This window comes from Marmota monax, unplaced genomic scaffold (genome assembly GCF_021218885.2).
Source record: "Marmota monax isolate L192 unplaced genomic scaffold, Marmota_monax_Labrador192_F-V1.1 WCK01_AAM20220418_F8-fsc00579, whole genome shotgun sequence".
Taxonomy (NCBI): domain Eukaryota; kingdom Metazoa; phylum Chordata; class Mammalia; order Rodentia; family Sciuridae; genus Marmota; species Marmota monax.
Genome location: NW_026692079.1, coordinates 121,079 through 193,167, shown reverse-complemented (window position 1 = coordinate 193,167; position 72,089 = coordinate 121,079). Strand labels below are relative to the sequence as shown.

The window sequence follows — 72,089 nt, the reverse complement described above, 5'->3', positions numbered from 1 at the left end:
TTATGAAGATATCCAATATACAGAACAAAGAGAAAATATTAAAAGCTACAAGAGAAAGGAGGCAGATTACATTCAGGGGTAAACCAATAAGGTTAACAACGGATTTTTCATCACAGATGCTGAAAGCGAGAAGATCCTGGAACAACGTATTTCAAACACTGAAAGACAATGGATGCCAACCAAGAATTCTGTATCCAGCAAAATTAAGCTTCAGGTACGACAACGAAATAAAAATCTTTCATGATAAACAAAAGCTAAAAGAATTTGCAGCCAGAAAACCAGCATTGCAAAGCATCTTGAGCAAAACACTACACGAGGAAGAAATGAAAAACAATAACCAAAACCATCAGTGGGAAGTGCCTCTATAAAGACAGAGGGCGGGGGGAAAGCTAACCATGGAGAAACAAACTAAATTAAAAAAAAAAGAAGATAAATAATCAAACATGGCTGGAAGTACAAACCACATATCAATAATAACTCTAAACGTTAATGGCTTAAACTCTCCAATACAGCGACATAGGCTGGTAACATGGATTAAAAAAACAAATCCAACAATATGCTGCCTCCAGGAGACACATCTGATTGGAAAAGACATACACAGGATGAAGGTGAAAGGTTGGGAAAAAATATACCACGCACACGGTCCTCGTAAGCAAGCAGGGGTGGCCATCCTCATATCGAATAAAATTGACTTCAAGACTAAATTAATCAAAAGGGATAAGGAAGGACATTATATACTGTTAAAAGGAACCATTCACCAACAAGACATAACAATTATCAATATTTATGCACCAAATAATGGTGCTGCGACGTTCATAAAACAAATTCTCCTCAAGTTCAAGAATCAAATAGACTACAACACAATAATTATGGGTGACTTCAACACACCTCTCTCACAATTGGACAGATCCTCCAAACAAAAGCTGAATAAAGAAAATATAGAACTCAATATCACAATCAACAACCTAGACTTAACTGACATATATAGAATATATCAACCATCATCAAGTGGATACACTTTTTTCTCAGCAGCACATAGATCCTTCTCAAAAATAGACCATATATTATGCCATAGGGCAACCCTCAGTAAATATACAGGGGTGGAGATAATACCATGCATTTTATCTGATCATAATGGAATGAAACTGGAAATCAATGATAAAAGAAGGAAGGAAAAATCCTACATCACCTGGAAAATGAACAATATGTTACTGAATGATCAATGGGTTACAGAAGACATAAAGGAGGAAATCAAAAAATTCTTAGAGATAAATGAAAATACAGACACAACATATCGGAATCTATGGGACACATTGAAAGCAGTTCTAAGAGGAAAATTCATCGCTTGGAGGTCATTCCTCAAAAAAAGGAAAAGCCAACAAATAAATGAGCTCACACTTCATCTCAAAGCCCTAGAAAAGGAAGAGCAAAACAACAGCAAATGTAGCAGAAGGCAAGAAATAATTAAAATCAGAGCGGAAATCACGAAATTGAAACAAAAGAAACCATTGAAAAAATTAACAAAACTAAAAGTTGGTTCTTTGAAAATATAAATAAGATCGACAGACCCTTAGCCATGCTAACGAAGAGAAGAAGAGAGAGAACTCAAATTACTAACATACGGGATGAAAAAGGCAATATCACAACAGACACTACAGAAATACAGAAGACAATTAGAAATTATTTTGAAAACCTATATTCCAATAAAATAGAAGATAGTGAAGACATCGATAAATTCCTTAAGTCATATGATTTGCCCAGACTGAGTCAGGAGGATACTCACAACTTAAACAGACCAATAACAATAGATGAAATAGAAGAAGCTATCAAAAGACTTCCAACCAAGAAAAGCCCAGGACCAGATGGGTATACAGTGGAGTTTTACAAAACCTTTAAGGAAGAATTAATACCAATACTTTTCAAGTTATTTCAGGAAATAGAAAAAGAAGGAGCTCTGCCAAATTCATTCTATGAGGCCAACATCACCCTGATTCCGAAACCAGACAAAGACACCTCAAAGAAAGAAAACTACAGACCAATATCTCTGATGAACATAGATGCAAAAATCCTCAATAAAATTCTGGCCACTCGGATACAAAGGCACATCAAAAAAATTGTGCACCATGATCAAGTAGGATTCATCCCTGGGATGCAAGGATGGTTCAATATACGGAAATCAATAAATGTTATTCACCACATCAATAGACTTAAAAATAAGAACCATATGATCATCTCAATAGATGCAGAAAAAGCATTCAACAAAGTACAGCATCCCTTTATGTTCAAAACATTAGAAAAACTAGGGATAACAGGAACTTACCTTGACATTGTAAAAGCTATCTATGCTAAGCCTCAGGCTAGCATCATTCTCAATGGAGAAAAATTGAAGGCATTCCCCCTAAAATCTGGAACAAGACAGGGATGCCCTCTATCACCACTTCTATTCAATATAGTTCTCAAAACACTGGCCAGAGCAATTAGACAGATGAAAGAAATTAAAGGCATAAAAATAGGAAAGGGAGAACTTAAATTATCACTATTTGCAGATGACATGATTCTATACCTAGAAGACCCAAAAGGGTCTACAAAAAAAACTACTAGAACTAATAAATGAATTCAGCAAAGTGGCAGGATATAAAATCAACACGCATAAATCAAAGGCATTTCTGTATATCAGCGACAAAACCTTGGAAACAGAAATGAGGAAAAACACTCCATTCACAATATCCTCAAAAAAAAAATATAAAATACTTGGGAATCAACCTAACCAAAGAGGTGAAAGATTTATACAATGAAAACTACAAAACCCTAAAAAGAGAAGTAGAAGAAGATCTTAGAAGATGGAAAAATATACCCTGTTCATGGATAGGCAGAACTAATATCATCAAAATGGCGATATTACCAAAAGTTCTCTATAGGTTTAATGCAATGCCAGTCAAAATCCCAACGGCATTTCTTGTAGAAATGGATAAAGCAATCATGAAATTCATATGGAAAAATAAAAGACCCAGAATAGCAAAAGCAATTCTAAGCAGGAAGTGCGAATCAGGCGGTATAGCGATACCAGACTTAAAACTATATTACAGAGCAATAGTAACAAAAACAGCATGGTACTGGTACCAAAACAGGAGGGTGGACCAATGGTACAGAATAGAGGACACAGAGACTAATCCACAAAGCTACAACTATCTTATACTTGATAAAGGAGCTAAAAGCATGCAATGGAGGGAGGATAGCATCTTCAACAAATGGTGCTGGGAAAACTGGAAATCCATATGCAACAAAATGAAACTGAATCCCCTCCTCTCGCCATGCACAAAAGTTAACTCAAAATGGATCAAGGACCTAGATATCAAATCAGAGACTCTGCGTCTGATAGAAGAAAAAGTTGGCGCCGATCTACATATTGTAGGGTCGGGCTCCAAATTCCTTAATAGGACACCCATAGCACAAAAGTTGATAACAAAAATCAACAAATGGGACTTACTTAAACTGAAAAGTTTTCTCTCATCAAGAGAAACAATAAAAGAGGTAAATAGGGAGCCTACATCATGGGAACAAATTTTTACTCCTCACACTTCAGATAGAGCCCTAATATCCAGAGTATACAAAGAACTCAAAAAAATTAAACAATAAGAAAACAAATAACCCAATCAACAAATGGGCCAAAGACCTGAACAGACACTTCTCAGAGGAGGACATACAATCAATCAACAAGTACATGAAAAAATGCTCACCATCTCTAGCAGTCAGAGAAATGCAAATCAAAACCACCCTAAGATACCATCTCACTCCAGTAAGATTGGCAGCCATTGTGAAGTCAAACAACAACAAGTGCTGGAGAGGATGTGGGGAAAAGGGTACTCTTGTACATTGCTGGTGGGACTGCAAACTGGTGCGGCCAATCTGGAAAGCAGTATGGAAATTCCTGGGAAAGCTGGGAATGGAACCACCATTTGACCCAGCTATTGCCCTTCTTGGACTATTCCCTGAAGATCTTAAACGAGCGTACTACAGGGATACTGCTACATCGATGTTCATAGCAGCACAATCCACAATTGCTAGACTGTGGAACCAACCCAGATGCCCTTCAATAGATGAATGGATAAAAAAAATGTGGCATTTATACACCATGGAGTATTACGCAGCACTAAAAAATGACAAAATCATAGAATTTGCAGGGAAATGGATGGCGCTAGAGCAGATTATGCTTAGTGAAGCTAGCCAATCCCTAAAAAACAAATACCAAATGTCTTCTTTGATATAATGAGAGCAACTAAGAACAGAGCAGGGAGGAAGAGCAGGAAGAAAAGATTAACATTAAACAGATACATGAGGTGGGATGGAAAGGGAGAGAAAAGGGAAATTGCATGGTAATGGAGGGAGACCCTCATTGTTATACAAAATTACATATAAGAGGTTGTGAGGGGAATGGGAAAATAAACAAGGAGAGAAATGAATTACAGTGGATGGGGTAGTGAGAGAAGATGAGAGGGGAGGGAAGGGGGATAGTAGAGGATAGGAAAGGTAGCAGAATACAACAGTTACTAATAGGGCATTATGTAAAAATGTGGATGTGTAACCGATGTGATTCTGCAATCTGTATTTGGGCTAAAAATGGGAGTTCATAACCCACTTGAAGCAAAGTGTGAAAGATGATATATCAAGAACTATGTAATGTTTTGAACAACCAACAATAAAAAAATAAAATAAAATAAAGAAACTAAGTGATCTCTTTTGATAGTAGAGACTGAATGTCCCTTATTAGAAATACCTGAGACTAGAAGTGTTTCAGACTTTGGACTTTTTTATATGTTGGTCTGTTTGCATACATATCCTGTGATATCCAGGGGATGTGACCCAAGTTCATATAATCTTTGCATGGATGTAATTTATACAATATCAATGTACAGCATTTTAATAATTTCATGGATAAAACAAAATTATATTGTGTGGAAATTTCCATTTGTAGTATCATACCTGCCCCTCAAAGACTTTCAGATTTTGGAACAATTTTAGATTTAGGGATGTGCATCTTGTATGAAGTTAGATGTGTATATAGTATGTCACATATTCATTTCAAACCCTTCATATGTATAGGTCATTTTTGTCTATTTTCTCTGTCAAAGATTGAGATATGTAGGGTTAAGTTTCCAACTACAATGTAATTTTCCTATTGCTCTTCATATACAATCTGGTATTGTTTTATATATCTTAAAGCTCTGTTATTCCATATATAAAATTCATGATAATTAAATCATGTGTGTGAACCATTTATCCATATTAAATAACTTTTGTTAGATTCCATAGTCAACCTATTAAGTATAAGACCCCTTCACCCCTTTTAAGAAGCATTTTCTTCTCATATATTTTCTCAAAATTCTATTTATCTTTAACTTTACTTTGAGGGGTCTTATACAATTTCTAAGGTGATTTTTTTTTTTTAACCAATATTTGGAAACTCTGTCATCAGTAAAAGTTTAAATCATTTGTATTTATACTTTAGACAAATTTCTATCACCTTAGTTCTTTCTTTTTTTATACTTTTACATAATTTTTATTAATTTCTTAATTTTAATTCTTTATTAATTTCTTTTCTTTGCTCTTTCATTCATGCGGTGCAATTTGCACAGAGATATGAATTTATTTGTTTTTAATATTTGTATCACCATTTCCCCAACAATATTAAGAATACAATAGTATCTATTAACTATTTTGAAATAATACACCATGTTTCAAAGGCAGCTTTTGGTAGTTTACATGCTGGTAGTTTGATGCTCTGTGTCTTATGTTTTGTTCTGGCTTAGTTTTTGGAAAATAGAAAAATTAGGGGTTGGTACAGGATTGTAATAGCAGAAGAAAATATGTGCACATGGATACATATGTGTCCTTTAGCTGATGTATTGTAATATTCACTTTTCCTTTCTGGTCCTCACTTCAGGTTCTCTGTTCCATGTGGCAGCAGTGTCCTTCACAATTCATTTCATTTAGTGAGAGTGAGTGCCACCTTCCAAGTCTTTTGAATATGCTGATTTCTCCATTGGTAATGAAAGGAGAAGTGATGCAACTGTCACATCCCAATTGCATTTTAAGGTGTTCAAATGCTTTCATATACATTTCTTTAGCTGGGCTTCACAAAACCCCTATATAATATTATGCTCATTTTCTGGAAAATAGAAATCAAACCCAGGAGAGTTAATAGCTGTCCAAAACCCAAGACACCACGCCTCAGAATCATGAATCCCAGAGTCAAACAGGATGGAGCAAAGATGAAACACTGACTCAAATTTTCTGACACTAAATCCAGGGGTCATTTACATTCCAGTTACATAGAATTATGATGTAGATGACTTCTGGAGTGTGTAGAATTGTCACTCAAATACAGCTGAGACAGCCCAGGATTTAGGGAAGGTGAGAAACTAAGTTCATGTTTGCTCAGTAAAGATGTTTCAATAATTGAAAGCTGAAAGGCTTTGTTTCTCTGGCTGTCCAGCAGGGGGTGGGGCACAACCAAGGAGATCTGTTGCTTAGCTTTTCCTGAACAAAACCAATATAGTTTCCAAGAATTTCAAAAGTGAAAGTAAATATTGGTTTTGGAACACAACAGGAAAATAAAGGAGATACATTTTTAAATTAGTAGCTAAGATACCTATATTTACTTATTATGCATAACTATACCATTATTTAGAATTCAAATATTTTAAGTAATTTTTCAAAATTCCTGAAGATAAACTACAAACCCATAGGTGAGAAAATAGCAGAATGCTCTATATTAATCTATCCAAAGCACCTTCTAATTTCATATTAGTTGAAAGCAATTAACTTGTTTAAGTGTTTTAGGAAACTTCACTCCCTATACTTTCATGTCAGCTTTGTCCCATCAATTGGCTCAGAATCCACAGAAGGCCTCTGCAGACTGTATCATATCTGTGTCCATCTCTATATTGGAACTGCTCAGACAGCTTGTTCCCTGGGGACATTATGAGCTCCTTTTCTGGAAGGATAAGTAGGCTCTTGTTAATCTTCATGTTCAATACCTGTTCCATGAGTATGAATGTTAGAATTCTACACCCTTAACTAGAGTCCAATACAGTTCTAGGTATGGCAGGTCATGTAGCTCTAGAAGATTACTGTTCTTGTCCTACCAACTTTGATTTATAGAATAACAGGTGAGGGCATATTACTAGGGTGTCTGAAAATTATTCCTAATCCTCTGATATATTATACAAGTGGCATGTGTGATAGATAGATAGATAGATAGATAGATAGATAGATAGATAGATAGATAGATAGATATATAGATAGATATTGCTATTAACAAATGTGGGTTTTGGATGTCTTGGTTACCAAGAAAGGGATATATGTTACCTGACAGCATAATTTCAGCAAAGCTTAGAAGGTGATTCTCCCTTTCGTGTCCTACCAAGGGCAACAATGTCAGGAGGATCACCTTGAGACTCATTGAGAGCTTGATTTACTATATACTTATATATCATGTTGTCACCCTCCATGAATCAGTTGATGCACTATGATTGATAATGTATTTTGTCTATTTTGAAGAGTGCTGCAATAAACATGGGAGTGCAGATATCTTTTGAATATGCTGGTTTCATTTCCTATACATTTTAGTGAGGTTGCTAGCACATATGGTGTTTCCACTTTTAGTTTGTTAGGGAATCTCCAGATAAAGTATAGTTATATAAAGTTTGAATTGGAGATACAATATTTTTCTGGTTTAATATCCCTATTTCTCAGATGTATATTTGTGATTTTAAATTTATATTGACACATATGCATATTTGAAGGATTTCTCTGGGTTTTGTGTGTGTGTGCTCTTTGGTAAATATACCTCCAATATCTAGTATATTAAGAAAGAATTATTATCCAAAGTTCATGTATGAAGACACGAATTGGTGTGAATATATTTGTATACAACCAGAGATGTGAAAAATTGTGCTCTATATGTGTAATAAGAATTGTAATGTGTGGTGAGCAGCTTCTGCAGTTTCTGCAGATTATGGTCGCCATTACAAGATGACGCTGGCTCCGCTGTGGTCTGTGACAAACAACTCCTTATCTGGGAGAGTTGGCACATGATTTTTCACCACCCTGTACATCACCCTGTGAGAAAGCTCCACGCGGCAGCTTTGCATTGGGGCTTGGGATGCTTTATTAAGGCTGGGAGGGGCATCCAAGGGGGAGAAGAAGAAATATCCAGGGCCTGAATAAACTGTTGAAAGAAGATTCCCGAGTTGCGTCTTCCTTGCGGGCAAGGGGTCGCGACAAGTGGTGCCGAGACCTGGGAACCAGAACTTTCAACAGTCAGGGGTGGTGCACCGGTTAGTCCCAGGTAAGTGGGATCCGCAATCAAAGCGGGGTTAGTCCCAGGTAAGTGGGATCCGCGATCAAAGCGGGGTTAGTCCCTAGTAAGTGGGATCCACGACCAAAGCGGGACAGCTCCTCTGTAATGAAAGAGAGAGCCTTACATTTTATTGCAGCTGCACTGTGTACTTTCGCTCCTACTTTCGCTTTCTTTTTTTTGTGCTTCCTTTGTTGTTGTGTCATGGGTGCCGCATCTTCAAGTCTGCTTCTCCTGGCCCTAGATGGCCTGTTGCGTTCCAAGGGACTGGAAGTGAAACATAGTACTTTACAGAGATTTTTACAGAAGATAGATATCGCTGCACCGTGGTTTGCATTTTCGGGCAGCCTTACTGTGCCTAGTTGGGATAAATTAGGCAAAGATCTTGACTTTGCTTCTGAGCAGGGCATATTAGAGGGTGGGGTGATACCCCTTTGGAAAATGGTCCGTGGTTGCCTTACAGATGACAGATGTCAGGAAGCACTTACTAAACGACAGGAGGTTTTAGAGCAATTGCATGAGGAAAAATCGGAGACGGCAGAAAGTGAAGTGACTCGGGAGGATGGGAGTGTGCGGAGCATGAGATGGGGGAGGAAACGGTTGTATCCAAATCTCAGTACGCTGCGTACACCCCCATGCGAAAGGAGGAGGAGGATGAGGAGGAAGAGCTCGGGAGGCTGTCTCGTCAGCTAGAGAGTTTAGCTATAGGAGAAGGGAACAAAGATAAACAAGGGCTCAAGAAAAGCAATCCCCCGGATCCACCGCCGTATGGTGGGGGCGTTTCGGGGAGAGCTTTTCATGCCCCAACATGGAGGGCTGTTCACGCTGAGATGGGTCTTGCTTATCCAGTTTTTCAGATGACAACAGGGGAAGAGTCCATGAACCCTTAGATTTTAAAATTGTGAAGACCCTGGCGGAGTCTGTGCGCACTTATGGGGTGGATGCCGCCTTCACGCTGACTCAGGTGGAGAGTCTGTCTAGATACTGTATGACTCCCTCTGATTGGGCTAGCCTTGTTCGGGCTTGTGTTTCCCCGGGTAAATATTTGGACTGGAGAGCATTCGTGCTAGAGGGCGCAATAGAGCAGGCCGCCCAAAACCATGCGGCGGGACACCCCCATTGGGACAAGGATATGCTCTTGGGACAGGGTAGATTTGCAAATCAACAGACAGGATTTCCTCTTGAGGCATATGATCAAATTAACAACATTTGCATTCGGGCATGGAAGTCGCTTCCAAATAGAGGAGAGGTGTCTGGTAATTTGACCAAGATTCTACAAGGCCCTACAGAACCCTTTTCAGATTTTGTAGCAAGGATGGTGGATGCCGCTGGAAAGATTTTTGGGGATCCTGATAGAGCCATGCCCCTTATCAAGCAATTGGTCTTTGAGCAATGCACCAAGGAATGTAAAGCGGCAATCACTCCTTATAAAAATAAGGGCATAGAAGCATGGATGAAAGTGTGTAGAGAGATTGGAGGACCTTTAACTAATGCAGGTCTTGCAGCTGCTGTCCTTCGGGTGGCAAAAGGGGGCAATCCTGGTGCCGGAACATGCTTCCATTGTGGTCAACCCGGTCATTTCAGACGTGAATGTCCTAAAAAAGATAATTTTACTGGACCCCCTCACGGCGGCCCTTCCAATGGCCTTCGTCAACCGGGGCTGTGTCCAAAATGTAAAAAGGGGAAGCATTGGGCAAAAGAGTGTAGATCAGTGAGGGACATCCATGGACAGCCTATTTCAACTGGGCCAAAAAACGGCCGAAGGGGCCCCCAACCCCAGGGCCCACAAATATATGGGGCAATGGAGAATGTCACACCCAAACCCGAGACATGGCCATCTCTATGGCATCCCATGAGATGTGGAGAGCCACTACAGGTGCCGCGGCATTGGACCTCTATTCCACCTCCAGACTCGTATTAACACCTAAGATGGGAGTCCAATTGGTGGAAACTGAGTTCAAAGGGCCTTTACCGCCTGGCACTGTAGGTTTGCTAATTGGACGTGCATCCTCTACTTTACAAGGTCTTCATGTCTTTCCTGGAGTCATTAGCCCTGATACTGTAGGGGCAATAAAAGTTATGGTGGAAGCTCCAAGGGGCATTGTGTCTATTTCCCCAGGAGACCGGATTGCCCAATTGCTAATTCTACCCAGTCTGCATACCTGCTTTCCTGCTGATTCCTTTTCAAGGACAAGTGATAAGATTGGAGTTACTGGAGGGAATTCTGTTTATTTGTCCTACTTTAAACTTAACCATAGAAGGCAAATCAATTTTGGGATTGCTAGATACTGGAGCAGATCGTAGTATAATTGCACAAAAGGACTGGTCAAAGGGGTGGCCGGTGCAGCTCTCAGATCAATCACTAAGAGGTTTGGGATATGCCCAAGCCCCTCAAATCAGCTGTAGACATCTATCTTGGAAGGACCCAGAAGGACACAATGGCACCTTTCAGCCTTATGTACTTGATTTACCTATCTCTTTATGGGGCCGTGATCTGATGAAAGACATGGGGTTCACTCTTAGTAATGACTATTCCCCGGTGTCTCAACAAATTATGCAAAATATGGGGTATAGGCCAGGTCTAGGACTAGGAAAACACCTACAGGGGCGTAGGCATCCCGTGCAAGGTCATCAAAAGCTTAACAGATTTGGTCTGGGTTTTTCCTAGGGGCCACTGGGGCTCAAATACCCATAACATGGCTCACCGAGGAGCCTGTTTGGGTGCCTCAGTGGCCTCTTCCCTCGGTTAAATTGGCAGCAGCCCATAATTTAATCAAAGAACAACTGGACTTGGGTCACATCCAACCTTCTACTTCTCCATGGAATACTCCCATATTTGTTGTTAGGAAAAAATCAGGAAAGTGGCGCCTACTGCATGATTTACGAGCAGTTAATGCTCAAATGCAACTTATGGGGCCCATTCAAAGAGGGCTGCCTCTGCTCTCCTCTATTCCTCAGGGCTGGCATATTATTGCTATTGACATTAAAGACTGTTTCTTTTCTATTCCTCTGCATCCTAAAGACTCACAACGTTTTGCTTTCACCCTTCCCTCGTGTAACCACGAGGAGCCAGATCTTAGGTTTGAGTGGGTAGTGTTGCCGCAGGGAATGGCTAATAGTCCCACGATGTGCCAGATGTATGTGGGGAAGGCACTCGCACCTCTCAGACATAAGTATTCCTCCATCAAGATCATTCATTATATGGATGATGTGTTATTGGCCGCTAAGTTAGAGCACATAGTTAATGAGGCCTATAAAGACTTAGTAAAGCTGTTAGCTCAATATGGGCTACATATCGCACCTGAAAAGGTTCAAACGGGGAATTCTATTGAGTATTTGGGAGCAATAATTGGGTATGACAAATTGAAACCACAAAAAATCACCATAAGAACTCAGGATCTCCAAACTCTGAATGATTTTCAAAAACTGCTGGGAGATATTAATTGGATAAGGGGATATTTACATATTCCTAATGGTGTGCTCCAACCTTTGTATGCTACCCTTAAGGGTGATCCAGATCTTGCTTCTCCTCGTAGCCTCACCAAAGAGGCTAGGGCAGCCCTTATAACAGTAGAAGAAGCTATACAACATGCTACTCTATGCAGGCTCCACAGTGATAAACCTTTCCAGTTATGTGTGTTTGCCACTATGCGGCAGCCTACTGGAGTACTGTGGCAAGATGGGCCTTTACTATGGATCCACCCACATATATCCCCAGGAAAATCTTTGGAATACTATCCTGATGCTGTTGCAGCGCTAGCACTTAAAGGGATCCACCAAAGCATTCAATTTTTCGGACAATCACCTTCTTCTCTTATTATACCCTATACTAAGGCTCAACTTAATGTTTTGTGTGCTACTCTAGACAACTGGGCTATTCTATGTTGCTCGTTTCAAGGGGATATTGATAATCATTACCCTTCCCATCCATTACTCCATTTTGTTAAAGAACATCCCATCATTTTCCCTAAGGTAACTTCACCCAATCCAATTCCAGGGGCTGTTAATATTTTCACTGATGGTTCCAAGTCTGGAATGGGAGCTTATGTAGTTAATGATTTTCCCCCTGTTCAGCATCAATTTGCTCCTGGAAATCCAAAATTGGTGGAACTGCAAATTGTTATTGAGGTTTTTAAACAGTGTTCTTTTCCTTTTAATCTTATTTCGGACTCCATTTATGTGGTACAAGCACTCAAAGTCCTGGAGGCCGTGGGAGTTATTAGTAATGCCCATAATGTATCTGCTTACTTTAATCAGCTTCAACAACTTATCTGTAGCCGCACTGCTCCTTTTTATCCAATGCACATCCGGGCTCACACCTCTCTTCCTGGTCCGTTATCACAGGGTAATGCCTGTGCGGACTCAGCCACTAGAGGCCAGTTGATATGCTTCGCTTCCTCCTTAGAGGGGGCTAAATTATTTCACCAGAATTTCCATGTTAATGCTTTAACGCTGCGCAGGCATTTTTCCATTTCAAGAGTGGATGCTCGTCAGATAGTATTACAAAGTCCCCATTGTGTCACATTTCTTCATCCCCCTACTTATGGAGTGAACCCACGGGGATTGAAGCCATTGGTTGTCTGGCAAATGGATGTGACACACATACCTGACTTTGGTAACCTCAAGTATGTGCATGTTTCTGTTGATACGTGCTCTGGAGTTATTCATGGCTCTGCTTTGTCGGGAGAGAAGGCACGTAATGTTATTACTCATTGCCCAGAAGCATGGGCAGCATGGGGTGCTCCTGCATCCCTTAAGACTGATAATGGACCTGCTTATACTGGCAGACAATTTACATCCTTTTGTTCTACCATGGGAGTGCAACTTACTCATGGTCTGCCTTACAATCCTCAAGGACAAGGCATTGTTGAGCGTGCTCATCGCACCTTAAAGGAAACTTTACAAAAACAAAAAGGGGGAATAGGAGCTGAACACACTCCTAAAGAACGCCTGTCCTTAGCTCTCTTTACCATTAATTTTTTGAATTTGGATATTCATGGTCACTCTGTGGCCGATAGACATGTGTCCCCTCAGCCCTCTGTGATTGGCTATGTTAAGTGGAAGGATGTTCTTACGGGCCAATGGAACGGCCCCGACCCCGTGCTGACATGGGCACGAGGATCTGTATGTGTTTTTCCCCAGGATCGCACGGAGCCGTTGTGGGTCCCTGAACGCCTGACAAGAAGAGTCTTGACATCAACCGACCAGCAACAAGAGATACCACAGCAACCTTGTGATGAGGATCTTCACTCTGCTACATGCTCTGGTTCTGGTGCTGGTGCCGATGGCACAGACGACACCAATGCAGTGGTGGGCAGTGGCACGGGCTTGGCCAATGCCGATGCCGGTTCATGGTAGTTCTAGTGTCCTCCCCACTCTTTTCTCTACCTCATGTGAGATGTCTGCTCCCTGTGCCTCTCCTAGAGGGGACACGGAGAGCATTTTTAATCAATCTCAGGTTAATCTCACAGGAGTTTTTTGTTTCAGCCTTGGAAACGCTAATTGCATTAGCCTTAAGACCAAAAATTTGACTAACTGGGAGGACCCATTGCGGTCCAATCAGGTCTCAGGGAGTATTATGAATGCCGTACTGAGACAAGTAGTTTCAGGGAAGCAATCAGGTTCAGGGACCCCTGTAAATAGCTCTGCTTTAAACATAACTACCTTGGCTATGATCTCCAAGGTACTAATCCCAGTGCCTCCTTCTTCTAATAATACTTACAATGCCACTCATTTCAAGGCCTCTCCTTACTGTACCCCTAATCTTGGTTTCCCCCCAACATTTACGCCTTGTCAGGATCATTCTTGGGAGAAACTTCAAGTTGCTAAGGGTTTCTCCCTTTCCCCCTCTCTTAAGAGGTATGTTTATAACTTTAACCATAGTGCCAACTCCTCTACAGGAGTAGGTTGGTCCTGGTTTCAATGGCTGATTTCCAATGAGAAGGGGGCTTCAGCTGATATTTCTGCATTGGCTCAATTGCTGGGAGTCAGAAGTTGGCTGGCTAATGTTTCTGGCACTGTTAGGGAGAGTGAACGAGGTAATAGACTTACATCTGTTTCGTTCAACTCTTTGCTATATAATGCCACATTGCCCCCTGCGATGGTCTGCGTCCAATCCCCGTTCTTGCTCCTTTTGGCTTATGACACCTCGTTGGGGATGCTGGATTGTTCTAGTGTTACCTGTCTCTTATCTGAGTGTTGGAATGGTTCTTGGACTGTAGCAGTGGTTATGAAAATTCCAACCTTTGTCCCAATCCCAGTCATTGCGGACCCAGATAAATTCCCCATTGTTGAGCTACTTAGAGTCCGCAGGGATTTTGGAACTACGGCAGCTATAGTGACAGCTGTGGCAGTGTCTGCTGCTGCAGCAGTTACGGCCGGAGTGGCCATGGCCAGTCAAGTACAAACTGCTGCCACCATTAATCAAGTTGTTCAACAAACTTCCACCATACTTGAGTCCCAAAATTCAATTAATCAACATATTTTGTCAGGGATTTTAGCTGCCAAACAAAGAATAGATTTACTCCAAGCTCAGGTAGAAGAATTGGCCGACTTGGTGCTTTTGGGTTGTGTTGACCAACGTGCGCATTTATGCATAACCTCTGTCAGATTTAATGATTCCAGGAATGCCTCCCGCATCATTGGCGAATATTTGGCCAGAAATTGGTCCATGGCAGCAGAAAACTTGATCCAGTCTCAACTAACTCAGATTGCTGTTTTGAACAGTACTCGTGTCGATCCCGTGACTTTGGGTCAATTCACCGATTGGATATCTTCTGCTTTTTCCTTCTTCAAAGAGTGGGTGGGGGTAGGCATTTTTGGTGCAATGTGTTGCTTCGGTATGTTCCTCTGTTTGTGGTTTCTCTGTCGCCTTAAGGCCCGCAGTGCTCACGATAAGGCTATGATCATACAAGCTCTTGCAGCTTTAGAAAATGGCAACTCACCTCAAGTCTGGCTTGCGCATCTTAAGCAGTAAACCTTTGTCATGGTCGTTACACCCCAAGTTATTATAACATTGCACTGGGATCGACATGACTTTCCTTGTTATTCTCTTAGTGTTGGGAAGCCCTTGCACTCTGCCGGTCTTACTGCCATTGCACGCAGATGGGTTTCCACACTAGTGCTTTTCTATCGCCTTGAAGTCCGTGCCTTTCTTTCAGGGTGCTGTCAACTTGTTTGTCATTATAAACAGCCACAGTTCAGCCTCAGCTATCCCCCTTCGTCCACCATCGTCACGATACAGGATGCGAGGCAAGGCACTGCACTTGAGTGATCCTTGACGAGGACCTCAAGGAGATTATGTCCTATTGCATGCGGGTTAGACGCGTCCACGCCCCGCCCCACGAAAAAAGGCGTCGGCTGATATGGCTTCAGATCTGGGGAAGGCGCCTCCTTAGGACTGAGTCATACTATGCAGCCACTTCTGCACAGTGGGATAGGACCTCTACTCTCGCCTGTATTGTTTTAAGAAAACAGAAAAGGGGGAACTGTGGTGAGCCGCTTCTGCCGTTTCTGCAGATTATGGTCGCCATTACAAGATGATGCTGGCTCCGCTGTGGTCTGTGACAAACAACTCCTTATCTGGGAGAGTTGGCACATGATTTTTCACCACCCTGTACATCACCCTGTGAGAAAGCTCCACGCGGCAGCTTTGCATTGGGGCTTGGGATGCTTTATTAAGGCTGGGAGGGGCATCCGAGGGGGAGAAGAAGAAATATCCAGGGCCTGAATAAACTGTTGAAAGAAGATTCCCGAGTTGCGTCTTCCTTGCGGGCAAGGGGTCACGACAGTAATGCATTCCACTGTCGCATATAAATTTTAAAAATCAATAAAACAAAATAAAGAATGCTTGTTCCTTTTTAGATTGTGACAGTAGCACCAGGGCACTAAAGCAGGGAAGGATAACACAAATGGAGCAAGAGAGAAACACAGTGGACCAATTGGCATGGGAACACCTGTAGAACAGAAAGACAGTCTGAGCTTAGCTGATTTAGAGGTGGCACAGTGAGCAGTATGTGAAATGATGCCCATGTTTCTCAACTTGTGAGCAGAAAGCTGAAGCAGGGAGCAGTCTTGTGGGGCTCATGCTAGATCATGCTGTGGGAAACCTGGGAGATCATAGCAAATATTGTCTTAGTGTGCCAGCTAGCACATACTATGTGGCCTGAATGTGATTAAAACAGAGATGATTGCATACAGGGGAATTCAGGTCAGGGATTCAGAGGGGAGTGAAACTCTCTTTCCCTTTATGGCTGGTGCTTGCAAAACCATCTGGAGAGGGTTGGGAAACTGAACAGGTGGACAGGACAACATTCAGGGAGACTTGGATATTTATGGATGGTAAAATGTACAAGACCTGCCTTTCCTCTTTCAACCAAGGAAACTGGTTAGCCGATATTATGTGCTGAAATTTTGGGAAGCCCCTGAAATTTAGATAACTAGCAGAAATCAACCTGTGCCCACCCCTAGAGATGTGTTGATCTAATTTCTGTGGAGTAGAAAACAGCCAACAAAGTACCACAGATCCTAGATGTCAGTCATTGGAACTTCCTATTTAGGTCTAACTCTGCATCAACCCTGCCCTACAATTATAATCAATCTAATATGTCCAGACAGAACTCCAATAGAGAGTACTTCCCATTGTATCCTACCTCATGCTGGTAAACAATGAAACTGACAGCCATTTCAGTCAATTTCTGTTCCCAACACTCCTGCCAGCCACTTGGTAAGCAACACAAAAGAAGGAAGGGTTTAATATCCCAAGCACTTGCCAACTCTAAGGGGTGAATAGCCCAAGAAGAAGTAGATCATATCAGAATCTCCGGGACACTATGAAGAAAATTCTAATAGGAAAGTTTATAGCCATGTGTGTCCACATAAAATAATCATAAATGTCCCAAATAAACAACCTAATAATGCATCACAAGATATACAAAACCAAGAATAAACAAATTACAAAATGAGTAGAATTGATAAAATAATTAAGATCAGAGTCAAAATTAATATAATAGAGAATAAGGAAGATACAAAGAATCAATGAAATGAATGGTTAGTTTTCTGAAAAGATAAACCAGACTAATAAACCCTTAATCAAACTAACCAAAAGAAAGACAATACCCAAATTTATAAAATGAAAGAAAAGAGATATCACTCAGACATCTTGGAAATCCAGAAGATTATTGGGTAATATTTTGAACATCTTTAAATCAATAAATTGGAAAATGTAGAAGAAATAGGTATATTTGTAGATATATACCTCCCCCACAAAAAAACTGCACTTAGAGGATATGAAAAATGCAGACAGAACAAAAGCAAGTAATGTAATTGAAATAATAATATAAAGACTTCCAACACAGAGAAGGCCAGGATGACAAGAAATCTCTGAAAATTCTACCAGTATTTTAAGGAAGTACTACTGCCAATACTCCTCAAACTATTCCATGAAGTAGAAGGGGTGCAACACTTCCAAATTCATACTAGTATCACTCTGATTCATAAACCACAGGACATGTCCAGGAAGGAAATCTACAAACCAATGTCCTTGGGGAAAACTGATGAAAAATCTAATCAAATAATATAAATTGCATTCAACAGCACATTAAGATTTTACATCAAGACAAAGTTGGTTTCATTCCAATGATTCAAAGATGGTTTAACTTATGTAAATCAATAAATTTAATTAATCACAAAAATTTACTTAAGCGGCTAGAGTTGTGCTTCAGTGATAGAATGCTTGCCTGGCTGATGTGAGGCTCTGGGTTTGATCCTCAGCACTGCATATAAACAAATAGATAGAAAAAACATTTATAAATAAAAACATTTTTAAATATGTATACAATTAAGGACAAAAATACATAATCATCTCAATATGTGCTTTGGGTTTCTCATACACAAGTTTATGATGTTGAACTAAGCTATTTCTATCCCTAGTTTCTTCAGATTTCTTAACATAAATGCATAACTACATTTAGTTAAAGTCTTTTTCTACATTTATTGAGATGATCATATTACTTTTTTTCCTTTATTCTACTTATTTGATAAATTGTATTTATTGATTTTCACATGTTGAACAATACTTGCATCCCTATGGTGAAACCCACTTGATTATGGTGTATTATCTTCTGAATATGTTTCTGAAAACAGTTTGCTAATATTGTATGAAAGATTTTTAGTACCAATGTTCAATAGGGATATTAATCTGTACTTTCCTTGTAACATCTTTACCTATTTTTGGCATCAGGTGATATGGCTTCAAAGAGTGAATTTGGGGGTCTTCTTTATCTTTCTATGTTATAGAATCATTCAAGAAGAATTGACATGAGTTCTTTAAAAGACTGGTAGAATTCAGCTAAGAATTCCATCTGCTCCTGGAGGTTTCTATTACAACTTCAATAGTTTTGCTTGAGATTGGTCTGCTTAGGTTTTTTTATATCCTCATAGTAGGATACAAAAATTGTGGTAGGTCCTATGTGTCTAGGAATTTATCAATATCATCTTGATTCTCCAATTTAGTGGAGTATGTGTTTCCAAAATACTATTTAATAATCCTCTGAATTTCAGAGATATCTGTGGTAATATCTCAGTTTTCTTCTCTCATTTTATTAATTTGGATATTCTCTTTCCTTGTTTTGATTAATTTGGCTAATCAAAACAAGGAAACAGATAACCAGGTTGCCAACTAGAGCAGCCTGGAACTGAAGCTGTTTGAAATAGTTCTTAGCTTCCCTTCTCTCCAGTATGAATCAGAATAGAATGTGAAGTACTGTCCACAGGGGTTTAGTCCAGACAGACTAGATTGATGTACACCTAGGGTGGAGCTGATACAAATTTCTAAGTGGGAATTTCCAACAGTTGGGGTTAAGCTCTGATCAGACCTTTGGAATTTTGTCAGGTGCTGTCTCCTAGGACCAAGCAGATTTCTGTCTCTGCTAAGTCTCTCAATCTCAGAGGCCTCTTGAGAACTCCACTCACAGGATGAGATAATCAAATTTTTACAACTCTTACAGACTTCACCACCCATGAACATGGCCTTCCCAGGCTCAGATCCTATTGTAATCATGCCTGCCTGTTTAGCTTCCCAACTCTCTTCAGCTGGTTACATAAACCAGCAAGATTCAGAGGGAAAATGAGTCACATTCCCCTCCATATCCCTAACCTGAGTCCCCTTGGGAACAATCTTCTCTAGGCCTGTTTCAATCCCACTCTAGTGGACACACCCTAGGCCACACTGTAGGTCCTTGCCAGCACAGTATTGCAATATTTGCTATGACCTGGGTTCCTGTGGCAGCATGCTGCAACGTGACATCTTCAAGATGGCTACCTGCCTCAGCTCTTCCAGTTGAGAAACACAGAGCACTTTTGAACACCAGCTCTGGGAGTTTGGCTAAGTTCAGACTGCTTTTGTGTTCCACAGGTTTTCTCATGCTGAATTTGTGTGCCTCACTTCTGTCTTTCTGTTTGTGTTTTCCCTCCACTCTGTGGGGAACTCGTGCTGCTGCCACCACTGCTTTGGTTCTAATGCACGCATTCTTGTCCTCTGTTACAAGAAACCAAATTTCTGGATTTTTATGATTCTCTCACTTTCCAGTATCAAATTTCAGTGAATTCCTTTCGTCACAGAGCTTTGTGAGGAGCAGAACTCCTGCTTCTTGAATCCCAAGCTATGGAGCAACTAAAAAGTGCAACCCTCTTCTAATCCACCATCTTTGATCTCTCTCTGGCATGATTCCAGACTCATTCTTATATTAAAATGTCACTCCTTTTTATGGCCGAAAAATATAGCATTATATGTATATACCACTGGGCTTTTCCAATCTTTTTTTTTATGTCTTCCCTCTTTACAGTTCTTCAAATTCCAATTTTAACATGACCATGAGTCTGCCATGACTGTCTAGATGTGGCAAAAATATGCCCAGTTAATATTCCACACTTTCTATGCTCAGGTTGTTGACTTCAGTGTTTATATAATTAAGAAGAAAATATTTAATGTGAGATCACGTCCTTTTCAAGGATGAAGAAATATTCATGGTTGCCACTTGGTCACTATGAAATGTTAAAAATTGTCACTCAAAATGGGACACACAAATGCAAAGAAGTCAATCCATTATTAAATGCTGATGTCTATGCTACCTGCCCTCGCACATTGAGATATAATGAAACAGCTATAGAAAACCAGCACTATTCCATAGACCAAGGTCTTTTTAGCACCTAGTTTGGACTGGAGTCTCTGAAAAGACATCCCTGTATAGTTTCATTCCTGTTGAAAATTGTTCTCATATACTTAGAACTTAAACTTATTTAATAAGAGAAAAGATGTTTCTAATATTTTAGACAAAACTTAGAATTTCTTTTATCTTTTTTTCTAAGTTCCCATACATGCAAAAAAAACAAAACAGAACAAAAGAAAACTAGCCAGCATCAGATTTCTGTCCCATGTATGAAGGAGTTAGTAGTTAGTAAAGGAGAGGACTCCTATGATAATTGATTGATAGGGCTTTTTGTGTATCTGGGCAGAGTTATCTCTAGTTAATTACTGTTTGATAAAAGTCAGAAATTGAAATGATTTATGAAAACCTGACCCTGGAAATACAAATCCACTTTGATCTCACTTTGAGTGAATGAAAATATTAGATTTTTGAACATATGCAATTCTGGTAATTCTTTAAAAATTTTTGTTTTTCTTTTAAGAAATTTAAATTTTCAGATCCAGAGTAACCATTGTAAAAAGTTGAGTTATCATGTTTTACCCAGATTGTACATGGATTCACAGAGCCACATCAATTAATAATAATTATTGTTCATATTAATCGAAGGGAAATAACAGGTAGAATGAAAACATATTATCCTTCCAGAAGACTTCAATTGCTGATATAAGTAGCAAGACTTTTTCAATGATATTGACATTTTTATTATTTGGCAGCTCTCCAGAACTGCCACAACTGCCTGAAATGTGAAATCATCTTTAAGAAATGTTACATTAACAGCTGGGTATTCTTCACTATTGTATTCTGATGTTTTGCTTTGTTTTTATATCTTCTCTCAGTTCTGCATCATTTTGGTATATCAACTTGGCAGAGTTTAGGAAGTTAATAAGGTTTCAGAAACACTGTATTTTACTACCTTTATACTTCATTCTTTAGAATGTACACTATTGTTTATAGTGTGGTAATATAGGCTCCATGTTTATAAATGAGAATTTTTTTCTCACACTTTACTTCCCATCATGGCAAAGAGCAGACAAAATTAATTTTAGAAAATTCATGTTATTTTCCATTGCAGATCTTAATCAAATATCATCTTTATGGTCTTTAATTTATCTGCATCATTTTGGTATATCAACTTGGCAGAGTTTAGGAAGTTAATAAAGTTTCAGAACCACTGTATTTTACTACATTTGTACTTCATTTTTTAGTATGTACACTATTGTTTATAGTGTAGTGATATAGGCTCCATGTTTATAAAGGAGCATCTTTTTTTCTCACACTTTACTTCCCATCATGGCAAAGAGCAGACAAAATTGATTTTAGAAAATTCATATTATTTTCCATTGCAGACCTTAATCAAATATCATCTTTATGGTCTTCAATTTATCCATTTAAGTGTGTTTAATCAATGAAAAAATTAGAGAAAGTACAAATTTATAATTACCCCAAATAGTACTGTATCTCAATAATAGAATATTCTCACATGCTTTTTTTAACTTTAATGTCAGCACCTTCACAGTCACTCACTAGCATAAAACTTTGTTTATTTTCTCTATACTGGGGATTGGACCCTTAGGCATTCTACCTCCAAGCCACAACCCCTACCTTATTTATTTATTTATTTGAAAGGATCTTGCTAAATTTCTCATGCTTTCCTCAAACTTTTGATCCTCCTTCCTTAGCTTCCTGAGTAACTGGGATTATATGCATCTGCCAACAAGCCTATCTATAGCTAATTTTTAACCCTCTGAAATGTACTCTCCCTTTTACATTTTAAAGAAACACTAGGGGAAGTTTAATTCTTCCTTACCCTGTTACATTGGTAGTATTAGGACTTGGGAACACCGGAATGTATCCTAAGGAGCCACAATCCAGGAACTGAGAGTCCTTCAGTGGATCCTTCAGTTGACCCTGGCCTTCTAGTTTTCAGTTTATCAGTCACCTACATGAGGAACATAACTGTGGTGACTTGAACTGCTCAAATGAGGTCTTATTTGAATGTTGTGCCTTAATAGGCAGAACCTTCCAGGTTATTCAATTGTTTTATCAGATCAAATATCACAACATGAAAATTAACACCTTGTTTTTTATATTAAAATAATTTTAAACTACTGCACAAGAAGAGAAATTGCTTTTCTTGAAGTCCTCACATAAAGATAGATGATAGATATATAATTGATAGATGGATAGATGAACGATAGATAATAGATAAGATATAGAGGCTACTCTCAATACAAAATCATTTTTTAGCCAATGAGAAGCAAACTGTAGGGTTGCTCATATTTCTGTGCTGACTGCCTGGTGTGCATTCATTTCATCCTCCATTTAAAAATAACCCACAGGGGTGTGAAATGCCTGAGATAGAAATGACTACCACCACACACAGAGGAAAAGACCTTCTAGTACAGAGCCACTTATGTGACACTTGCATTATTGAATGGGGAGTAAGTAGGCAAGCTTCATCTTGCCACCGTTTTGAAAGCCTGTCTCAGACACTGTCTGCTATTAAAAGTCTGCTCAGATGACCCACCGTTTAACCATTTCAGTAGAGACATGTGTATGCATCAATTAGTAATTTGGAAGCCAATATAGAATGTTAGATGCCTCTGTTGGGAAAGAGAAGTTGGACAACATTCCAACTGAAATTATCAGTCCTGAAAATGGAGCCCTTGGCCAGGAACTTATATGTATTCTATGTTCTGTTCTCATATCTGCTATAGAATATTAAGATTCTCCCTTAATTGATAAAGATTTATTAGTCCTTCAGAATAAGATAGCCCTAATGTTCAAATAGATACTCCACGATTATATTTCCATAAATATTTTATATTGTGTATACTATGTATTATAATATATAATGTGTACTATACTTATATCATACAGTGTGAGACGTGGTAGAGGCTGAGGATACCATGGCAAATAAAGCAGATCGTAACCCCACTGTGATGATGATTCTATGGACTTGTGGAGAAATGTCACTAAATACACCACTCTATAGTTATAAGGCACAGTTACATGTCATTGGGGTAATTATTGGTCAGTGCCTAGGAAGGCTTGTTGTTCATGATGGTGAGATAAAAAGAGCTTCAAGGAATGTGACTATTTGGGTAAAGGGGACCAAAACTGGACATTTCCCTTTTCTCCAATATGTAGGTGGGAATCTTCATTATATAGTAAAGAAATGTACTCATAAAACATCTGAAGAAATCCATCTGTCACATAGTGGGAATGCAGTCTCTCATATTTCTCACACAAATGATAGCTAATCTAGGAGAGATAGAAAGATTGTAGCAGAAAATGGAGCACCATAAAATCCATCTAAAATTGGGAAGGACCCCTTCGATTCTCCTATGAACAGATGTGGGTAGAATTAACAAACAAGAGTGGAAGAAAAGAAAATAGATAAGCAACCTAATGCCACTCTGGTACAATTATGGAAGCAATTACCCTTATCTTCCAAGAAGGAAAAGAAAGAGGAGATAGTCATGAATCATAAATTAACTCCTGCTCCCCAAAGAGGCAAAGACAAATTCCTGCTATTAAGAGGTATAATAGGTGCTGGGGATGTGGCTGAAGTGGTAGCACGCTTGCCTGGCATGCATGGGGCACTGGGTTTGTTCCTCAGCACCACATAAAGATAAAGATGTTGTGTCCGCAGAAAACTAAAAAATAAATATTAAAAAAATTCTCTTTCTCTCTTTAAAAAAATAATAAAATAAAATAAAGAGGTATAATAGAAGCACCATGAACTTGCCTGATGAATTTTTGGCTGTTTGCTTAAAGGATGAGTAAGTTGGGGGTCAAGGTTCAGGCATCTGAATTGTGTATCTGGACTGGAGGCCATATATAAAATTAGCAGTACATTGGTCTTCAAAAACATTGAAATTAACAGTATTGGTGGATGTGGAAGATGAATATGCATTGATATATTGTATTCCTGACAACATCTTGGGTAAGTTAACTGCTATTGATGGGTGTGATGGGAAAAACAGTAAGGGTTCAACTGTCAACACTTATGGTTCAGTTTAGACACCTGCTGCCTATCAACTACCTGGTGTTCATAGCTCCCATTTTTTAATGTGTAATTGATATCCTTATCTAATGGGGAAGATTTCCATAAAACATAGTAAGGGAGTTTCATTTTATTATCAAGAGATTAAACATGTGAGCTGTAAAGCCAATATTAAGGAGGCATGCTAAACACTCTCCCATTGATTTTCCTGAGCTTCTCTGTATAGTCACCACTAAACAGTGCCAGCTTCCAAATTGTTATCGAGAGATAAGGGACACCAAACATGAATTCCAAATTGTTATCAAGAGATAAGAGACACCAAACATGAATTGACTAAAATAAACTATGCTCAACCCACAGTCCTTTTAACTACCCTATATGGCCAATAAGAAATCTGGACAGGACTTGGTGCATCTCAATTGGTCTCTAGAAGGAAAGCAAATCCTCTGATTAAAACAGAATGTATTTTGCCAGTGTAATAAGTCAAAATGGCATCCATTTTGCAATTCCTAAAGGATTGTTATATGAATCATCTATAGTTTTTTTCTTTTATGAACTGATTTTTTTAATTATTCTAGGGATTTAACCCAGGTCCTTGAGCATCCTGTGTAAATACTCTACAACTAAGCTTCATTCCCAGCTCAACTGCTGGTTCTTGTACTAACTAAAGGATATATTAATATTATTGGGGCCCAGATACACCCAAGATGTAATTAAGGTGACTAATAGAATTTTATTACATAATATTAGCACTACAAAGACAAGGGCATTTCATTGAAATATTGGTATTAGCCACTTGTGCTGTATGCATTCAGAGGATGAAAAAAGGGAATATATGCCACTTTTCACTATGAACCAACAAATGCCATAATGATTGTGACTCAGTAAGTTACCCAGAAAATTAAAGGATTATGGTTAAGAATTGTTATCAAAAATAAGCTATGTACCCTTTGTAAGTTACACTTACAAGCTCTCAAGTGGTTTAGAAAACTAAAAAAGCTTGGAGAAATGCAATGTACATTAACCATTGGAGGCAGTAAGTGTTCCCAGAAAATCTAATGCCTATGAACTTCAACTCTAAAGAGATGTAGTGAATGAATTAATGCTATGAATATAAATTTTACTATTAATCTTAGTGAGTCTTGTAGTTAAATATAAGCATACTGCAGAATAGAATGTTCAACTGCAAATAAAGTTGTTATTTTTGTCTATTATCTGAGTTCAGACTTTTTTAGAAAAATATAATTTAGAAAGACATATGAAATAACATGTTCTAATGGCTCTTCTGTACCTGAAGAAAACACATTTGTTTTCCACTAGATCAAAGTATACAATTATAAAGGTTTGAAAAGCAAATTTCCATGTCTCAATTTGAGTCCCAACTAAAAATATTTTTAGTAAAGCCATGGTAAATGACCTGTTTTATCTTGATAGTTTATTTGCATATGATCAAGCAAATTTGTCCAAAGTCTTTAAGTATACTATACAATTTCTTGTTCAGTTACTCTGTTTTCTACCTCTAAGATTTCTAGTAAAATGCATCCTGTGCATTAACAAAAAAAATTCTCTACTAGATGTTGAACCCTCATTTAGTCTAGGAAAGTGCTCTACCATTGAATTCATCCTCAGCCTTTTTTTAATACAGGTTTAAGATAGGTTTCCCAGGTGGCCCTGGAAATTGTAATCCTCTTGCTTGTCTTCCCAGTAACTGTGATTACAGTTGTGCACCCCATGCCTGGCTAATGATTTAGATTTTTGTTGGATGTTGTGTCATGTGTTTCTTATATCAACCCCAATAAATATTTTAGCCATTTTATCTTATGCACCGCTAAGATATATATTTATCTCCAATTGTATACTGTTCCACTACTGTCATTTCTCCCAAAATGGGCCCTTCTGATGATTTTGGATATGTAGAAAAATGTTTTGTTCATGTGTTATAATTAATGAGCTTTTACTAGTATAAGTAAGTGAATTTATACTATAATACAGGATCTTGTCTTTCCTTATACATTACTAATGTGGTATACATGTCTTAATTTTTACAGTATATTTCTTCTGTATTATGTAAATCAAGTAAGTTGTTCTGATATTTGTGTAGTATTTGCTAGTATGAACCCACCATATTTTACTTATGCATTCCTATAGTGAATGTTTGGTTCTATTACCATCATTTCAAAATCTTTGCATGAACATAATTCCCTTGTTAACTTTTCATGTGTTCCTCTCTGGATGTATGATAAGGGTTGGAGTGGTAAGAGTGAAGTGAATAAATATTTTACCCAGGACTATCAGGCTGCCCACCAGAATGACTGCCCAGGATAATCTAATTATGTGCACTAGGACTCCAGTTTAAGCCATAACCTCACCAGCTCTGGTACCATCTACTTCCTGATAGAATGAGTTGAGATTGAGCCCCCTTTTTCCATGATTCCTGGTAACATTGAATATGTACTCTAGAGTTGTTACATAATTGAGTTTCCCTTTCTGTATATTTGCGATCAAACCTTTAAAATTTTATATTTTGACTTAATGGGAAACGAGTATGTTTTGTTCATTGCCTGTTTTTTTTTCAGTTAGGTTGATTACAGTTTTGCACCCCATGCCTGGCTAAAAGATGTATTTGAATGAATTAATGCTATGAATATAAATTTTATTATTAATCCTAGTCAGTCTTGTAGTTAAATATAAGCATACTGCAAGCTCTGTTGGTTTAATGTAGATGTTTGCAAAATTATATAAAGAAATAGATAGTGTTATGTTTTGTATGAGAGGTGTCCCCCCCCCCCCCGCAAACCAAGCTCACATTTGAGACAATGCAAGAAGTTTCAGAGGAGAAATGATTGGGTTGTAAGAGTCTTAAGCCAATCGGTAATTTAATCCAATGATAGGGATAAACTGAGTGGTAACTGAAGTGGTAGGAATGTGGCTGGAGGAGGTGGGAATTGGGGTGTGGTTTTGGGTATATATTTGTTTCTTGTGAGTAGAGTCTTTTTCTCTGCCTCCTGGTCACTGTGATGTGAGCTGCCTTCCTTCTCTATCCTTTCGCATCATGATGTTCAGGCTTAGGTCGAGCCCTGAGGGGTGGAGCCAGCCTTCTATGGACTAAGAGCTCTGAAATTGTGAGCCCTCAAATAAACTTTTTCTCCTCCACAATTGTTCTGGTCAAATCCTTTAGTCACAGCAGCAAAAAAAAAAAAAAAAAAAAAAAAAAAAAAATTACTGTAACAGATAGTAAATACTTAGGCTTTGTTGGTGCCAATGGTCTTTGTCATAACTACTTTGCCATGAAAGGGCAAAAACAGATAATACAAAAACATTTCTGCAAAGTTAATGCCTGTATTAGGACCTAAAGCCCAAGACATGGTCCCCACTCACGTTAGGGACGATCACTCAACTATTGCACACTATCATCTTGACACCCATTTGCTGACTCATCTGCTCTCCTACAATGTCATAAACATACCAAGAGCCCAGCATCAGCTCCTGCTGCTGACAACTCTAGCACCAGCAGTGCTGTCAGTTCCTCAACCTTTGTGACAGCCCCAGCTATTGTAGGACCATTTGAGAGCTCCATTCCTGCCACCTTGAAGATTCTCTTCTAACACCTACTAAGCAAGCACTGGAATAGTGAAAAACATTTCATAAATGAGTAATCCCACTTTTCAAATGTCTGTTTGCTATGGATGTTAATAAAATTCAAATCTAAATATATATAGGATGACTTCAAAGGCAGGAGAAGAAGAATATATTCTTCTTTAACATCCCTCTCCAAACTACTCACTTTTTCTCCCCTTTTTTCCTCCCTTCCCAACTTACCAAGTAGCCTTCCATAGCCACAGGCTTTTTATAATCTTGGTTGACTGTTTGAAAAAGTAACTGGAGTATAAATAGAAACAGAAATTCATTTATTTCTGTGGTTCCTTTTAGTTTAAACCAAATTAATTGGTCCTGTCCATTATAGATTAATTATGACATCCAAGAACAAAAAAACATTTTATAAAGATTATAGTCATATTCTTAAATATCTAAAACTAACATTTTTCTTTCTACTTTATAGAAAAATAAATTCATAATTTAAAAATGCACCTTAATTAAAATATAGAGATAATAAATTTTATTTTATATGTTTCTTATCACAATGAAACACTATACAAAAAGTCAATCATAATGCAAAAGGGTGATAAACATAATAATTTATTTGTAGATGCTATTAAATTCTCATTAAAATGTATATGTTAGTAATTTTGACTGTTCTCTTTCTTCTGGCAGGTATATTTTGAGCACAAGGTATACATATGCATTTCTCTGCATAATAAGGATGTCTGTACTTAGTAAAACATAGTTATATAAAAAGCTGGAATTGTAGTCAAAACCCCCAAAATTCATTGGCCTTGAGGTTCACATAGTAAAAAGAATATGACATTATTGGTAGAATGAAGATAGTATGTGGAAATCAATGAGGTATATAGGGGAATCCTGTGTAGGCCCAGATATAACAGTCATTGAATCATAATTCTAAAGTTTTCTGAGCTGAAAGGACCTTGGAAATTACCAAATCCAGCCCTGGTGTGTTTCAGGGAGTTGGCTCTTCATGTATTGCTGTGGTGGGAAAAGCAGGGTCAGGCATCTGTGTCTTAACAGAGCACTCAGGAGAATCTGATGCATATACCACTGACTCAACCAGGGAAGTAAAGTGACTTCTGAGTAGAGTGTCTCAGAATTGGCACAGGAGTTACATCCTCATACCTTTGGCTCTGTATTCAGACCCAAAGCCCCCAGCTGAGACTCCTGAGATTTTACAATTTCACTAGAGAAGTATAACTAAGTTCCAACAACATCAATAACCTCATCAAAATGTTTTTTTTATATCATCATAGATTTTTGTCCCCTAGAAATAACACAGGTTATTAAACACACTTTAGATTTCATAGTTTAATACAGCATTAATATATATATATATATATATATATATATATATATATATATATATATATATATATATATATATGTTATTTATTACAGAATGGCAGATCATGGACTCATCGTCTATTAAAACTAGAGGTCTACTCACCTCCCATGCATTTTGAAGGTGAGAAAACTCATACTAGAGACATTATTAACTTTCTAATTTAATTTAATTCTCCTTTTCAGATCAATAAATTAGACTGGACTTCTTTACTGTTTGATGAGATGAGCTAATATAACAGGTCAGTTGTTTTGGCTTGGGTTCTTTCATGTGTAATTCAGTTTGTTGTGATTTTTGTGAATAGTTTCTATTAAAAATATTTTTTTCTGAAAAACAGTATGCAGGCAACTGAGCAAAGGCAAAAATATCTGCATTGGTGAAATAAATTACAGTGTTCCTTTTTAATATTAGGGTAATTCATGGTAAATTAAAGGGAGTTTAGGAATCTATTTTTAAGAAGTAACAATTTTGGGTAGGTAATTGCAAGAAGGATAGTAGTTATACAAGCCAAAGCCAGGTGATTCTTCCACAAGCTCCATGGAGATGGATCAATGCCTTGGACTGTCAAGTATTCTTCACCAGTACATCTAAAATTCAACACAAAATTTCTGATTACATTTGTAGCATCTGTCAAGGTTTACTCAATATATTCACTATTTCTTTCTTAGAAGCCAATAAGTAACCAAATCATATGAAATCATCACTTCATATATAATACCTATCATGGAGTGCTTAAATTTTTTTCTAGATACTGTGCTAAGCACCTTGCACCTAGTAAGTTAGGGAATTCCTAAAATAACCCAAGGGGGTATAGGCATTACACACATTTCAAAGAGGAGGATTCATTAATAAGGATTAATGAAGTTGGCCAAGTTTTCAGAGTCACACAGTGAACCAAGTTCTAGTCTCCTCAGATTCATTCCATTTCAAATTTATAATGCTACTCTTCTCAAAGGAAGTATTGATGGAGGAACTTTTCACCACTCCTAGTGGGTAAAAGCTCAGTTTTAACTGATGACACCTATAGACCTTACTGAGAGCATCAAAAGTTCCTTCTGGTTTGGCTCACCCACAGAATAGATATCCAAAAAACACAAGCAAGAATTCTACAAGTACAAATAGAGAAAACAAATGCTTCTAGGCAGTCAGGATCTGTCAGCTCTTGCACCATGATGGTAATAATCATCACAGACACTCCACCACAGAAAGATACCCAGGAATCAGACTTAGGTAGCAGCTGGAACACAGCACGATGGAGCATTCCTGCCACAAGGTAGAAAAGTGGCTCTTAATAAAAAACACCTTGTGCAGTCACAATTATTGCCTGCTGCCATTCTTGTGCATCTCTTGGAATTCAGCCATTTCAAAAATATCCTTAACCTCTCTGTGCAATTAGAAGAGCTTCTTATTTTCTCTTATGTGAAGGAGACTTCTGTGAGCATGAAGCCTGTGGTAGCTTCTCCTTATGTGGTCTAATGTTTCCCGTCCATTTCATCCTGACTAATAGCCTGGCACTAACTTTTTGTCACAAAGACTATGCCCAGATCAAAACAAAAAGAGTGGTTAAGGAAAACTCTTATTCGAGGCTTTATCAATCATTAACAATAGGGTTTGTGTTTTTACAAAGACTTAATTCTATACATTTGAAAAATCTAGGAGAGATTGAGCATGCCAGATTCTCTTTTCCCTTCATAATTTATCTGTTAAAGTCAAAGATAACAGCAATCATAGAAAACAAAAGTAGTATTAAAAATTAAAAATGAGATCTTCTAAATTAATTGAAATATGCACTTCGGTTTTAATGAGATTATGCAAAAATAGATTTTCTTGTCAACTAACTGAAATATGTATTTCTTTCTCTAGAGGATATAGCCTTTGATAAGGAGTATGCTGAGTCAATGTATAGACATATACACACACAAACACACACACAACTATGCAGGCTTTGATTTCCCATAAGTGTGAACAAAGAGAAAGGCCAGGATCTCAGCAAAGCAACGTTAACCACTTTTATGCTACTGCTGCTCTTTGAGCTATTACTAATATCCAAGAGATGGGCTCACTGGTAGCATAGAATTCAAGTGATCAGAGACTATGATCCTTCACTAAACTGTCAAAGCAATTAAGTTCAAAATCAATAGTTCTGAAAAAATAAGAACTAATCCCACAACTAAAACATCAAAACAATCTTTCAAAAGGCTCAAAACAAATATGTCTCCACATTAAACTTAAACACAATTTTATGTTCAATACAGGAATTGTATTGGTGTTCATATATATTACTGTACAAGGACTCATATTACAAGTGATAAAACTTAGAATCAGGAAGTTTTGTTAGCCTTAAAAGGACTCAAATCAGCTTTAAGCCTTGGGGCCTTTCTTAATCACATCATAGGAGTAATCAAACCCTTTGTGACTTTGAACACAAACTTACATCACATAGGTGGAACAGCCACTGCTTTTTGTTGTATTGAGTCCTGGACAGAAGTTTTGTCCCCAAAATTCATTATACTGCAAAGCCTATAACAAGGGGGAACAGAAGTGAAACAGACCTGGATTCCAAGAGTTTCCCAGAAATTATCCTGATGATGTGAATTCTAATCTTAATTTTTTATTTACAACATGCCAAAGCCTCATATTCACAGTCTTTTTCCCACAAAATACCTTATTTTCCCTGGAAATCAAGAGGCCTAAACTTGGGATGTTGCTTCCCATTGGCTGAGAAGTCATTCCTTCATCTCTTCCCAATTTTATAGTCCCATAAACACTACAACTGCAATAATACAGTGGTGATCAAAGGTAATGTTGATTTATGATAATTATGTTTTCCTCAAAACTAGTTGTAATTATGTGAGTTAGAAATTTGGTTATACATGGATGGACAGTCACTTTGGAGTTGATTGGCTTGCTAAAGCCAATACAGTTAAGAGTGTATTATGGTCTTATTTTTTCCTCTTCTACTTTCCCTAATTTCTCTACAACCTTCATCTTCCTCAAACAATGAGGTGATTGGGGAAAATACCATGGGACTCCTGGAGTTTGTACTAACTGAGGCTAATAGGAGATTCTCAGCCATGAAAGGTAACTCCTGGATAGGACTCCTTCACTGGTCATGGTCAAAGCAATATGGATAGGCATTGTTTTTGTTGCATCCAGCTTGGGAATACATTTCCTATGACAGATGAGGACAACTTACCATATAACCATAGTGAGGGATACTTAAGTACTGAATCCATGACAGCCAAGGGGCAAAGTTTCCAAAATCCAGTGAAAAACTTATCAAAATCTAAAAAAAAAAAGCAATGGGTGTCCTATTGAGGAATTTGGAGCCCGACCCCACAGTATGTAGATCTGGTGCAGCCAATTTGGAAAGCAGTATGGAGATTTCTTGGAAAGCTGGGAATGGAGCCACCATTTGACCCAGCTATTCCCCTTCTCGGTCTATTCCCTAAAGACCTAAAAAGAGCATGCTACAGGGACACTGCTACATCGATGTTCATAGCAGCACAATTCACAATAGCTAGACTGTGGAACCAACCTAGATGCCCTTCAATGGATGAATGGATAAAAAAAAATGTGGCATTTATACACAATGGAATATTACTCTGCATTAAAAAATGACAAAATCATAGAATTTACAGGGAAATGGATGGCATTAGAGCAGATTATGCTAAGTGAAGCTAGCCAATCCCTAAAAAACAAATGCCAAATGTCTTCTTTGATATAAGGAGAGTAACTAAGAACAGAGTAGGGTCGAAGAGCATGAGAAGAAGATTAACATTAAACAGGGATGAGAGGTGGGAGGGAAAGGGAGAGAGAAGGGAAAATGCATGGAAATGGAAGGAGACCCTCAGAGTTATACAAAAGTACATACAAGAGGAAGTGAGGGGAAGGGGAAAAATAATATAAGGGGGACAAACGAATGTCAGTAGAGGGGGCAGAGAGAGAAGAGGGGAGGGGAGGGGAGGGGAGGGGAGGGGAGGGGAGGGGGGATAGTCGAGGATAGGAAAGGCAGCAGAATACAACAGACACTAGTATGGCAATATGTAAATCAATGGATGTGTAACTGATGTGATTCTGCAATCTCTATATGGGGTAAAAATGGGAGCTCATAACCCACTTGAATCAAATTGTGAAATATGATATATCAAGAACTATGTAATGTTTTGAACAGCCAACAATAAAAAATTAAAAAAAAAAAAAAAAAAAAAAAACATGAAACAGAACAAGTCCAGTGATTTTACTAGAAATTCTAGATAAGGCTCTCCAAGAACTCTAGAACTTTCTATACACTTCTGCTAGGACCAACTCTTTCTTAAAATTTCTTCAACTTATTCTAGACAGTAAACTTTATCCTTCATCCCTTGCATATCTATACCTCCACACAGCTAAGATAGTTTATGTGTTAAAGTAAGGGTAAGGACAATATACCTATAGTCTATATTATACATTTATTTATTTGGAATATTCAGGAAATATAATCTATATTATACTTTCTACTTATTTGGAAGATTTGTAATTATCAAGACTAAGTCCTCTAATTTCTCAGTAACTGCACATAAAATAATACCAAGAAATACAGTTATCCTTTGGTAGCCCAAGGGTATTGGTTCCAGGATATCTAGTCCACAGATACCAAAAATCTGCAGATGCTCAAGTCCCTTATTTTTAAAATGGCATAATATTTTCATGTAACCCACATACATTCTTTATGCATAAATGAAAACATAGTGTGTTTTAAAAATCATTTTAATATTTCTTGATGCCTAATACAACATAAATACTATGCAAATAGTTCATACAAATAGAGCAAAATGACAAAGAAATAAGCACACATATTCATTGTAGACATAATTTTTGCTTTGCATAGTTTTAATCTGCAGTTGGTTGGATCTTTGAATGTGGATCCCATGGACATGAAGAACTGATTTTACTGACTATTCAAATTATACTACATCATATGTCTCCAGTAAGGAACCTAACAGTTTAAGAACAATCCTAAGCATCACATGACCCTTTCTACTTTCATACAACATGTAATTTGTTATTCACAAGGGTCGACACTCTATATCCATTACATTAGGAATCATCTGGAGCTCAGAAAGGAGGCTTTAGATAACCCAAACCCTAGAACTGATGAACAACATAGTGTAGTGAAATACAGCAGGAACCATGGTCAATCCCTCCATTTAAAGTTACCAGGAAGCAGTGTGGCAATGAAGATGCCAGGAAAGACTGCCAGAGACACACAAGAGACAGCTGTGAGGTGCACATAATGCTTGTCCTAACTGGCATAAGGTACCCTGGGATATTCGGAACAATGACAATGTTGTGGTTTTGTTTGCATGTGTTAAAACTGGACCTAACCAACTGCTTAGTATATAAGTCAGCATCTCCGAGTAAAATGTGATCCTGGGACTGATTTTTAATTTTCTACATAGAAAACCTTACATAATAATTAATCATATATTTTATTTTATTTTATGACAATGTAGAAACTATAAACAAGACATTGCTTTCTCAGTGATATACATTGGTTTTTGCCAAATGTATACATGAAAGAATAAAACTTTGGCAATAGCTTATGCTAATCATGTATCTTTGAAAGTCAACTCCTCCTACTGTAGAAGAAAGGACGTGTGTATTAATAGGATAACCACTCCTATTTGTTGCCATTGTGTGGCAAAGATTGGTAACTTGTTATCTGCTGATTCATCATTGTGAGTGCAAAATTTAAGGCATAAAAGATTAAAACTAAGGAATCACTAAAAGCAAAAGTAAGAAGAAAAATATTTATATAAAAAGCATCAAGGATCCATTAATAGGGTGACCTTGTACTATGAGTTTGGGATTTCCAGTGTTTTTAAAATACTCCTTTGCAAAATGCAAAAGTCATTCAAGTTAGACTCCCCATGTGGCACAACTCTGTTATCTTCTCATGGAACTTAACTTTGACCTTGGAGAGTAATGAACCCAACTGAACAACCTCTGCTCTTAACTAGCTGGCAGTTCTCAATACCAGCATGAAAGGCAGACAAATAGCTTATTTTTATGAAGGAAGTGCCTAATCATTTTTTTTCTGGTGTTTGAATTTCTAATATATCAAGGTTTTATAATGTCACCAAGATGTTCATTTAAAAGCTGCTAGTAAGGACATGTTAATTAAGTTTAACATAGTTCACATTAAGCACCAGGAAAAAAACAACAAGACAAGTGCCAGGAGGAAAGTGGTACATTCTCTAATATAAACAGGATCTTAGTCCATGGCCTCCTGAAACCATCTTAGGTCTATGCACAGAATCCTCAAAGCAGGTTTTACAGGACAGGTGAAAGAGCAGGAAGGAACAAGGGGAAAAATTTCCTCTCAGACAATCACAGTTCACACTCACCATCATCAATAGAAAGTATAGTCCCAGAATTGCTGCTGGGAAAAAAATACTGTGAACTCCAATAGCAAGGATCAGGGAACCAGTTGAATAAGCCACCATCAAAATGGTAAGCATTGTTATGAAGAAAGCCTTCACCCCTGGTTTCAATCCTTTGAAAGAAAAGAAAGGGTCAGTCTACCTGCCTAGGTTCCCATGTATTTGACACTTTTTTTTTTTTTGTGTGTGTGTGTGTATGTGTGTATACGAGCGTGCACAAATGACAGTATAATACTCTGAAAAAAAATAATATCAAGATGAAAAGTTGTCATCCAAGACCGAAATACCCAGGGACATTAATTGCATTGTTCACCACTATATAACATTACCATATAGATTTATTACACTTTCTACCAAAGCATTTTCCCATATAACACTGATGTTTCCCTATGTGTAATTTTGACCAATTTAGAATTGGTGAGGTGGACACAGGCAACATAACTAGCCAAATTATACTGCCTTCTCCTATTAATGGAAACTCATCAATAGCACATCCATGCATCCAGACATCTCTACATTACTCACTGTCTGTTATAATGACATTTGTCAGAAACAAAAACCTAGGATCATAATTCTATATATTTTTTTCTCACAATGGTTTTAATATATGGGGAGGAAAGAGAAAGAATCCATACCCTGAATCCCCCTAGACAAATCCTATTACTCTGATTCAGATTGGAGCCAAATGAAGTTTCTTCAACCACCTTATGAATTCTACTGAGTTAATGCTCACCATCAGTCTTACAATGTTGCAATTGCTGCAGAAACACCAATCAGGACTGTGGGGGAGGGGTTAGATTACATAATTAATTATTTACGAAACAATTTTTATTTCTAAACTGGAAGGTTTACACTTTCTCAGTGGTTCTTACTCTGCAGTGTATTGTCAAAAATAGATATTTCTGTGATGTGTGTATGTGTGCATGTGAGTGCATGAGAGAGAGAAAGAAATACATTTACATTCTTACAGAATGAGCCTGGGAAGAAGTCTGAGCATAATGCATGAATGAATGTGTCTATGGCCATTAAACAAGTATTCCTGTTAAATCCCTGAACCCAAAAGTCATCATCTTTCTTTAAATAGGAAAAAGGAGAGGGATAATAAATATATGTATGTGTGTGTGTGCGCATATGTGTATGTGTGTGTGTATGTTGATTTCTTAGCTCTCTCTTTGTATATCAAATATCTATTTATAGTTTTTCCATTTATATTTTATCTTTATGTAGAGGTATATGTACAGAGACACAGAGAAAAACTGAAAAGCAATAAATATTCCATTATCTCCAGCATAGTCTCAAATATGAAGGGATTCTTTCCATGTTTTTATTTTATAAATCATAGCATTTTACTGACATAAAATGTATTTATAGCTTCGAAAGTTCAGTTGAGTCCAGTACAGTGCCATACACCTCTTATCCCAGGAATTGGGTTGACCGAGAAAAGAGGAATCCAAGCTTAAGGCAAGCCTGAGCAAATTAGCAAAACCCTATCTCAAAATAGAAGTGTAAAAAAGGGCTGGAGATGTAACTCAATGGTAGACCACTTGTATAGCATGTGAGTGGCTCCAGGTTCAATCCTCAGTACTGTACACACACACACACACACAAGTAAACAAATAAAAATAAAATAATTTGTGTAGAACAGTACTGACAACTGAACTACCATTTTAGAAAGTGAGGAATGAGTACTTGCTCTCCTGGCTTATGACTTGATCTTTCGTTTTGGAAACCATAAATATGTTTACAAAGAGAAATTGGTTTCCTTTCATTTGTAAGACTATGAGCACATCCTCTTTGTCTTGTTACTTACCTAACATGAAGTAAACTGTACAAGTAAATAGAATGATTGTTAACAAACTCCTGGGTAGAAAATCAGATAACAGTTTTCCAAAGAAGTAAGAAGACACTCTGTAGTATCCACTGATGTACTCTTGTCTGCAGAACAAAAACACATACCATACATCCCAGATTAGTCCAGGAAGGCACAGCCCAGGGGAGACTCTGCTGTGCAGACTCCTGCTGCCACCAGGTCTGACACTGCAGATGTCCAAGGGTTATAGGCTGACCCCCACCCCCACGTCATTCTCCACTTCAGGTGTAGCCTTCCTGCGGCATCAGCCCCCCAAGGCTCTTGCCGGGATCCTCTCATGACAGCATTCCTCCTGTGCTGCCCACTCTGGCCCACATCACCCCTCCAGGGACAGAGTCTGCATCTCCTCACTTTCCTCAGAGGCTATATTTCTCCTCTGAGCTGGGCTCTGCTTGAAGCGCAAAATGTCAGGGGCTAATCTCAGTGAAAACAGAGGCTTTTCTTCTCCTCACTTATGATAGTGACAAAAGTGGCTTTATTATTCTCCAAGGCCCTACATGCAGGTGCAGTTTCCTAAACTCCTTTTACTTTATTTATTTTTAATTTTAATTTTTTAGTTGTAGCTGGACACAATACCTTTATTTTATTTATTCATTTTTATGTGGCTCTGAGGTTCAAAGCCAGGGCCTTGCATGTTCTAGGAGAGTGCTCTAGCACAGAGCTACAATCCCATCCCTCTCCTTTTACTTTTGCTCCTCTCATGATATAAAAAGAAGAAAAAAGACTTCTTCCTTCAATGATAATGTCTTTCAACAATACCCCCTTTCAGATACTAAATCCTCATCTTTCCTCTTCTTCACATGGATTTCCTGTATTTTCAAACTCTTCCACCAGTATCTTCATCCCTTCCCTCTCTGATGATTGCTATCCTTGATGCATATGTAAGCACGGGCAAATCTCCTTTATATTTGAAAATCTCAAGAGAAAAACTGAACCTTTTCTTCTTTTTCTTTGATTCATTCCATTCTTAAATCCACTGAAGGCTGCACACCTTCAATTCTTTGTCAACTTTATCTACTACTGCTAATTTGCTGATTAACCCACCACTACAATTCTACCTAGCTCCTCAAAATGTTCTTGCCAGAGTCATTTTGATTTGTTATTTGCTAGAAACAAAAAGATAATTTCAGCTCCTTTATTACTTGCTTTCTCTGCAGCACTTGAATTTGCTGACTACACCTCACCCCAAAACTCACTCTTCCTTTTGCAGGAGGCCCCATACACTTGACTTTCTACCCTGTTCATTTTTTTTTCAGTTAATACTGGTTATCTCTGCACATACTTTGAAAGCTCATATTGTACATGATAGGTATATATGATTTGTATTGGTCCTTTAAACAAATCAACATATGAAAGAAAAGAAAAATACTGATATTCTCCCAATCAGATCCTTGGTCCAATTATGGATATCACCAATTTAGTCAACAGACATCAAGCTCCTTCCTAAAATAGAGATCTACTCACATAAAGAGCTTCTTCTCAAGTGCAAAGGTCTCCTTTGCTGACAGGTTGGGTAAACACTGAAATTAGCAGACAGAGTGTCCAGGTCCTGCCAGGACAGAACATAAACAAAAGAACCATAGTTGTTGTTTTTTCATAAAAATGAAAGAAGGGAAAGAATTACTATTCTGGTTAAAAGAGAGAGGAAGAATGACCCCATGAGGTCCTCCCTGTGTAGGGTATAGAGATTCTGTGTGGGAAGACAAAAAATTAAAAAAAAAAATCATTCTGGGTTGGATGTTGGCTATAGTTGCACAATGAGCAGGTACTTGATGCAGTGAACAGTAACTGTACATTCAAAAAGGGTTAAAAGGGTAAAATTTATGATATATACAGTTCAACAATAAATATATACAAGTATATATGAAAAATAAAATTAATTTTTCCATTCATTTTTCAAAGCATGAACACATCCTACCCACAATGAATATAATGTTTACCCAATACTCATACTCAAAAAAAAAATGAAATGGATTTTTCCAAGCTTGAAAAAAATAATAGCATTGATTCAAATTTACTAATGTAATCTGGATTTCGGTGCAATCATTTTTTAAGTGAAGGAGAAGAGCACTCGTAACCAGTCAACCTATGATTGTGGTAATGATCTTTTTAAAAAGGAAAATGAAAAAGATAATGGAAATAGTTTTAGTTGGAGGTGAAAAATGTACACCATTTATGATAAAATATACAGCTTCATTATCAGATTTCACCGCTGAGATAAATAATTTAAATGGCTTGGCCAAAGTCTGAGAGCATCAAAATACAGTGCACACTATTACACTACTTTCTAAATTAAGTTGAACACTAACCTGTTTTTGTTGAATTGAGAGAATAACAGAGCAGATGATTGGAATGGCCAATACTCCTCTCAGTGTCTACCAAGTGTTCCCAGTTCAGGGCCCAGTTCAGGAGCGGGACCTATGAATGTCCTACAACATAGTAGCAAAGCAATGCAGGCAACTGGCAAAGTTGATCTGGGAACAAATTAAAAGTCCACGCAGCTAAGAGGGATGACTTCAACTGAGCTCTCAACTCTTCTGCCAGGAAACATGCACATTTTCTACCTGCCCATTTCCCATAATCAGGAGTGCAACCAGGGTCTTACATATGCAAGGCAAATATGCTCATACTGAGCCACATCCCCAGCACTTTTTTTTTGCATAGGGTCTTGCTACATTGCCCAGGTTTGTCTCTAACTTGTGATCCTCCTACCTTAGCCTCCTGAGTAGCTGGGAATACAGGCATGTACCAACATATTAGGCAACTGTTTTATACTTTAAGAAGCTTCAAGTGAAAATTCTTACATTAGAAATAAGAAAAAGAAAAGAAAATACTCATAATTCTTAAGTAGACTATATCAGAACCCAATTGCTCCCACATAAGAATCTCACAGAAAAATGAAAAGAATCTTTCAGATTACCCTCTATATAGAGGTCCTGTAATTAGGCAGCACATTTTTGAATGAATGCCAGGAAATCCATCTGAGTTGGTGACAGAAGGAGTGACATAGGTGGTTTCCATGAAGGCTGGGCTCCTCTTCTTAAGACCACCTGAGGGTTCTTCTAATTCAGCTTTTGTGTCTTTGTACAAGGAGGAGTGAGAATAAAACTCAGCTAATGTTTTTGTGACTGTTTTTTCTCTCTTAGGAAGTTCTTCATTGTGGCTGACTTTAGAAAAAAATAGATAAAGAAAGCAAATATTACTAGCAGACAAGAACTGACTTAACCCTATTTTCTGTGACTCATTTATGAGATAACAGTTTTATTCTAAAGCTGTCTCAAGTGTTGTCACTGATGTAAACATTAGTAAACAGAGCTAATTGGCCAGACTTCTGCCATGATCATATGGAGAGAGAAAACTCACTTGACCTTTCCCTAACAATTTGTTCTTGAAATAGACTTCTTACCACAAAGAGTTATATTTCTTAGTATAAAACCTTGTCCTTGCTTTCTACTAGGAGAAAATACATAAAGTACCAAATTTTTTATTTTAAAACTACAATAAATAGGGCTGGGGATGTGGCTCAAGAGGTAGCATGCTCGCCTGGCATGCGTACAGCCCGGGTTCGATTCTCAGCACCACATACAAAGATGTTGTGTCCACTGAAAGCTAAAAAAATAAATATTAAAAATACTCTCTCTCTCTCTCTCAAAAAAAATACAATAAATAATGAGTAAATTTATTTTTAGTGAATTTTCCTCTTACAATAACAGCATCATATAAATGCTCATTCATAAATAGAATATAAAACACAGCACTCATTGACAATAAAGTCTATCTATTGGCTGGCATCAGAACATGGCATTCACGTGAATTCACAAAGCTAAGTTTTAATGAGCCACCACATTACTAAGCTTTGTTCAAACCGATTAGGCAAATATCTGTGAATCTAAAAGATTCACATATCTTCATGGTCTTCTTCCTCTCTGTTTAATACCACAGAAGAGGAATTTCCATAAATGACATCCAGGAATAAGTCAGCAGGGTTATTGTGGGGCTCACAGGAATAACCTATAAAAGAAAACACCCCAAGAACTCAGCCTAATGGTCTTGTAATGTAAAGAGGGCTCATTTCCAGAGGGTGATGGAAACGAGGCTAGGGAAGACAGAATCTTACAACTTCTCCCTCCTCTTCTCTGTTCTTGCTGTCTTCTCACCTCACATGTTTGTAATTTCTTTCATCCTATTCATTCATGCAGACTTTCAACAATATTCTTTCTGCCAGCCATACATGTGTGCGTTTCATAAATCATGAAACTCTAACAGCTATCAATATGCTCTGGTATTTACCAGTACTTCTACTAAAACTAGGTTCAGAAAAAAAGTATTAAAGGCCTGGGTACAGTGTGATCTTTGAGTTCACTTAGGGACTGCTGAAACTTCCCTGTGCATGTCAGTAATACTGCTTCTCTGCCTACTAAATTTGGAGGTGCAAATGATCATCTCACATGCTGCCATATTCCAAATATGGAGCAGCATTCTTGAGAATATGACTAGTAGGTTATACCTGAACTGCCACCTCAGCTTCTTTTGGCACAATCATCTGAAGAGAGCCTGAAGTCTGACTCTCAAATTCATCTCCACTGGACTCTCCAGACTCATACATGCTTGGTTAGATTTATTTTATTTTTAAAATAGATTGTTAGTTGTGGGGGACTTTTATTTTATTTATTTATTTACTTATGATGCTGAGAATTGAACTCCGTGCCTTACACTTGCTAGGCAATCATTCTACCACTGAGCCACAACCTAAGCCCAGGTTATAATTAAATGACAGAGATTAAAATAAACAAATAAAAAAAAACAGCTAGTGAGTATTCACTACTGCATTTGGAGTCATGAAGAAACATGTATGATCATCTCCAAATGTCTTTAAGTAGATTTTGGAGCCATTTTTAAAAAGCATATAATTCAATATAAAATAGAACCAGGCAGCTCAGAAACATTGGTTCATTAAAGATGAATTTAGAACCACACATTCTATTGACTATTATTCACACCCATTCAAGTCATAAATCTTAAATATAATGTTTCTAGAAGGTGATGTAGCATCTTCATGAGCCCTCATCAAGGCAGAGCAAGATCACTGCCAAGTCAACATAGAAAAACCACAATTGGTTCTATGATCAAGAAGAAAGTAATACTGGTACTTTCCAAAAATATTGAAATGACAGAATAACTAGATGACAGTACAACCAGTTAAATAATGAACTTTCAGGAAAAGAGCACTGTAATGGTTTGGATTTGAAGAATTTCCTTCCCCGGATTCATATGTTTAGTACTTGGTCCCCAATGGAGCAATGTTGGGAGGTGGGACTTTTAGAAAATTATTGGCTCATGAGGACTATAACCTCCTAAGTGAATTAATACATCTGATTAATTAAAATATTAATAAATTACTGGGAGATGGGACCTAGATGGAGGAAGTAGGTTTTATTTTTTATGTTTCCCTTGCCCCCCTCTCTCTCTTTCTCTCTCATTCTACTTTCTGGATGTCTTGAGCTAAGCAGATTTCCTGTGCCATGTCCTTCTGCCATGAGGTTCTGCCTTATCAAAGTCCCAAAGTAATGGAGCCAACTGAAGGTGAACTGAAACCTCTGTAATCATTAGTCAAAGTAAATCTTTCCTCATCAAAGTTGCTTTTCTCATGTATTTATCACAGTGATGAGAGGTCGACTATCAGAAAATATGTACCAAGAAGAGGAGTCATTGCTGTGACTGTGCCTACCCATGTGGTTAAGAAGCCTTTGGAAGTGATTTGCAGGAGAAATCTGGAAAGGTTTGGTGATGACAGCCACAGAAGTCTTAAGATGTTTTAAACAGAGCTTATTGAACAATTCTGGTGGGAGGTCAGAAGACCAGAATGCCCATAGGAGTGCAGACAGTAAAAATTACATTCATGAGTTTCAGATGGAAGTGAGGACTGTTTGGGGAACGGGACTGGAGTCCATTTGTATTATATCCTGGCAAAGAACATGTGTACACTTTTCCATGTCCTTAGACTTTGTATGAAGTTGAATTTAAATGTGATGGACTAATTAATCTGATGGAGGAAATTTCAGTGCAACACAGCATTTTGATCTGTTTGACCATCTTTATAGTAAAAATCAGGACTAAATATCAGAGCAGAAAGCTTTTGAAAATTTTGTAGTTTGGCCAGAATTTAGTATGACTAAAAGCAAAACAAGTACTTCTCATAGTGACAATAGGAGAGATGCCTTGAGGGCATTGAGGAATTGACCAACCTGCATAACAGGTTCAAGTTTGTAAAAATGAAAACATGTTGAAAGACTTTAAGAAGAGTCCTGTGGCACCCTACTAGCACAGAGGTGCCTAAGAAGTTCTTCCCTAGGATTCCTTTCACCCGGTGTTATGGTTTGGATGTGAGGTGTCCCCCAAAATCTCACATGTGAGATAATGCAAGAAGGTTCAGAGGAGAAATGTTGGGTTGTGAGAGTGTTAACTCAGTCAGTGATTAATCCCCTGATAGGGATTAACTGAGAGGTAAGTGAAGTGGTAGGGAGATGCTGAAAGAGGTGGGAATCAGAGGTGTGCCTTTTCTATCTGGCACGTGAAGACCTATTTCTGCTTTCTGATCATATGGTGAACTGCTTCCCTCTGCTACACTCTTCTGCTCTGATGTTCTGCCTCATCTTAAGCCCCAAGGAATGGAGCCTGCTGTCTATCCATTGAGACCTCTAAAACTGTGAACCCAAAATAAACTTTTCCTCCTCTACAATTGTGCTGGTTAGGTCTTTTAGTTGCAGTACGCAACTAGCTGTGTACGCATTCAGAACTGCTGCAGCCATAGTTCAAGAGGTCCAAAATAGAGCTGTGGCTGGCTGTACAGTTTGCTATCATCCACATGATGCTGGTTTTGCAGGAATACAGGATGCTAGAGTTAGGGGAGTCTCTCAGACTTCAACAGAGTGTTCAAATGAAGGCCTGAGAGCCATATAGTGTGTTTCAGAGTTGGAATCCCTGAAGGTGAACCCTGAGAAGGCAAAGTGTGAAACTTTGAGAGTGAAGCAAATGATGCAATGGAATTCCAGGAATTAAAAGATCCCTAGAATGTAGAATGTCTCCCAAGGAAAGCTGCAGACTAGGAGCAGAACCAGAAGAAGGAGCCATAGGGGTTACAACCAGTAAGGACAGAGACGGAGGGGCTTCCGCAGCCCTAAGAGCCCAGATCTTGCTACCATTGTCTCAGAAGCTAAATGTGGACCTAGAGAATTTAATGTTTTCCCTGCTTTGGTCCAGTCCCTTCATTCTATGTCCCTATTTCTTCCTTTTGGAATGGGAAGGTTTACTCTGTCATTATATGTTGGAAGCATAGAACTTTTTTATTTTTATTTTTATAAGAGTTTACAGCTAAGGTTTTGTCTTGAATCTCAGAGGAGACATTGAAATTAGACTTTTGAGACATGGTACAACTGTTAAAGCTATGGGGATTCTTGGGACTGAATGCACTTTGCATTATGAGATAGGCATGAGTTTCTTGGGACCAGGGTAGAAATTTATGGTTGGCAAATGAAGTGTCCCGCAAAGATTCATGTGTACAAGGCTTGGTCCTCAGTGGAAAGATGTCCAGAGGCGGGGCTTTTAAGAAACAATTGGATATAAAGGTTCTAACTTCATGTGGATTAGTCCATTTGGTGTATTAATAATTCCAAGTATTCCTACTGGAAACTAGTGGGACCTAGTTGGAGGAAATAGGTCACTGGGAGCATGCTATGGGAGGATCTGAAATTCCATTTCTTTCTCCTCCACTCCCCTCCTCTCCCCATCATTGTTGTCCCTTCCTCCTCCTCCTCCTCCTCCTCCTCCTCCTCCTCCTCTTCTTCTTCTTCTCTCTCCCTTTCCCTCTCCCTCTCCCTCTCCCTCTTTCTCTCTCCCTTTCTGCTTCCTAGCAGCCATGAACTGAGCAACTTTCCTCTACCATATTCTTCCTCGTGAGATTCTTCCTAGTCTCAGCTCAGGTCCAAAGCAATGGAGCCAGCTGGCCATGGACAGAAATCTCTGAAACTGTGAGCCAAAATAAATTATCTTTTTATAAGTTGTTTTTCTCAGGTGTTTTGTTACAACAATGGAAATATGACTACCAATCAATGATAACTGAGAATCATAACAGACAGGTCCAGTAAAAATACTCAGATGCACACATACATGCATACTCAGATAGGAGAGGAAAAAGAAAGAGACTAAAAAACAAACAAACACTGCCAAAATGAAGAAAAATTCTGGCACCAAAGTAACCAAAGATGTTTTAGGGTGGTGGAATCCCAGGTACCTCTATATTATCAAACAGCACTCCTATGGACTCCTCTGCTCTCTCCCAACATAGGATTAATGAAGGATCAAGTACATGCAAAAAGTCTACTACACCCGCTGATGAGAAGTATTCCAAAGCCTTCTGTGCAGGACCATGGTACATTAATTTTCGTGAAGCCAAGATGGCGAGGCTGTCAAACAGCTTGAAGATGAAATAGTGAGGTCTATGGATAGAGAAGATAACCATTCGTCCCTGCTGAGAAATCCTAAGTTAAAAGGGAAAACAATGAATCATTAAACATCTGAACCATGATCTTCTTGGTAAAATATTTTATTCTTGGTATTAGACCATTTGTTCCCATTTCAATTTGATTTTCTCTTACGGAGTTCTCATCTCATTTTATATTATCTACATGATTACTGGGGAAATGAAATTCAATATTTTTATTAAAAACACTAGTATGTCTTAAAGGATTGTGAATGAACAGTCTGGAATCTACTATGAAGATTCCTGGATAGTCTTCCCAGACTTTGAATTAAGGGAGAGAAAAACAGGAGTTAATAGCAGGAAGAGAAAGAGGAAGAAGAAGGGTTAGTTTAAAGACATCAAATGAGCCATGACTTAACAATGAGGGTGGAAAGGGTCCTGTGAGGAACACTCCCCACACCAGACCACACTCCATTCCTAGGATACAACCATTATTAAGAGTATTTTTCCACTTAATTTCCACCTTCATAGTTTGTAAGTAGTCATTGTTCTCATCATTACAGAAAGCAGCCACTTTTGACCCCACACATTTTGGGGAACTCACATTTAGGTCACAGCATCTACACAGAAGGTCATCTTTCATGGTTATGATACTATCAGGTTTTTTCACACTACCTTGGAATCTGCTACTTTATCCAGGTTTAAATCTTCAATGACTTTGTTGATCCTATCATTTTTTTCATGATTTGTCATAGCTGTTGGAAGCGGAGGAGCCTCTGAGAACTGTAAGTTTTCTCTCACTGTCAGGGTGCCCATCACAGTATTATCCTAAACACAATTTTTTTTGTTATTTTTTGAAGTTAGAAATCAACATTTTCCTTTTATCAAAAAATGTTTTATTTTCACTTTCCATTAGGAAATTGCTAAACATATTCAAAAATAGACAGAATAATATAATAAACTCCACATCTTCAAAATTCAATTTCAGTAATTATAAACTCATGATCAGTGTTGTCTCATCTATAATTTGAAGAAAATTCTAGACATCATAGTACATACTTCTATATGTATATAAAACATAACCACAATATGATTATCATACCTAAAATTTGTTAGTGATAATATTTAATACCATTTGATTTCCATTCAGTTTTCCCTATTTCATACTTGTTTCTTTACTCTGTAATGATTTTAAATGCTTAATCATAAATCTGCTCCAGGCTGGACTGACTCCTCTCTGGGACTTTGTTTCACTAATCTTCTAAGTTGAGTGTAATTTTCCCTGTACATGTGTCTTCTTCTGTCTCATTTTAATCTCCTCAGTTATATTTCAGTATATGTAACTTAATCCATTATCTATAAAAATAGCATAACCAAAGTAAAGTTCAAGCTAATAGTAAACTTTCAACTATACCAATTGCAGTGACCCACATAAAGATAGCTGCAGAGTCCAAGGAAGTCATTTTCATTCTCAATCTGCATGCCAGGTTTGAGCCCAGGTAATCATGCCCACTAGAACCAGATATAGCCATGTTGCTTTGTACAAGGACTTGCAAACACATCTTCTAGGGGAAGGAAAAAATGCTAGAAGGGTAAAAAGGATAACTGTGGACCCTTTTGTAAATTATACACAAGCCAGAATTGATACCATTGTCCAACAGGGTCATTTTCCAAGTCCTCATTGCTTTTACATTTAACTCTGAGATGGAAGATTATGAAAGCTGGTGGAATGAATATTGGTTATGTGAGCATGTCACATAAACAACTAGAAGCACAATAAGCTGTAAGTAAAGAGTATTCTCATACAGATGAAACAAAAAAGGCAAATCTACAAATTCTTACCTGAACCACATAACCCAAATTACATTTGAAATTATCAGATTGAGGTTCTCCATTGATCAAAACATCTCCAGATAATCCAGATGCATCTTTCCTTGCAGCTAAGATATTTAGCAACCTATAAAAGGACATGTATGTTACAGATTTCTCTCCTCCATTATAGGCCATATCTCTCATATTCTGCTAAAGTTAGAAAATTTACTACTCCAGAAATCTGAGGTTTAACTAAAATTATTTATATGTGCATGTGTATGTTTAAATTATCATCATCTTTTTTGTTGTTACTGTTGTCGTTGTTACAAGAAAACCCAAAAGTATATAAGCAAAGCCATGTTGGCTGATCCAGCACAGTCTTCCCAAATGAGCTTCTAGCTGTCTGAATTTGGTGGATCCAGCTCAGGCAATGTGCTTCTTTACCAAAAAAAAAAAAAAAAAAAAAAAAAAAAATCTTGTCTTCAATTATTCCTTCAGCTCCATCTTCCCACTTTTATCATTATTCCCTTTCTCCCCTCTCCATTCACTTCTAATATGGCCAACATCACCATATCAATTATTTAGTTATGCCCTAGTAAAGCTTTAAAAAGTCATCTTTAAAAATCACACAACAACTACACAGAAGCGGTTGAGACATATTTTCTGTTATACTCACAAAGATTTCCCTCGACTTTGGTGTGCCAGAATAGCATTGAGACCAGGTTTCATGATTCCACTGTAAACACAAAGCATGATGATTTATTGTTCTACTTTAGATGCAGTACTATTTACTTAGACTCTGCAATGATACACTCAAGGAAGACTGAAAAAATTGCAGACAGAAATCAAGCACCAAATCAAAGAAACTAAACTTAATGGTTAACAGAAGTCTAGTCTACAAAGGATGTTATTATTAGTCAATATTTATAAGAAAGATGGATCAGGTCCCTCTAAATTCCTTTCAATTATTCTTTAAACCATGATCCTTTTTGGATAACTATTCCATTTACAATAACCTCAAAAATAAAATAAAGTACTTGGAATTAAATTAACCAAGGAGGGGAAAGACCTCTACAATGATAACTATAGAATGTTGAATAAATAAACTGAAGAACTTAGAAAATAGAAAGACATCCCATATTCTTGGATAGGCATAATTAATATTGTCCAAATGGCTATACTACCAAATGCAATACACATATTCAATGTGTGTAGGTACCTGCATACATATATTCCCTAGGTCTGTCCATTTAGAAGGCACAGAGCAATGACACACGAATAGCAATGAGTATTCAAATCACCCAGATGGTGTTTTCTCAATACCATTCTTCACAAAAATAAACACTGGAGGATTCCAGGACTGGGAAGGCAAGTATACAATAAATTTGGAACTTCTTGCTATGCCAAAGAATTAAGAGTGGTGGGATGAGTTAAAAAAATAAAAAAAGGAACCTATCTTGAAAAATTTCCTACTGACTAAATCAGCAGCAATAGGAGTATGAAGATAAATAATACTAATGAAGCATTACAATTAAGTGTTTTTGTATAGAGTACAAATCCATACTAGACACTGTGATGCACTCCTGTAATCTAAAGACTCCTTATGCAGATGCAGGAGGATTGCAAGTTCGAAGGCAGCCTGGAAAACTTAGCAAGATACTGTCTCAAATCAAAATATAAAAGGACTGGGGAAGTAGCTTAGTGGTATAGTAACTCTTAGTTCAGTCCCCAGTAAAGGAAATTAAAAAAAATATAATCCATGAGTCTATACAGTAACTGAAAGGAGAAATGATGAATGAAGATTTTTCTATTACTGGAATGCAAATTATGAGACAATGAAAATAGAAACTCACCCTTTATCAACTATCATAGTGGTTGCTGATCCACACAGGCATCACAACAGTGGAATGAAACTCAAGTTTAATGAAGAACAAGATTCTGGAGTAATATCAGAGTATCACCATTCATATTAATCAAGTCCAAAGAGGAAAATGGTGATCTGATGATGAAGTTTGATGGACAGCAACATAACCAGGTGTTCAGTTTTAACATCACCTGGAGTGGGATGGGACTAGAAAGTACCAGGTTGGACAAGACTGCAGAGACACGATGTGGTGGTTAGTCACTTATATGAGGAACACAGTGAAGAGTGATCCTGAGGACCTCTCCTGCCTTCACTCTGAGGATACATCATTTCTTGGTTGCTTCCAGAAAACAATTGAGTGATTATACAGGACAGGAATCATCTTTCTAGAAAGTAGTACTAAAAGAACTACTTCTTTTTAGTAGTGATAAAGGTGTATTATGTGGATAGTGTGCTCTCAAGTGACTACCAAAAACAAGTAGTAACTATGGACACAAATGAGACACAGTGATGGGAGCAAACAGTGCAGTGTGGACAGTTAAGAAATCTGGTGAAAGGGTTATGCACATGCAGCTTTACATCTCAAATTATTTCAAAATAGATAACCAGACCAATCTCTCAAACAGGGTGAAGAATTTTCCTCACAATTATAGGACATCCACACATCTGCTGGAATGGAGAATTTTTTTCATAATATTTTTAGTTGTCAATGGACCTTTATTCTTTACTGATTTATATTTAGTGCTGAGAATTGATCCCAGTGTCTCATGCATGCAAGGCAAGCACTCTAACATTGAGCTATATACTCAGCCCCCTTTTTTTAATAATTTTAGCATTGGTAAGAGAAAGCTCAAATGCTACATATGGATAAAAACTAAGCAAAATAAAATTCTAAGAAAGTAGGGAAAATTAAGGAATTCTCATGATCAATTTTTGCCTTATTGTCTTCTTAAACAATGAACATAAAAGCAAAAATCCAAAGAAAAACCAAGATTCTCATGAATTTTCTTGAAATATTGTCATCATTTTCAATAATGATAGTGCTATCCAACACAAACAAACAAAAAATAAGATAATGAGAGTGACCCTTCACACACCAGAGACTATTTGAGTCCAGCAGATAGGAGAAAGTTTGGAAACACTGCAGCCAGAAAAATATGACCTTCTCATGAATAAAAAACCAGAAATGTGAATAAGCATGAAAACCAATGTTTGCTATGTTTGTAACAGTAAAAAAAAAATAAAAACTTCAAGACTTACTACATTTTATAAGCCTAACAAAGCACAAAACAAAGGCCTCCTCCTTTGTAGAGATGCATACCACTAAGCCATAAACTCAGTGTGAACTCTTGAATAGAGGAGAGTCAGTAGTCTACCAGGTAAAAAAAAAAGATAAGCAAGAGGAATTGGGAGTGTAGCTCTGGGGGAGAATGATGACCCAGGGAGCACAAAGCCCTGGGTAAAGTCTGTAATCCACACTCCTCCATGCTCCAACAAATAAAAAAAAAAGGGTGGGAGGGATAAAGTGAAGGGCAAGGTAAATATACATTCCCACAATATGTTTGAACATCTATTCAAATTGTATGTGGGCAATCACATTACTTTCTACAAAAAATCTTGTCAGCATTTCACAAGTCAATTTTAATGAGTCAATTTTCATGAGTCAATTTTAATTCATTAAATGGAATCATTTTACTCCTAGATTAGTCAAAAGGGATGAAAGCATGTGTCTATACACCAGCACAAAGACTGAAACACAAATGCTCACAGTAAATTATTGGTATTAGGCAAAGCCTGTAAAGCCTGTGATAGGTCATTAAAGTGATCTTTAAAAAAGTACATATACATACTTGATATTTGATAGTAATTTTTTCTCAACTGTTTTCCTACAAATAGAAAGCCACTCTTCACTTTTTCCTGATAGCAGATGTTATGGAAACTTAACACAGCCCCTTCAGGAAATGTCTTCAGGTCACTGGAGGTCATCTCAGGGAGGTCACTGTTGTTTCTTTGTAAAAATGGGATATAATCCTGGTCATTACTGGAAGACATCTTGACATATTCTGCCTTTCTGTAGAGGTGGAAACAATGTAAGTTGATAGTCCATATAAATGTGATTGTAAACCCTTGCTAATATATTTAAATCAAGTCTGTTTTAAACTGTGCTGCACTAGATTACTTTCTAATTGTCAGCCCACATCACTATGATGAGAACAATCTTTGAATCCATAATGGGAGGAAAAACACCTTTGAATCCTCAATTAGATGAAACACTCAAAATTAGATGCCAAATAATTTCCAGATAATTAAAGAGTACCCAAAACTCATAATGGAGGGAAAAGACAGGTGAGCATTTTATGTGCCTGGCATAGTACTTGAAAACATAGTATGACACAACATACATTGAGGGATAGCCTACACCATCATCATGTGCCACATTTTTTTAACTTATAACATTGTTATTATGAATAAAAACTTAGTCAAGCAGTCAAGCACAGAAGAAACCTCTCTGAATTTATAATTCTAGACTTTATATATCTGGTTGTTATGCAACTTCAATCATCTGAGAAAGTCAACTTTATCATAATTTTTCACAATGGCAAATCATTTCCTTAATGGTCATTTAAATTCTAGCAAAATTTTAAATTAACTATGAAAATTATTAAGTAAACCAAGCCAATAGTTAAGAAGCTCTATACTTTAAAGCAAAAAATGAATATTACATTCATAAAGTAGATTTAAAACATTTCACTAAATAAGTTGCAAAGGCCCATTAAAATATTTAATTAGAGTAAGACATTAATGCAAACTGGTCTTGTGCAAGAGGTTTGAAATGTTACCTGCAACAAACCTAGCTTTGTTTTTGAAAAGCCAATGTCATCCATGAAGAAATTTCTCTCTGCCCCTAATTTTTTTTTCAAAAATAACAAAATTCTAAAAAAGAAATGAGTAGGAAAGTGAGGTAGCACACTCAGTCCTTAAGACTATGGGGTCAGCAAACATCAGGAAACAGAAGATTGAGAAAAGCAAAGTTATAAAGCTAACTATCAGTGATGCACAGGCATACATATTAATATTGTACTTTCCTCTAACACAGTACTAAGGGCTTTCCCAAACTATAGAGGAGAAAGGCATGTGGAAACTAGTCACTGGAATAAACCACGATAACCCTTTCTTTACTAGCATATTAAAATTATATCACAGAACAGAGACCTAATATGATAATGAGACAGGTAGCCCATAAAGACTACTTCTTCTATGATGAAAAGAGCCCAGGTGGGCTCTAAGACTGCATCTCTATATGAAATGACATCACTGAGTTTCTGCCTGCCTGTATATGCAATTAAACACACACACACACACACACACACAAAACAACAACAACAACAACAACAAACTGTGTATTTCTCTTTCTTATTGAATGACTGTTAATCCCATTCCCACCTGCTGCCTTCCCTATATTAGAGATTAAGAATCAAAGCCTTGTTCCTGCCAAATAGTATTCCTGCCTGATTTGACTTTGGGGGAACACAGGAACCTGCAGTACTGGTAACAAAAATGGTGTGTACTTCAGTTTGAAAATATTAAATGTGCAAAATTAGAAAGTGTGGGAAAAATCTAAAAGAAAATGCTCCTACTGCCTTCTATTAGCTAAATCAATCCATTTCTTCAAGCAAAACAAAAGACATTCATCCAAAGAATTAAATCCGATCTCTAAAGATAATTAACATTATTTTTAATCAAAACATAACATCTTCATTCCTGAAGTGAGTTTCCTATTTTTGTATTCCAAATTTCCAATAGCAATGGTAGATAAAGAAAAAAAAAAGAAGACAAAACAAGAACAATTTCAATACCTATAACCTTTCCAGGAATTCCCACCCTTAGGCCTTTCCTAGAAAAGTCCCAAAGATTCTTAAGCATGTATGCCAGTATTTAGATTATGATTCCATTTAGCATTAAAATGGTCTTCAAGTTCAGTCATAGAGTACGAACTTTTGCCCTACCTTTCTCTTTGCTCTAGCCTGTCTCCTCTGCTTAAAGTAAATAAAAGAATAATATTAACAGAAATATCTCCTTTAGCTTTTTATTGCAAAACCACAATTTCTAAAAATTATGTTTGTATTTGAAAATTAACTGCATTTGAAAATTGAATTTTCACTTAATATCATAATATCTAGTTATTTCAGCCCTTTGGATCTCCTCACACCCTAATCCTCAAAGATCCATATAGAATAAAAGTCTAATGGACCACAACTACTATGAACACAATGAACCACAACTACTATAGTCACTAGCAAGAAGTCAGGAGCATTCTCCTTAAGAATTAGATGAACTTCTCTAGGGATGATAGATTATTGTAGTGTTTTTCTTCCTAGGTATGGAAGCTCATCCCATGGAAAATCAATGTTTAAGAGATGGTTTTATTCAGAGTTCAAAAAATGAAGAAGGGGAATATTTACTCACAAAACAGTTTCTCGACTCTAGAGGTTACAAATATAGGATACAAATAATGAGGAAGGGGGACAAGTTACTAAAAATGAGGAATATCCATATATTTTCTGGGAATAGGAAAGATCTTCAACAAACTCAAATCCCACCTCTTTTCACTCTTTTTATGAAACCCCCAGGGAAAGTCATTGTTAGAGATCAAGGCCATCTGTGGAGCCAAAATTCCTCTAGATGTCTTTGGTTACTTGTTCTTTGTGATCATGCTGGAAAGATTTCAGAGGAATTGCTCAGAGTAGCTCAGGCATGAGTTTATTAGAAGAGACAGGAAAAAGGAGACCATGGATCTTCTCAAAGAAGAGAGGGAAGGTGCAGCCCTCCTGACCTCTAGTTTTATTGGGGATCCAGGGAAGTTTCCAGAGTTACACCAGGTCCACCTCTTGACTTCTTACTGATAGAAGGATTGCATTAGACTATCAAGTCACCACTGCAAATGGTCTTTTGCCATGAGGGGACATTTTAATATTATAACAATATGTTAAAAATTCAAAGCAACTCTGAGTCACTTTGGCCCATGCTGACCAGTTTTAATTAGAACTTGTTCTTACAAATTTTATTGATAGTGTGCTTTGCTTTTAATTTTTCTGTCTCTCTCTCTTTTTATTTAAGAAGTATCATTTAAGATCACATTTTATTTTTTAAAATTTATTTGTTTTTTTTTTATATATAAACATAGCAAAGAATGTACTTTGGCATATTATACATCCAGGGACTATAACTTATTCTAATTAGGATCCTATGCTTGAAGTTGAACATGATGTGGAGTTACCCTCGTCGTGTAGTCAAATAAAAGGCTAAGAAACTAGGTCTCATTAATTCTACTGTCCTTGATATTTCCCTCACTACTCCCTTCCCTTCATTCTCCATTGTCTAATCAATGGATTTCAATTCTTCCCTTCCCCATTCTCCCTTGTTGTGGATTAGCATACACATATCAGAGAAAACATTTGGCCTTGGGTTTGGGGAGATTGGCTTATTTAACTTAGTATGATATTCTCCAGTTCCATCCATTTACCTGCAAATGCCAAAATTTCATTCTGCTTTATGGCTGTGTAATATTCCATTATTCTGTCTCATTGAGTCCTGGAATCTGCCCTGTATAAAAGTCACAACATCCCTCCTTCAGAGAACTTGTGTTCTTTTTATTAGCAGGAAGGAGTCTTTGGCCCTGCATTTCTCCAGCAGGTAAAATGTTGTTTACTGATGAATCTTAGGCCAGACAGAGCTTCAGATAAAATGCTTTTAAAAAGAAAGCACGTGGGGGTCAGCACAGTTTATAGAATTGCCCCTTGAACCCCATGTTTTCACCACTCATATCTGTTATCCGTCATCATCACCCATTCTCTTTTCCTTTCCCAAGGTTGGCCTCACCAATCTGGTACTGTAACAAGATGACCGACAGCAGAGAGGGGTGATTGGTGATTAGAAATTTGTAGAATCAGGAGATACAAGGGGAAAACAAGAGGAATAGGCTAAGATCAAGCTGAATACTTGAGTTAGAATTTACCAGAAGCTTTACATCACTGGATCTAAACCCCAGTCTTTCTGAAATAGAGAGCTCCTGGTTTCACATGAGAATAAAAAGTCACACAGGCTGAAGATAGATGTCAAGAAAATTAAAACTGACATATTCTCTGGTTAAACACAGCCTAGTTATACTTATATTGTTTACCTATCTTTTCTATAACTGTTAACCTCTTTTTGGCACCAGCAGAAAAGCAATATAGCTACTTCTCCACAGTTTGATCAAAGTGCATAAAATACATTTTTTCTTTTTATATCACTTGCCTTTTATAAAAGAGTAAGCAGCCTAATCTGGTCTGCAAGGATTATGTGTGTCTCATTATGTATACAGGACTAGAATTGCTAGTATCAATAACATCACTGCTCTTAGGACTAAATTAAATATGGATTTAAATTTTAACTGAGTTCATTTACCACTGTGTATTCAGTCAGCAGATACTGAAATTAAAACTAAAATAGAGGTAGTATCTCAAATGTTTTGGATATTAAGGGGTATTTTGAGCATGCAAGAAAAGCATGAAAGCCAAAAACTATTGCCTAAAATCTTTATTTCTGGAATGAGGATGTAGACTCACAGACTTGCCCCAACATGTCAGAGAGGGAGTAGATATCATAATTCATTTGAGAATATTTTAAACATCTCAAGAACAGGATGTTTTTTTATATCTTCCCTTCACATACAGTCAATTATTAGTCAGGATGAAGTTTAATCAAGCTAATAAGCTACTAAAATGTTCTGGGCTTCCTACCAGTGACAAATAAACAGCTCATGTGTACACTGATTGTTCTTACAAGTCATCATTTGAGATAAGCTGGGAAATTTTAAAAATTCCTAAGAGCTAGAAAATTGATCTCCTTACCCTTAAAAGGCTGAATCCAAATTGCCAACTATAATCAGGACCTAAGTAGTGTATAAAATTTAAGGTAATACCAGCCAGAGCTTCATGTAAATTGCTTTTAAAACAAAAGCATGTGGGGGTCAGCACAGTTTATAGAATTGCCCCCTGAACCCCATGTTTCTACCACTCACATCTGTTATACATCATCATCACCCTTTCTCTTTTCCTTTCCCAAGGTTGGCCTCACGAATCTGGCACTGTAACAAGATGACCAACAGCAGAGAAGGGTGATGTACTTAGTAGTCACAAATCTATTACACACAAATGTCACAGGGCAAGTCTGAAAGAAGAGGTATTGGTGGCAAAAGCTGATGCAATGTGAACAGCAAATCAAATAAAGGTAATAATACATTGCAACCCATATAACAAAATAAACACCCATGAGTCAATACTAATATAAATTTGAATAAAAGAAGGAAAGGGGAATTCTTCCTTACAGGAAAATATAAAAGTGTAGAAGAAATGAACCATTTTTTTAAAACCCATCCTGAGATTGACATAATATCATTTACAACATGTTCCAAAACTAGATGCCAAAATTCATCAGTGGAAGTTTAAGAACAAACAGGATATTGACATAACACAAGTGTTTCTCCCAAGATATGTCTTCATTACAAGGGGAAGATGATCACTCCTGGCAAGCATCACCTCCACCAAGGCTGACATCTTTAGCAATGAGAGGCACCAACATCACACACCCCTGATATGATGCCTGGGAAGGCCCTGTACTGCTGTGGTGTTTTTCTCAGAAGGCAGGACCTCAAGGTGATCATGAGAAAACATCAAACAAATAAAATATGGTGAATTCTACCCATAAACTAATTGGTATCTTCAATAGTATCAAGATCTTAGGGGAAAAAAGGCTGGACAATTATTATAGGGAGGAGAAAACTAGATCTATAGCAGTGAACTATAATGTGAAAAACTGGATTGGATCCTGAAGAAAAAAAGGGTAGTAGAGGGACAATAAATCTTGGAATAAAGTATGTAACTAATGTATTACAAATAATTTAATTAGTAATATGAATCTAATTAATAATACTATAGTACTCTGCAATGGATATTTATTAGTTTTGATGATTGTAATCTAATTATGCAAGGTGTTATGCAGATTTTCCACTTTTTAAAACTTTTCATTAAGTCAAAAATTATTTCAAAATTAAATAAATTTGGCCACATAGTGAGGCTCTGAGTAACTTAGTGAGACTCTGTTTTTAAAAAAAGAAATAAAATGGCTAACCCAGCTATCCCTCTCCTTGATCTATACCCCCAAAGTCTTTAAAAACAGCATGCTATAGGGACACAGTTACATCAATGTTTATAGCAGCACAATTCACAATAGCTAAACTATGGAACCAACTTAGATGCCCTTCAACAGATGAGTGGATAAAAATATGTGGCTTATATACACAATGGAATATTACTCAGCAATAAAAAAGAATAAAATCATGTTTTTTGCAGGTAAATGGATAGAGTTAGAGAAGTAATGCTAAGTGAAGTAAGCCAATTCCAAAAAAAAAAAAAAAAAAAAAAGCAAAAAAACGCTGAATGTTTTCTTTGGTATAGGAGGCTGATTTATAGTGGGATAGAGAGAAGAAGCATGGGAGGAATAGAGGAACTCTAGATAGGGTAGAGGAGTTGGAGGGGAAGGGATGGGGCATGGAGTTATTAATGATGGTGGAATGTGATAATCATTATTATCCAAAGTACAGGTATGAAGACAAGAATTGGTGTGAATATACTGTGTATACAACCAGAGATGTGAAAAATTGTGCTCTATATGTGCAATAAGAATTGTAATGCATTCTGCTGTCATATATAAATTATTTAAAAAGTAAATAAAATGGGCTGGGATGTGGCTCAGTGATTAGCTTTCCTGGGTTCAATCTCTGGTACCACCTCCTTAATAAAATAAAATTAAATATAAAACAAACAACATTTTTCAATATTTGTATTAGAAGTGCAATGTTGGACTTAATTTACCATCATTGTTCCTGAAGTTTTTCTTATCAAAATCTATACAGCCCAGTCAAAGCTTATTATATGAAGCATTGTTTTGTGAAGAATGACATAGCAAAAATCTCCCATCCTGGTTAATATGGTATATTTGTAATTAACTGGTATTCAAATGACATGAACAATGAGACTCCTCTAGAAATCAGGCTTGTGGAGATGTCTCTGGCACACTGAGAAAGGACACAGAGCAGGAAGCTTATAGTTTCCTCCTCCTTGTTGGCCTTCAACATGAGCTGCTCTATGAACAACTAGGAGAGATATAAACTCACTACCAGGTTAGGGCAAGGGAAGAAAAGAAGGAAGGAAGAAAATAAAAGAGGGTGCTAGGAACAAAGTGAGACACGGAGGAATAAAAGATGGAGAGATGGACAGACAGACATGGTGCACATTAACAAAGTTCAGTAGTATTTTGTTACCAATGAACTCTCACCTTCCTTATCTATTAATACTGCACCATAACACCTACCTGGAAAAGCTTTGCCCAAGCTCTATGTGTGTGTGTATGTGTGGGGGGGTACACACACACACATGCACACACGCAAGGTAGGGACAGAACCAGGGCAGAACAAGGGCATCGTATATACTGAGCATGTGTTCTACCACTGAGCTCTGCCTTTATCTCCTAACTTGTCCCAGCTTTGAGTGACCCTAGGGATTCTCACATTCCTCCTATACATATGTGATGACTAAAATTCCTACCTGGAAGCCAAGAGTGAACATGGGAATGATTATGAAAAACAAATGCTCACAGTAGCATTCTGTTGCTCATTAATGGCCACTTCCTTCTATTATTCAAAAGACTTAAAGAATTTTTCTGAAAAATTTTCCACATTTTTATTGGTACATTATAGTAATACATAATGGTGGGGTTTTGTTATGTATCCATACATGAAAACAATATAACAATATTATTTGGCTAATATAAGATCTAAAGATCTTAAGCCATCTCAAACTCATGGAAAGGGTGAGGTAAAGTATAATGTTTTCTTCTTCCTTCTCAATATTCTGCTGTCCCTTCTCCCTACCCTAAAGTACAAACAAAGTGGGCATGATTGAGGTAGTGCTGTTGGAAAAGGGAAGCAGAGGGAATTGACCTCTAGCTGAAGATATGATAAGTTTGGGTACCTCTCAGACTGTCTTCCTATATTTCCTCATTATTTTTCTACTGGAAATTGAAACCAAGGACTCACAAATACTAGGCTCTCCCGCCATTTGTTTTTATTTTGAGACAGAGTCTTACTAAATTGCTCAGGCTGTCCTTGAACTTGAAATCTGGCTGCTTCTATCTTGAATAGCTAGGATTGCCAGTATGCACCACCAGGCCTGGGTAGTCCTTTCTCTTTCTTTGTAAGTCACTCACTTCCAATGGACCCAAAGGGAGATTCAAAGCCTTATTAACTTTCTAGACACTTCTGGCATTAACTTTTGAAGACATCTTGTGTGTGTCACATGGGAACATAGAGGAGACTGAGTAACTATAATGGGAACATCCTTGGTGCTATCCTATAATGCATAAAACAGTGAATGATCTAAGAGAGCTTCTTAAGATGGTTTATTGTAGTTGCAATTTTTCTTGCCCTAAGTGTTGTTACCAGAATCCTAAGTCTGACAACTGACTGACTTTGTGCCCAATCAATCAGGTCTGGGTGCTTGCCTCAAAAACCAAACAGAAAAAGTAATGGTGAAAAGCAGGTATTAGGCAGGAATTCAGGGACACCAAGATTATGGAGGCAGAGTATAAGAAAAATGCCACTGGAGGACAATACAGGGAGATGAGACATCTTGTCCCTATTTATAAGTCCAATTATCATGCCATCTCCCACCACGGAGGTCTTATGGCCATGAAAACTTCTGTCACAGGATTGGTCTTCTACAACAACCAATGGGAGTAAGGTGGACAGTGTTCTAATTAGGTTTTCTAAAGTAATATTGAACACTATTCTAATCAGTGGTTATAAAATAACCAATAGAAGCAAATGGGGAAAGGAAAATAATGCCCCACAGCTCAGTATGTAAGACACTAATTTTTACTCAGTGGAGTCTTGAACTTCCCTCTTTTGCTGTGCCCACTCCACTCTACCTTACAGAGTGCCATTTGCACCTTCACCTTAACAAATCTGTGCTTTGCCTGCTACTCCTGTGTGTGTTGCTCAGTTCTTTGCTTAGGACATGAAGATCTTGGACCCCAACTGGACTACACTGATTAAAGTTATACCTCAATCAGTATAGCTATACCAGGAAACAAAGGAGACCGCATTTCAGCATTGTCTTTGGGTGTATTAACTATGAGCTTTCAGATAACAAGTATACAAAGGGGGACCAGGAGTCCTGGGAAGCTGTGGTCTGGGGGATCATTATGTCAGAATTCATCAGGGGGAAGTCTTTTGTCAGATTAGAAAATTGGGGATGCTTATTTATACTTTTAGAAATTTGAAATCTGAAGTTTTGGTCTTATATTTTTCTGTATTATTTGTGTTTTTTAGTACTGCTTTAAATGTGCATTGTAATAAGCTGGTTAATTTTTAAATTTAGTTATTAAAACTCAACTATTCACAACTATTCACAGAAAAATTACAAACAGGAGCAAACCATCCAAACTTGTGGACAAACTTTGTGTCTTGGGAATAAGTAAAAGACAGAATACATTTGTCAATACTTTTCAAATAATGTTAACAAATTTCTCTTCCATCCATAGTAACGCCCATGCTCAGTAAGGTTTTGTCCATCCAATATCAACCCTATGTTTGGACACAGGTAAGGTTTTACCTGAACCAAGACACAACTAACACACGACAAGACCCAGAGTCAGTCGCACCACCACATCATTTTCTGAAAAGGCATCCCACAAACCTTTAATTGTCAGTTTGTACTTCATGCTCACTTTCAATTGAAACTGGTAGGGGTTACAAATGTAACAAGGACCCAGACTTCACTGGACCCTAAAAATACCCAATGGGTAACTAAACATGGGATTTTTTTTTTTTAAAATGGATTCTCTGCCACCTTTTTTCATCTTTCTCCTTTGTTCTGAGTCAATTTGGATTCTAGGACCAACATGTCTGATGGATAAACATCTTGTGGAGAATAAGAACTGCCACCCAGGCAACAGCAACTTTACTATCTCCAACAAGACTCCACACAATCAGTCCTGACCTAATGATCATTCAGGCCACATTTGGATGAAGACACATGGACTATGCTTTTTTCTGATCCACTTGTCTGTAGACCCTAGAAGTTCCTGTCAATATCCCGAAGACAATGCTGGAGACACTGGTCCCCTTTGTCTTTCTCATGTAGCTGCACTGATTAAAGTTCCTTTCCTGTTTTAATCATTAACTTTTCCATTTGATTTTGGGGGCAAGTGATCACACCTCATTTGTTGGGACTCCCAGAGTTGAAACTCTGCTCTAGGACTCTAGTAATACAAACTCAGTCATCTCATTCTAGCTGTGTGCTATTTTCTCACAAAAGGGCACATAATACCCATCTTCCTTTCCTGCCACAAAATTTGCTCTCTTGACTTAATAGTGGTTCAATTAACCAAGAGCTTAGGTCTCAGGATGGGTGTGCTCAGAAACAGAGCATCAACAGTCTTTAAATAAACTTTCAAAGGAGCAAGCTGGACCTTCCAAATAGACCCAAATAAGTAGTTTCCTGTCAGCAATGATGTCAAGCATCTGTGTTGTGCAATTCCTGAAGGGCTTTCCCCAAATACCATTGGCTCCCTTCCAGGCCTGCTCCCTTCCAGTGTGTCCCAGAGACAGTTGGAAATCCCCATGAAAAACACACCCCCTTAAGACTAAGAGACTAGGAACTATGAGAGGGGAAATGAAACAGTCAGACCCAACCCCAGCCCTCCACCCCAGCTAGAGGAAAGGCACTCCCAGGACCTTAACTTATAGCCCATCTGCCATTAAAAGTATGGTGTGTGTTCCTCCCTGCTGCTCACCCTCTCAAGCAATCTTATGGCCCTCAAAACCCAGATACATCATTAAAACCTGGATGCCTTCTCCATAATATCTCTGAGGATAAACTAGATAAAGAATGAAACTGTTGGGGAATCTCTGCAAAGGGTAAAGACAAATTCCCAGGCCCTTTAACTTGTTACTGTACATGATTTGTACTTTCCCCATCTTTGTGTTTTCTTAACAACTGCCAGGACTCCTCCTATCACAAGGCAAGGATTTCTTACAAGGTAGCACCAATACAACGTAGCACCAATACAAGGAGCAAACATGCTCCTGGGCTCCAAACTGACAGTCTACTAGTCCAGGCAGAAATGTTTGCATACAAAAACAGCACTCATGCTTTGAAAATGTACACCCAACAGATGAAAATTCCTGCACTCTAGCCCATGCCTACAACATGTACCTGTGAAAAAGAACCAGTCCCTGTCTTTTCTCAAGCAACCAGCCAGCATAACAGGGTCAGAGCTGGGCCTCCCTTCTGGCTACAGAAGAAGTCCAATAGAGCTTCCCGTGTATCACTAGATGCACTTTTTGCCAACAAAAGACAGAAATTCCTGTCTCACAATCCCTTAGTGGTGGCCTGCGGGGGGCTGCCCTTCCGTCCTGAGTTCTGGGGACACCGTGCAGTCTGTGGACCCAGGAATACAGCCTGCAGCTGCAGCAGAGACCCTTCCAGATCAAGGACCAGATGACTCCACCAGGGCCCTGACCTAGAGGCCAGACACTGACCTCCAGCAGCCACCTGGGAAGATGAAAGGCTTCCCCATTCAGGACTGCAGGGGGCTAGGTAGTGGCGTGGAGGCTGCAAGGAGGCCGCTGGACAGGCATGGATGCACCTTTGCCACATGGTGCACGGGTCCCAGGCCAGGGCTTGGGTGGCCTCTCTCTGGTTGGCCAAGGGACAGAAAGAGGAAGGCACAGCACCCCCTGCCAGACAGCAATAAACATCCAGGGACCTGACAGCCAGATTCAAAAAGAGTGCCCAACCCAAAACTTGGTTTTCTTTTTCTTTTCTTTCCTCCTCCCCTTTCCCCACTCCCCCCCTTTCCCCTCTCCCCTCCCCCCTCCCCCTCCTCCTCCCCCTCTTCCTCCCCCCTCCTCCTTCTCCTCCTTTTTACAAACAGAAAATGGGTATATGATTAAAATAGAGACGGACACAAAGTGTGTCTATGTTGTAATGGAGGAAATTGTAATACACACACCCAAAGATGCCAGGCTAGGGCCATCTTGGTTCATATAATATGCTTTTTATTTCTTAGTGAACAACTAAGAAATAACTCATTTGAGCTTGACGTGGTGATGCAGGCCAGTAATCCCAGCTACTGAGGAGGCTTTCAAATTTGCCTTTCAAATATGAGGTGAGCCAGGAGAAGTTAGGAGATCCTACATGAAAATATGAAATAAAATGAAATGGGCTGTAACTCAGCAATAAAATGGTTTCCTATTATGTGCCAGGACCTGGATTCAATCCCTAGCAGTGCTAAATAAATAAAAAAAAATAATAATAATTCATTTGGTTATAAGGTTAACTGATAGCTACATCCTGTGAATACATTGAGAAAAACAAATACTGATGTTAGTAATTAACTTGGAGAGTCAGATAATACAGCAGCAGATATAACAATAGTCTCTACTTCATAGGCTGAAATGTTAAATGTTGAGAGTTCAACATACTAAAATTTCAATATTTAAGTATATTTTTATGCAAGTAAAGTGTGCCTATAAAATAAAGTACAGAAAATCTCAGTAGACAGCTTAATGTATACTTTCAATGTGTATATCTGTATATCTGCTATGCCAATTTTCAAAAAGGGCCTTAACAGCACCTCAGAAGCTTCTCTTACACTCCATCCTAGCCATTATCCTTTATGGAGGTTACCACTGTGCTGATATCTATGCATTAGTTTTTGTCTGCTTTACATTTTCCTTTATTTTGTCAGATCATTTCTGCCAAGATTGGCAATGCCTAGCTCATCTTGCAGATTGGCAATGTAAAACAGGCTGCCTGGGTCTTCAGAATGAATTGAGTGGAATAGATGGATGATAACTGACCTTTCCCACCATGTCCTCTTATTCCCTGTTTTCCTGCCTCCATTGATAGCAGATATTTTGAATCGTCTGAAGTTCACATTCTCCACATATTTGGTGCTTAGGCAAATGAAAATAGGATGTTCATTTCAAAAAGTATTTAGAATCAAACACAATTCACATTACACATTGTTAAAATAAATTGGTTTCTCTTAAGGCTATGGATCACCATAGTTTTAATGACTTATAATTCAACATAACTCTACTATGTCCTAAACTTGAATTTTCAAAGCATTAAATGAACTAATAATGTATTTGACAAGGGGTTAAACAATTGTTTTCCTGATGCACACGCAACTGAAACATTATCCATCCACTTGTTTTTATATCTTCATCTCCTTCTTCATATCCCATACTTCCAGACATAAGGAATACAAACTTTTTGGATTACAAAATTTTCACATAGGAAGTTGCAAGGGTGATGGTCCTGAACCTATAAAATCTTGGCAAAATATAATGAAGAAGTACCAATGTTTGAATAAATCTTGAAGAAAATTGAGCAAAATAATAACTATTATTTAATTTTCAGTTGCTCTTAGGACACCATTAGAAACTACACAAAAAGATAGGGGCTGCTATTTTTTTATAGCCACAACACCTAGGCAAAGGAGAATCCCTTCCGGGGATGCACAGTGCTGGTGGGGTTCATTGCTGGTAGAAAAGCACCACCTCATGATTTTTCTATTTCCTTCCTTCCAACTGAAAAATTAATCATGATACAGAAAAAAGAAAGGCAGGAGAGAAAGAAGGGAGTTACAAAAGCAAGAACAACATCACACACTCCAGTACTGCTACTTTAAAACAGTTGCATAGATTTGTGCATCAGGTAGCCCTGAAAATGACAGTGACCTTGCCCAAATTAGTGTGTTGTATCCCTAAACTACTTTTCAAGTAGGAGAATGACCTGGCTCTATGCCAGACTGTGTAAGCTGACATCAATGGCCTGCAAAAGGTGTGTCAGATGAGCTGACCCTAGCCAGAGCTGACCTGGAGATGCAGACTGAGAACCTGACTGAAGAGTTGGCTTATCTGAAGTAGAATCACGAGGAAGCCAAAATTTGATTTTTTCTCCTTTACAATATATGAATATAGGTTAATAAAGTCCAATTCATTCTACTCTCCTTCCTCCCTCCATACCCTCTCCCCTTTCACTTCCCTTTGTCTAATCCAAAGTATCTCTATTATTCCCTACCCCACTTCCTTATTGTGAATTATCCTCCACATATCAGAGAAAACATTAGTCATTTTGTTCTTTGGGATTGGCTTATTTTTCTTAGCATAATATTCTCTAGCTTCATCCATTTACTGATAAATGTCACAATTTCATTCTTCAAGGATGAGTAATATTCCATTATGTATATGTACCACATTATCTTTATTAATTCATCTCTTGAACAGCATCTAGTTTGGTTCCAGAGTTTGTAATTGCTTTGCAAATGTAACCTCATGACATCTTCACCTTATCATCGTGAAGAAGGTGCATTTACTAGGCCCATTTTTTGGATGTGAAAACTGAATCTCAGGGAATTTAACCTAATTCTTCAGAGTTTCTTAGTGAAATCTGTAAACCTGAAATACAAATCTAGTTCCATCAGCACCAGCAATGCATCCTACATCTTCACAGTTCATGGCTGACCTTGTATTACCCATATTTTACCCATAATCCATACTGAGCAGGTCCCAGAAGGAAATGGGGCTGACTCTTCCCAGAGCTGGACAGAGGTTGGCCTCCTCCATCTTTAGTGTTATTTTTTCTCTGATTACCTGGCTCCTTTCCAGGCTCTTCAAGCTGTCCACTCCCATGTCAGTTATTCAGTGACATCACCTGTCATTCATGTTTTTACAGAACTCTGAGGAAGAGAATATCCACATGGATTTCAGAAATGGCTCAAGATGTAAATGACTGGTCATGATTGACTTGGACACCCTAAAAGGGGATGGTATTGATGGCACAGGGGTATAAATCTCATGATGGACCAGAAAACTCATTTACAGAGCAGCCAAAGGTCTATGTAGATGCATAAAATGTCCACAAGCCACCTGCAAATCTGGGTACTTCCTCATCTGGAGCAGTCCATAGTCTCTTTCTGCTGGAGCAATATCAGCGGCTTCTTTTGGAATTGAAGTAGGTGTGAAAAATACCTCCTATGCCACTTGGTTATGAAAAATGGTAATGATGATGAAGGTGATAATGCAATAGCAAATACTCATAGACCACTTTGCATACATTATTTCATTAAATATTCACAAAGTCCTTTCACTGACTGTTCTAGTCAGTTCCAGCTGCTACAACAAAATACTCTAAGCTTAAAAAACATTTATTTCTCCCCATTTGGGAGGGTGGGGAGTTCACAGTCAAGGTACTGATAGGTTGAGTTCTTGGAAAGAACCCTCTTTTTGCTCATAGCTGGCTGCCTTCTCACTGCGTCCTCACTTGGCAGAGAGCCAGTGAGCTCTGGTCTCTTTTTCATCTTCTGAGAACACTAATCTCATCTTGGGAGCCACGCCCCCCTGGCCTATCTAACTCTAATTACCTCCCAATGGCCCTGCTTCTCATGCCATCACACTGGCATTAGGGCTTCAACATATAAATTTGGAGGAGACACAAACATTCAGTAGGGAATGCCACTGTGGGGTCCTGGGCATATTCTGTATCTTCTCTGTGCTTCTGCTGCCTCATACAGAAAAAGGACAGTAATAACACCTGATCAATGTGCATGTGTGTGTGTGTGTGTTTATGTGTGTATGATTACATTGAATTAAAAACAGGTGATTAGATGATTCGTGCAAGTGACCCTAGATAAAAAAAAAAAAAAAAAAAAAAAAAAAAAAAAAAAAAAAAAAAAAAAAAAAAACTGAATATAAAAAACACAAGTGTCAAAATAAAATCTGAAACCAGGTTTAAGAAAACATTTCAGTGTGGGAATAAAAAATATTTCCCATCAAGAGGATAAAAATGGGGGTTTGTCTTGATGATATCAACGTTTAAGGAGATGTAATACATATTTATGAAATTTAACTTGCTTTATGTTTATATTATACATGTATTACTTCATTCTGCTTCCACATTTAGAAATCAATTTTTAACTAAAATTTATCATAGTCCTCTCCAACTTTGGTGTTTTTTTCCCTCTCCGAAACAAATTTGGAGTCTTAAATACAGTTTCAAGGACACGGGTTCTGTTCCCTCTAAGGAGAGGGAAAGACAGGTCCTTGTGAATCAGGATGATCTTGACAAACCACAGTGAGGCCTTCATGTGGCTTAATGTATTTGCAAGTTCATCCTACAGGTGTATGCTTGTGACCACCACCATGTATATTCCTTTTAAATGACTGAACAGCACTTGTACACAACACTATCCATAGACTCAAACACATGCCACATTCCAAAGAATCTTGATGATCTGTACTTTTTATCTGATCTACCCCCAAGCACAAATTGTTGATTTCATAAGAAAAAAAAACAAGCAATAAAGACTGTGTTTACCTTGGTTATTAGAAAATGAAGAGCTTGGCCAACCTCAGGCTCCACGACCACTCAGGTGTGGCCCACGTTCTGTCACCCACTCCATCCAGGCAGTCAGTACCCTGACTCCAGAGGCAGGCATGATCTAGGAGGGTGTTCATTTTTCCTCCCTATGCAGGAGGAAATCGTGACTGAAAGAGCACAGTGAGAATTTCCCAGCCTGAAATCGTCCTGAAATTTTCCCAGCCTGAAAGTGTGGGGAGGCTTATAGTGGGGGACATAAACCCATCTTCCAGTCATTTTCTCAAAAGCACTATGATTTCAAGACACTCGGGAAGTGGAGGAGCTTCTGGTCTTGGCCACTCCAGAGGAAGGTTCAAGATAAGTTCCAGTTCAGCTGTGTGACATGAAGAAGGACCTAGACACTGAGCCCCAGGACCATGTTCTTGGCAACCCGACCCCAACTTTGTCATCCACTGGAAGTCTGTGGCTGCACTGGACATCTGGTGATCCTATTGCTTCCAGGGCTCTGATTCCCACTGCAGCCTACCGGGCAACACCACCTACTGGGTTCAGGAGGATGCAATTCCAGGAGTTATCCCACCAGGAGAGATGAGCACTGCCACAACCCCACCCAGCAACCTGCACTGTGATTACTGCAGTCCAGTGGACCCAGGAAAGCCCATGGGCAGTGGAAGGGGCCCCGGAGCACCCACTTTGGACAACAGTCCCAGGTGAGGCTCCCTCCCACCTCAGTTCATCCTACAGGTGTATGCTTGTGACCACCACCATGTATATTCCTTTTAAATGACTGAACAGCACTTGTACACAACACTATCCATAGACTCAAACACATGCCACATTCCAAAGAATCCTGATGATCTGTACTTTTTATCTGATCTACCCCCAAGCACGAATTGTTGATTTCATAAGAAAAAAAAAAAACAAGCAATAAAGACTGTGTTTACCTTGGTTATTAGAAAATGAAGAGCTTGGCCAACCTCAGGCTCCACGACCACTCAGGTCCCCACTCACTGATATTTTGCCCAGTTCAGAAACCAGCCCAGAACTCCACCAGTGAGGAGGAGGGACAGCTCTTGATAGCTGAGCATGGAGGAGCATGCAGGGCTGCTTGGTGGGTTATGGGAAGCTTGAGCTTGAAACCTCACAGCTGACACTGGCATGGTGCCCTTCCATCCAGGTAAAACCAAGACCCATGACAACTGGAACCTCCCAAGAGTGAATGCTGAGGGGATCTCTGGGTCTGTAGGTGTCTGTGTTGGACTGGACTGGTGAAAGTTAACATATCATACACTGTAGGACCAGTAGGAGGCCTAGTATTGTCCCCAGAACAGCTAAGCAATGAAGACACAGTCCAAAACTGGAGAGCTGGGGTTGAGGCTCAGTTGTAGAATGCTTGCCTAGCATGTGGGAGGCACTGGGTTCAATTCTCAGCACTGCACAGAAATGAATAAAGGCCTGTTGACAACTAAAAAAAATAAATTTAGAGAATCCTGATAACCAAAATTCAAAAAAGCAACCCAAATATGAATAAAACAAGATTTTGTGAGCACACAGCTGAATTATTCTGACTTCCACACAGAGAGAAAGGACTGTGGACACAGGGTACCATTACCTCCCAACCTTCCCTGCTGAACCCCTAAGTCAGACTCTGGGTGGCTCTTTAGATGTGTTCTCAGCAGCTGTTCTTTCCACTGTTCCCAGAGGAAGTGCAGGAAGACACACAGGCCATGAACCCAAAGCTGCCACCACTTGAAATGCTGCTCAGCCAAGAAACTTTCCCCCTGGCAGTTCCCCTTCTGACTGGCCAGGCCCAGGCAAGACAGCAGACAGAACTCTGACAGCTCAGGGGCAGGGCAGGGCTGAGGGATTCCTGCCATTGGAAGAGCTCCTGACTGTCAAACCCAGCCCCACCCACCCTCACCAGAGCGAGGCTAGATACAAAGGCTAGCTCACACATTCAAGGGAGGACAGGGTGTCCTTACCCAGCCCCAGCAAGCGAGATCCTGGAGATGCCACCACCATTTGCTCACCTGCTGGTGCATCGCCTATTTAATGCCCTTGCTTTCCCCTTCAGAGGCCCAGGGAGGCTACCACACTGCTTCCAGTTTAGAGGTATGGGGGGCACTTCTATTGGGGCCATGCCACTGCCCGCCTTTTCAGAGAAGAGCTCCCCTGAAGAGGCACGGACATGTCCTTGTACCAGAGGCGCAGGTGCTGCCAGCCAAACACCCACGCGTCGCCATAGTCCCCACGTGCTCCACGCCCCAAGAGCTAACCTCAACCTGCAACAAGAGGCAGTTCAGCCCTCCAGCTGCCCCCACCTCCATTGGACTCCAGCCCACCTGTGCTGCCATCCTGGCAACCTCTGGGGAGGGGCAGGGTCGCTGCACCAGTCTGAGGGGAGGGATCCCTGGCCTTGCCATAGCTGCCACCCCTCAACCTTTGGGCCTTCCACCATCTACAACCCTTCCCAGATGATCGGGAAACCTCATTGGGTCAGGAGGTGGACCAGTGGGACCTGGATCACAGCCCCAGTGCCAGCACTCAACAGTCCCCCCAGGACCTACGCATGCACCAGGCACGCAATTCCTGTGCCTATTTCTCCCGCATCTGGTGCAAGCACGTGCAATTTGCATGCGCACGCAGACTTTGCACAGGCTTGCGGAATTTGCACATGCGCGTCCATTCCTGGCGCGAGCCTGCCTCTTGCCCAGTGTGGACAGTTTTCCTCACGTGCTCGCCTGTTCTCCACTCATTCCTTCCTCAGCTGCGTCCTGGCAACAGGTCTGACAGCCATTTCACCTGAAGCTGCGTGGGCAGCCGAAGAAGGACCTTCTGTGACCGAGGCTAGAATTATGGACTAGCGCCTTCGCTAAGACTGCCATGGGGACTTCCCACAGCAAGTGTTGTCCCTCATCCCTGCCCCCGGCGCTGGGGAGCAGAGACCTGCCAGAAGGGTCCCACAAGAAGCCCGGTTGTGGCCCCCGCCGACTTCCCTCTACTGGTTGGCCACTCCGGGCTGCCTGGGCCAGTGCCACCACTCGCAGGTCATCTTGCCGCCACCCTGCAACTGCTCCTCAGCAGTTGTAAAAAGTGCCTCCTTGGTGCTTTTCCAGGGTCCTGCGGACCCTTCGATTTTTTCTCAGAGACTTGGGCATTGCCACCTCCCTCCACATGCCTGGTCTCCTGAAAAGGATGCTGCTGTCAGCTGCAGCTTTCATGGGTTCCTGCAGCCCAGGCTGCAGACCCGGCCAGCAGACGCCTTGTAGGGCGCAGGGGCAGGAAGTGGCTCCTTGCCAGCTTCCAGTACCCCAAGAACCCTGCCCAGGGAGGACTGTGATCACAGCCCCTGGAGACAGAGGCCAAGTGGTGGCTGAGCAAGCCAAGCACCCTGTAGATAGAAACCATCAGAGAGGACGTCCCCAGGCCACTGGAAGAGCACAATTTACTTTGAGGCCCCTGGGAGCCCATAGCTGTGTGCCGGCCTTTGTGCTGAGGCCTGGGGCTCTGCAGGCAAACCTCTGCCCCCAGAGCTCCCAAGACAGAGCTGAGAGCTCCCGGGCCACCTGCATGAGCTCCTGCCCCAAAAGAAACCCCATCAG

The 72,089-nt window shown here is 38.6% G+C and overlaps 1 protein-coding gene across 1 annotated transcript; it reads right to left on the bottom strand.

The window, feature by feature from the left end:
- Positions 1-29,970: 29,970 nt before the first annotated feature.
- On the bottom strand, positions 29,971-52,045 carry LOC124102971 (broad substrate specificity ATP-binding cassette transporter ABCG2-like). Its single transcript, XM_046459444.1, is given in 12 exon segments — positions 29,971-30,130; positions 31,978-32,063; positions 32,740-32,829; positions 40,768-40,838; positions 40,841-41,001; positions 41,741-41,849; positions 46,224-46,375; positions 46,988-47,145; positions 48,160-48,274; positions 48,806-48,865; positions 51,844-51,886; positions 51,889-52,045. Coding segments are annotated over 12 exon segments (1,362 nt in total).
- Between the last annotated feature and the right edge of the window lie 20,044 nt (positions 52,046-72,089).